The sequence below is a fragment of the Vidua macroura genome, chromosome 14 (assembly GCF_024509145.1).
Source record: "Vidua macroura isolate BioBank_ID:100142 chromosome 14, ASM2450914v1, whole genome shotgun sequence".
NCBI classification, from domain to species: domain Eukaryota; kingdom Metazoa; phylum Chordata; class Aves; order Passeriformes; family Viduidae; genus Vidua; species Vidua macroura.
The window spans coordinates 2,947,951-3,019,067 of record NC_071584.1 but is presented as its reverse complement, the minus strand read 5'-3'; the positions used below and the strand labels follow the sequence as shown (position 1 = coordinate 3,019,067).

The following is a 71,117-nucleotide window of genomic DNA, read 5'->3' as shown; positions in this document are numbered from 1 at the left end:
ACACTAAAGCACTGAGAACAAAGCTGATGCCCCTGGTGCCTCTGTCGATGGTTTTTGACAGTGCTCCTGTTTGCCTGCTTAGATGGAAGGCCAGATCCAGGTTGTGAAGGTGCAGGAAAACATTCTTGGCAATCCTCCTGATTGAATTCTGAGCTACTTTCCCAAATACTGCATTTCTCGCTTCATTAAATAACGCTGCCCCAGCTCTTGAGATACCATCTAAAAAGGGATGAAAAAGTTTACAAAATGAAAATAATTATATTTTCAACTTCCCTTCATGCATGAAATTACACTAGACTCATTCTTTATATATTTTCAACAATTTTAGTTCAAATGTAATTTATACTTAATTGGCCCAAGCTTTATGCAATTTTTCATTTATAAACCATTGTGCACACATTTAAATCAGTTTCTTTTTATAGCTGGTTATAAGAAAGGGCAGGATTTATAATCAAGAATAATTTCTATAAGCATTATTTCATTTTTTAATTGGAATACCAGAAGCAATGTCAGAGAATATTGGGAACAGACATCAACACAAAATAACTATAAAATTGTTACTACACTCTGAGGGCTGAAGTCCCTCTGCTCTGGGGGCTCTGGCAGAGCTGAGAACGTTCACCTGGAGAAGAGAAGGCTCCAGGGAGAACCCAGAGCCCCTTTCAGGGCCTAAAGGGGCTCCAGGAGAGCTGGAGAGGGACTGGGGACAAGGCATGGAGGGACAGGACACAGGGAATGGCTCCCACTGCCAGAGGGCAGGGATGGATGGGATATTGGGAATTAGAAATTATTCCCTGTGAGGGTGGTGAGGCCGTGGCACAGGGTGCCCAGAGCAGCTGTGGCTGCCCCTGGATCCCTGGCAGTGCCCAAGGCCAGGCTGGACAGGCTTGGAACACCCTGGGGTAGTGGGAAATGTCCCTGCCCACAGATGACCTTTAAGGTCCCTTCCAGCCCAAACCACCCCGTGATTCTGTGATTCACAAGCAGCTGTGATGCTCAGCAGTGCAATGGGCAGGAGCTCTGCTGAGCCCCTCCCTCCCCCCCTGGAGACCCTTAGCTCCCATCCACAAGCTGGGAATGCACTCACAGCCCACGAGGACAGCAGTTGCCAGGGTGGCCACAGTGCTTGGGGCATCGCCGAGGTTGAGCACGTTCCCAGACACCTGGTTGAGGCTGTCCACTGCATATTTGAACATGAAGGGAACCAATATATTCATGGCCTGAAAGCAGGAGCACAACAATTAGACCATTTGCATTAAAATATGTATGGATCATGACTATTTTTTTCTGAAATTGCTCTACTGTTATATTTAGTCCCTAAGCACTTGGTGCAGGTGAGTTGGCTCTTTATTTCAAGCACAATGTTAAATCCTTGCTGCTGGGACTGCAGGGTTACTTTGTCTCTCTCACTGTTTCCTTTTAAATATGGATTTCTATCCTCAACAAACTACACTGCAAAGGCCCTTGAAGTGAGGCTGAGCTCTCAGGACAGCATGGCAAGCCCAGGAAATGAATCAAGCAGCAGCCACTGCGTGGCACACACAGTGCTACGAAACTGTGTCATCATTTGGAGCTGTTTGCTCTTTGTGCTGCTGACAGTACTCAGTGTGAAGAAGCTCTGTTCCACAGGAAACTGCTCACCTGCACTTTGCTAACACTGGGTCACTGAGATGGATTAAACCAAAGCTCCAAGGAAGTCAAATAAAATAAACCAACCCCTCCTTTGTCTCTGGTAATACTCCCCTAAATTTTAAATAATGCTTCCCATTTATGGAAGCCAACATGGCTCCAAATATTAATTTGTTGTCAGCATAAACCCTGGGTTTTGGCACAGCAGCACAAAAGATTTTCTGTACAGTCTTTAAGACACTACAAATTACTGTACAAATATTAGTTTTCAAACAAAAAAGTCACATCCACCACATAGCACTCAGTGTGTCAACAGTGGTGGCCCCCTTAGATGTGAAACCCCAAACAAATGGATATGTAAACATACCAACTTCAGCAGTTTTTTTATTTGCACAACTGTAGCACAAGAAAATATGGAAAATCTCACAGAAAACATAAAATTCCTTCTTAATGCACCTTTGTTACATTGCTCACTTATACCAACAAGAAAGGCAATTCACAGACAAACTTCATAAAATTAATAGAATTTCTTAATTCAAATTGCTCCTAACTATTGAGAATTGAAAATAAGGATATAACTTTTTTAGCAGTTGAACAAGTATGTTATGACCGACAGTCTTACAATCACAGCAGATGTTAAAATACTTTACAGCAAACTGACTTTGCTTAAGGTTGGGCATTTTTTTTTTAGTATTTGGAAAAAAAACTTGTGAGTAGATGACAAATTATTTTACATGAGAAGAAACAAAAAACAGAAACCAGATTGATACAGATATTTCAGCTCTCTCCACCAAATGTTTTGGATACCCACTTAGATCTCAATTGTATTTAGGGACATCTGTCAGAGCTGAAAGCCCAGGGGAAAAACTGTTGATTAACTGGATAAAACTAGATTTTGAGAGAAAAGAGTGATAAAGTCATTCTTAAGTTCAGTCCAAATTCAAGGGGGAAGACAGACTTCCAGAAGCTCTAATGACTGTCCCAGGATCCAATATTCCCAGTTTTACCAGTTATGGCAAATAGTGGAAGGTACAAACTTCATCAAGCAGAGTAATTGGGTTTTGAAAATACTTTTGTAAACTACAGATTTAAAGAAAAAAATGTAAATTAATTTTTTTGAATCTGTGCTGCTTTTTAGACAGTGTTTTAGGCTAAAGATTTAAATGTAAATGAGGAAGGAATTAACTTCCTCCTCTTCCCCAGTGTATTCCCTAAGAAATACATTATAAAAAACACGTCAAAATTCTCAACACAGCATAATTTAGATAATTCCTGAGAGGAGACATATGAGATATGAGGGCACCTGGATGAGGTTAGTGCTGGTTTGTAAGTGACTGAAAAGAGAAACCAGCTGAAAGACCAGGTCCTACTTCCAACATTCCTCTGGAACTTGTCCAGTGCAGCCTGAGAGTCCTTCAGCCACAGCTCCCCTTCTAAGAGATGGGAATTGTGGAAATCTCAAATCCCTCTCCCTTCCCCAGTATAACCAAACAACTCCACTTTGCCTTCAGAGATACTGAAACTCGATTTTGGGATGGCATTTTGTTCTTGATAAAGATGAATCCACAGCCATGTGTGTTCCAGTGACAACCAACATGACAAAGTGCAGTTTTTCCTAGGAGAGACCTCTCAGGAGAAAATAAGAATATTGTAATGCAGATGGTCTTCATTTGCTGCAGATTCTCACTAATCTCTCTGCAGGGATTTTATTCCTCACTAGACTGTGCTACACTACAGGTAGTTTTGAAATAGAACTACAGATATATGTAAAGTCCATTTAAAGAAAAGAGATGTATTCTTTAAACTGCTCTTCTCCATTCACAATTAATTTAACTGGTAACAGACTACAATTTTGCAGAAATGTCTTCTTTTACGTCAATATAATTCTTCTCAATAGAGTTTTAAATGAAATTTAAAGTCTGGTCTCAGGTTATAGTTGTTCTGACTCCTGGAGGGTAAAGCTTGAATAAGAACAAGGCAGCACAGTATTGCATTTCATTAGCAATCAAGACAGTCTGCTTTCCAGTAATTTAAAAAGAAAAAAGTTAATCTTACAAAGTTTATAGCAAGAGATGAGAGGCCATTATTAGAAACAGGCCTTTCCTACTCAATTTGTTAAGTCAATGAGATCACGTTCATAGTAATGGAAACAAAATTTCATCCTTCTGCATAAATTCACAGTTCTCTCTTTGTGTTTGCTGGCACAGAACAAAAAGCTTTAAGCACACCTTGGTAGACCATGAAAATCTACCATGAAAAACAATTGTCTTACACAATATATCTGTACAGGCTTCCCTCCTCTGCCTAATGCCTGAAAGCTTGATAACAATTCCCATTAAAAAGACTCTTTCAATATGAATTTGTACATTTTCTATTTCTGGGTTTGAATTAATAGCTTATCCTTGCTTGAATTTATTGGAAAGCAAATACAGCATCCCATGAAATCATCCCAACTCAATTGCCCACATTTAACAGCAGGTTGCCCTAGAATGAATCATGAGTAAATGAGTTTAGATATTTTTTTAATGACTGCACTGTTTTAAGCTGACAGTGCAGTATCATCTTTATTCCCCCATGGGACTACACTACTTTTAAGGCAAACAGCCTTATCTTTCATTTTGCTCTTCCCAGCATTTTTTGTTTAATAAAGATGATGAATTAATGACAGCCTGAGCCCCAACAAGATAAAACTGGTCCTGGTAGAAAACTGGTTCACTGATAGAACAGTGAACTAACTGTTCTTTGCCAATAATTCAGTGAGAAATGCTGGCATGAAGATGACTGAATTTATCTCTGGACCAATATAAACATACACATCCAACAGCCCCATTTGTGGAGATACACACAGAAATCGACATCCCTTGTAGAGGCAAGACTGCTGAAGAAGCTCCAAAATGTGCTCCAGATGAGGGAAGAAGCACCTGGCTTCATGGCTTCTTCAAATTTAATGATGACCTGAACTACACTTTTTCCAGTAGGGAAAAAAACCCAAACCAATTTTAAATACTTTTCACCTGAAACTCCTCAAAAAGCTAACAATTTCTAAAGGTTTATTGCAATTATCTAACTCCATCTGAGCCCTTAGAAAGAGCTCAAACACCAAGATCATAGGAACATGCTTCACTGATCAGCTGGATATCGTTATCTTTGCGTGCAGGCAGAATTTGCAATTCAACCCTTGTGTCCTGCCTCCTTAGCCAACCATTCCTGTTCTGAAACTGATGGAATTAGCAGTCAGTAGAAAAGCAGAGAGTCTGAAAGAATTCTTTGGCTCATGAATAACACATGCCTGGTCTGTGACCAGGAGGCCAAAACCCATTGCAGGCTGACAGAGGTGACAAGTGATTTTGTCATATTCATGTGTTTAATCCAGCTCCTCAGAAGCCTCAGCACTTTTCTCCTTGTGCCACAGAAGAAAAAAGGAAAAACCAGAAAAGTAAGGAAGCATTTTGCTATACAATCACCAGTAGAGAAGCCAAAAAAAGGGGGGAGAACATGGAAAAAGAAAATCCAGATATGCAGAAGCTGAGCAGGCTGAACTATGTGACTGAAAACACAGATAATGCCCTGTGTACTCCTCTCACCTGCCTTCCTCTTGCATCCTTCAGATCATGTGCGCACATCTAGATAGGCTATAAATATTTAAGGTAAAAATTTAAAGTTTGTCATAATAATACAACAAATCTTGCAAGGAAGAAAGACCTCACTAGCCCTGGAGCAGACTCCATCCTGTCATAAAAAGCCATACTAACAGCTCACTTTGAAGGCTCACAATACCACTGGCAGTTATGTGGAGACAAAAAGGAACCAAAAATCACAATAATTTGTTCAATGACAGGCAACTGGGCCCCACAAAAGGAGTCAAGACAGATTGTAACTGCAGGCTCTTCAGTAGCTGCACACAAACTGACTTTTGTTTTGAAAGTGTATTTTACTGAACTGGAAGATTTAAAGAGACAAATTATTTCTCAAGCAGCAGCACAAGGAGAAATGAACTCCAGCTGTTTTGTGGGTAAGTAACCAAATTAAACTGGGGGTATATTCCTTACATTTTCCCCCCATAGCTGAGAATTTCATAACCTACCTGTCCTCCGTGATTCCTTGGAGTTTTCACAGAATAAAACTGAAGCCACCTTACAGCTGCTGTATTTTAACTGGAAACCTAATGCTGTAAATTCAGAGGTATAAAACCTGAAAATCTTTTCTCAAATTCAGAAGGAGTTGGCCACAAGGTTTACAGAAGTGTTTCTTTTGGGGGAAGGTGACTTGCAGCAGCCATCATGACCATACAGCTCTCTATGCAAACGCCCTCAGAATGAGGGCCCTTTAGACAGAATCCACAGTAAGGATGTAAATCCTTCAGACAGAGAATTCACTTTGTTCCATAGTGAACAAAGAAATCAGGCCAGGACTGCAGTGAGGAGAAAAACATGCTGGTGTTCCTGTGCTGACACAATTATATAGCAGAAAAACTTTAACAAACAGCTTGTGTGGTCTGTGGAGTGCATTGTAATTAACCTCACAAGCAACCAGAACAAAGGGCTCCCAAATGGGATAATGAGGAAACCACACACAATTACACATGGTCCAGGAAAGATACAGGTAAACTACTTTGTACTGCATTTTCTCCAGGACAAAGTGACCTTTTGTGTGCTCTGGAAGGGCAGCAGATGTTCAGGGCTCAAAGACTCACTGCAGCTCTGGAATAAACTATTGCACATCGCTTGTGTCACACTGACACACACAGTATGTGTAAAGTATGAAGCAACTCAAGAAAAGTTCTTCCCACAAAGGAAGAGTGAGCACAGCTCTAAGATGAGGGGTAACTCCTTAATTTGCAGTTATCCAACACAGCTTTGTAATGACAGAACAAAACAAAGAACAGTAGCAAAGGACAGCTAGAAAATGTCCATAAATTTTTTCACCCCTGCCAGGTATGATATTCATTTTCCATAGAGAGCTTGCTGTGTGTTTTCCTAATGAAATCCTTGTTTGCCCAAACAAACATTCTCACAAAACCCTTCTGCTTTAACAAGCATCTCCTAAAACCTGGGAAAAGCTCAACAGGTTTTCTGATTTTCTTCTGAGAGTCTGCTCTGGACATCAGGGCTTCTGGGCTGCCTTGTACAAATATAAAGTGGGAAGCTTAAGAGAACACTTAAGAGGTCCAAACACCCAGTTATTTCCCTAAAGAGCAGTTCAATGATTTTCAGATGGGGGAAACATCTCTCTCTGCCAGTAGAAATATAATAGCTCTTTTTTACACCAAATACTATTTGCTAGAGTCAAGGCATCCTGGTCATCAATTTTGTTTTTTTAACACCCCAAAAAGCTGCTCGAAACATTAACAGGACTTCTTAAAGGCAAGGTACAGTGCTGCCACATGCAGGATTAGAGGCTGGATTTACATTCTCCATCATATCCATATAACACTACAAATTAGGGAATAGGGAAGTGGGGAGAAGAAAAGAAAAAAATACTTCAAACATTTAAGAATTACCTTCAGTTTATTATAAACATTACTAATAAGAGTCTTGAAAAAGGAAGTGAGTTAGACTAATTTTCATATCCACCTGGTAGATCCACATCACAAAACCTCAAGGCATCTGCATTTTGAGCAGAGTTTCCCCCAGAGTTTTAAAATGCAGTGGAAAGCATTGCTGTGTGTTTTGTCCAGGCACACAAAAAGGAGGAAGTTCACTTGCACAGTCCAGCCATATTCTGCATGTCATCACCTGCATTATCAGCAACATCCTGAACTGCAGCACAACCCAAGTATCTGCTGGAGACAGTACCCACGAGTACCTGAGAGATAAAAACCTCTTGAGAAAGCACTGTAGACCAGCAATTCCTCCCAAGCACTCCTCTTTTAACACCTAAAGAGATGAAATTTGTCTCTTCTCTCTTTTCATAACAAGGCAATGGTGCTGAGTGCTAATATTAGCTTTATGTTTGGTTAAAATTGCTGTGCTTATAAGCAACCCAGCTGAGCTGTATGTCTCAATGGAATTCACAAAACTTCCTCCCAGTATTTTGTAATCAAATATTTTTTTTTTTTTTATTTAAAGCAAAAGGAAGCTAACATTTGCTCTTAGGAACTATTTCTACAAGGTTTGCACAGAATTTGAATTATATCCCCTTTTAATCTGCAGAACACTTTTGCATGCCAAATTCTTTGAAAGAACAAATAAACACTAATGCTGTTGCAGGTAAGAATATAGAAGATCCTTTCACATAATGAAGTGAAAGTAAGAAAAATCTTCCATTTCATAATCAAAGACTACATGAAAAATCATTTGAATGAAAGCAGGGTTGCTAAATACAAAAGGTTATACAGCTTCTCTCATATTAGGACACCAGAGGAGTCCCCAAAACAATTAATTCCTCTGTTATCTCACAGAGGAATATCAGACTGGAGCTCAAATCCCCTTTCCACAGCACAGCAAGACCTGTGAATAGGCATCACCACATTGATCAAGTTCAGGGTTGAGAATGGGCAGAGAGCCTTGAAGAAATCCTGTCTGACAGCACCACACAAGCAGAGAAGAACAGCCTTTAACACCCTTTTTCTGTAATTTCTGAGGTAAATAATTAACCAGCAATGGAAAATCCTGGGCTAAACTAATGAGATCAAGGGAAACAAAAATTCTAGTTGTCATCATCACCTCCCTAAACATTACCTGCAGATACATCCTGCTCCAAAATCCAAGCTATCATTTCTCATATACGCTCCTGTGAAAAACCCAGACATCTTAAGAGTGTAAAAGCCCATCAGTACTAGAAAAGAAAACGATTCCTTGTACAGATGAACAGCAACTGTGAGAGTACAACAAGTATCTGTTCTTACCTTGGCACTTGCCAGAAAGCCCAGGGAAATGGCGACCCTGGCCCGCAGGTCAGGCCTGTCTTTGGGCCACACGTAGGACAGCATTGCCCGGATGATCTTCTTGGCATCAATCTCCTTCAGCTGTGGGAAAGGACAAACAAAGGCACTGCCTTACAAAGAGACTTGGGAAGTATAATAACTATAAATAAGAATGAATTTTATACAATTGGATCACTTCTGTATTTTATTTGATAGGAAACAGACACTTGACAATGTCTGAGACTAAGACTGCCTATGAATGTTTCAAGGTGGAAGTTTTTAGGTTTATATCCATGACATGCTATTAAAATGTTCCATGTTCTCCAGACTGCAAGTCTGGCTGGCTACAACTGGAACACAGAGAAAGCCACAACTCCCCACCTTGAAATACTTCACAGAACAAACAAACTGACCCTTCTTTTTTATCTCCTCAAGATTGCTGTACAAAATTCAAGGGCTTGCTACTTCTTTTTTGGAAGATATTTAAAATAGTAGGAGAGAAATGCAAAAAAATTAACACATTAACAAAATAACTAAGGCAAGAAGGAAGCCTGAAAAGTCCACAACAAACATAAATAGTTTGGAGAACATTCCCTGACACTGGATCATCAGGCTTCACAAGGCAGAAGATGTACATGGCCACGTCCTGGCTTAACAATTTTAACTGAATTCTTTAAATAGGCTCTCCTCCAAATCTCAAATTCTGCTCTAAGTAAGAGCACAATCCATTTAATAAGATAGCTTGAAAAACATTATTTTTCCTGTTTGGGTTTATTTTAAGTTTTGCTTTGGGATTATTTTTCTGTTGTTGGGTTTGGTTGCTGTATTTTTTCACAGCAAGGTAGGTTATTTTCCAGATGGACAGATGGTTATCACTGACACTTCTGATAATCCCACTGAACTCCCAAGCTAAATTAACTGCAGCCTAAACCACGTTTCCTAATTGAGGACAAGAGGATGTGCAGCAACACTGCACAAGTATCAACAAGTCATTTTTCTGTGTTGGCTACACTGGGGTTAACTTGAGAGACATGAGGGTTATCTGAGACGGAAAGGAGGGCAGCAAGGGCAGCTAATCTCCCCATTTCAGGCAATATTTTGTAGTGGGGAGGAGGGAGGGAAACAAAAAGTGCACACTTTTCAAAGATGAGTCTTGTGACAAAAGTCAGTAGGAAGGGGGAGAATTATAATAAATCTTACTGTTTGAGGACAAACCAAATTAGAAAAGAAATTCTCTGTTAAGGTCTGGGGTGAATAAGCAAGAAAGGAGAGGTGTGTTAAAAGGTAAAATTGCTGAGGCAACCAGGGAAGCCAATCCTATAAAGGTAAGCTTTTAAAAGCACCAGGAAGTTCATCTCATTTTTTCTAGTCACAGCTTCAAGCAAAACCAAGGCATTTTGTCACCAAATGTCACTGCAAATGTATCGGAACATTACGCAAGATAAGCACATTTCAAACTACTTTTAAAAAATGGGTATATTGAGATTTGTCATTGGAGAGAGGATGCAAAAGTGCCTCTGTTGTGTCTTACCCACTTAAAAGATGGAGATACCTGCTGCAGCATATACATGAATCTTTCCATTTGAGCCAAGGATATGCATAAAAAGCAGTTCAAACACGTGGAAAATATCTTTGATCACCATTTACAGGTTAAAAGGAAGTTAAAAAAAATGGTACCACATTAACACCGAAGATACAAAAGTGCAATCAGAGCAGTTCTAATTATATGTTGCTATTGGCTAGGCAGACTTAGCACAGAAAACCTATTAAAAGGAACAAAATATATTGGCTGCAAACGAGGAATCTATTTCCTTTTTTCATGGCTCTGAACAGTGACAGAAGTAAATCCATTTAGAAAAAAGTCAGGAGGCAGCAACTCACTTGCCAAAGGCCTTGCAAAGGAACAAGAAGGAATATCAAAGGATGCAAAATGCACACATATTACATCAAAGTTTACCATGAAATAAATGTTACTGTTGTACAGAAACATGAGTTTAAATTTTGTTTAAATATGCAAGTGGCAACATTAAGAATTAAAATGAGCAATCTGTTCAATGGACTCAGGCCCTTTTTTGATTCTCTGAGGTACATAAAAAGGTTAAGAGATGAATTTGTTTTACCTCTTTTTAAAAGGTAGTAATGTTTTACATTTTCTTTACAGGTCTATTTCTACAGAAATGCAAGGAATGGAAGGAAAAATATTATAAATCTAATACAACAGGGAGCAAAGAAGGAAAACCTTTTCCTCTTTTTGAATGCAGCATGGTTTTAAAACACTCTATGTAATACTGAAGATTACTTGCAAAAGAAAGACCATTGACCAAATTCCTTTCCCTTCTACCCATCCCATCCAGGTTCTGGGACCTTTTAAAATACCTAAAGAGGGGGGGGAAAAAGAAAGCTATAATTCCTCTTCACCATCTCCATGGTTATTGAGCACTGCAAGGCATTCACTGGGCTGACCCTGTCACTTGGTGGATAAAGCCTGGGCCAGGATGATGAGCTGTCAGAAATGGGATACAAGAAAGTGGTAATTTGACATGAATTTAAGCTGTCACTGCTGATGAAGAGAGAAGGACACAATTCTGGCTCCCTGTGTGCTCCCTCGAGGAGCTCTATCATCCCTTTTATTGTACCAGCAGAAGTTTCTCCCCCTGCACGAAGTTATTCTCCCAACCAGCACCAAAAAAATCCCCCAAAGCTGGTAAAGATCAGTTCTGATCTCAGTACTCAGCACAGCAGCCTCTGCTGTAAGTAAAATGTTATTTTGGAATTTAAAAAAGTGTAAGTTTCTTTAGTAGTTATATGTGAGATGAAGGAAATGTGCCCTTCACTCTGTGCTCACCCTTAGGGTTCAGTTCTGTACCTGCAGAAGCTGCTGTAAAAGGGGCAATTTAAAATGTCACTCCCAAAGTCAGAATAAACAGCCTGGTTTGTCAGAAAAGATATGGAATAGGGAAAGGTGTAATAGAGCTGACAGGTATCTCACCTGCAGTTCTCCTAGAAGTATAATCCTAGCGGGAAAAATGTCGTAAATGGGGTGCCAGTATTTTTACACACTGAATACAAGTGCCTGTATACATGAGATACAGGAACTGCACTTGGAGCAGCAAAGTATTTCCTTCCCTTCAGTTTTGCTGAGAAATTCACGGCAAACCCAACCTTACCCTGTTTTTTTCCACTCTCCACACATTTCAGCTCTTCCACAGCTGGTTCTTGCTGCTTTCTCCTGGACAGCTGGTGTTTGTTTAGTTAGACAACAGCCTTAACTGACCATGTCCTGTATTAACCACATTTCAGCTGCATTTATTAGAATAAAGAAGTTAAGGGATTGATTGATACAGGAATAGCTGCAAGTAGTGGCTGAAGGGAGAATGTCAATGGAATTTTACACTGACAGTAAATTTAAAAAATATCATCTGGCATCAAAATTTTTGGATAATAGATTGCTAGTGAGTTTTAGTGTTAAAGAACATCCAACATCCCTTAAGGTTACTTGTGCTGTGGTAAACAGAACCTTTCATTTCCTTTCTGACCAAAGAAAACCCTGAAATTTAAATATGTGAAACAGAGAAGGAAGGTTTGAAGTCTGTTTTGCCCAGGAAATCTCTGAAAAGAGCTTACATGTGTTGCAAGGAGGGTCTTAAAATGAGTTTGAAGTTAATGTTACATGCAGAGCCATTGGTACCACTGACTGGAGATGGCCAATTATTTTGTTTCCCCCTGTGCCTCATGCAGAAAAGATCACAGGTGTTTACTGAAACAAGCTGGCTACACCTCAGTTATGAAATTCATCTTACTATAAAACATACACTTCTTCTGACTTCTGCCTGTAGCACAAACAGGTTTGGATTCACTGAAGGGACAACTCTACTCCCAAATGAAAACTTGAAAGAAAATCCTAAATTGAACTCTTCAATTTCTTTGCAACTGAGGCTGTAGGAGAGACATCCTCAGAACAGTTAAACCAGCAAAGCAGCCCTGAAAGACCTGGATTCTGAAACTGCAAATTGTTTGTCATCAATGTGGTCTTCATTAATTTTAGGGAAGATTCCACCCAAGTTTGAACAAGTTATAACCATTCACACAGAATGATTCTGCAAATACACAAAGCATCAGAAATAAGTGTGCCCAGGAAATGAGAAGATGGAAGTTCTGTACACTCAAGAGCTTTGATTTGGCAATTTTAATCACACAGTTGATACTGTCCTGTTTTAACCAAAAGTTTGCCTCATTTTCTGATTGTAATCATTTGGTCTAATAAAAGATCCTGCTTCTCCTCATAGACCATCATCATTACATTAATGTGCTTCCTGAATAGAAATACAGTCAAAATATACCAGATGTATTACCATTAATTCCAAGTAAAAATACACACAGTTTAATTGCTTCTCTCCCCTCCCATTTCAAGGGTGATTTTACCAACTGATGCAATAACCCACGAGCTGATTTCTACTATCCTGTCTGCCAAGTCACAGGGAAATATCAGTCACAAACAAGATCAACAGACTAGTGCATGACAAGAAAACGTGTTTTCCATCAAAAGAATCTAATCCAGGGCAATTTCAAGGGAGTGTATAACAGTAAAATGGTATTTTTAATAAAACAAAAAAAAGCCCTTCAACACCTTTATCACAAATATTTGGTGATTTAAGAGCTAGCAAGTCTACATCAACAATTTAACAGTATCTACTACAACATTTATATATCTACCAAGAGAATTTTGGACAAATTGTTGCTTTTAGGTTTAGGGTTTTTTTGGGGAAGCTGATAACATTTTTTATTTAAAAAGCAATAATAATTGAGCAAGTTTTACCCCTTCTTTTGGATCTGTGTGAAGCCCTCCACCAGCATGGCCATGCCAACACATCCTCTTCTCCATCAGTTGCCACCTGGGCAGGATCTGTGTGAAAATGAAAAGTCAATTTGCAAGAACCTCAGGAAACAGGCACATAAAAACCAGCAGAAAGAAAAACTACTGGTTTGTTTTACCTCCCTCATCATCAAACAGTTTAAACTTGTTTTAATAAAAGATCTCACCTCCCTCTAAAAACCTTGCCCTGCTTAAGAAAACAATAACAAAAAGGGATATAACAATCCTAGCAGCAAAGACCATGTTCCAAGCAGCCAGGAGGGAAAGATAACAGATCCTTAAATACTGAAAATGAGCCGAAGAACACAGAAAAACCTTGAGGTTTTGGAGGATAACCATACTCAGGCACATTAATATGTAAAGTGGAACACATTTAAGCAATAATACTCTCTCCATGTGTGTAAGAGTAACTTTACTTGAGGGCAAAAAAAAAACCAGATAAATCTGCTTCACACTTGTCTTTCCTACCAGCATGGGAATGGGCACATGTTATCCCATTCCAGAGGCCCTGCTGCAATCCATGTACAGGGGCAGATTGGAAAAGAACCTGCTTGTTAAAAACAAATGCTCACTTCTCTTAGCATGTAGCCAAGATTCCCTGGAGAAAGTTTCTGAATTTATTGATGCATGTAGATGTACTAAAAAATAACTCACTACCACCAGGCATTTTTCCAAGTTCAAAGTGCCTGCCACAAACAAAGGACCTGTTAAACCTTTTCAAAAAAGAATCTGCTTTTTGTTTAAAAGATTTGCTACATGTTGACAATTTCCAGGTTCAACTTATGTAAAAGCTCATTAGCAATCTTATTTTATGTATGTTGGTTGATAGCAGACTCCAGGGTTTCCCAAATCAAAATGTCACTTTTCACATTTTAAAGAAAAGCATCCAAAAAACACAATCTAAGTAAATTTCATGCTTTGAGGTCACAATGACCCTCACAAGATTTTAGCTACTTAAGTCAGTTATGAGTAGTTATTATTTTATAATTAATAACAAAAAAGAAAAGCAAGACAAACACATTTCTCAGCTTCTTTCAAACAAGTGTGTTACTCAGAAATATGTCAATTCTTCCACGAACAAGAAAAATTGCATCTTCCCTGTGTTTGCACTGGTTTTAAGGCAAGCAGACCTGATAGGAGTAAGAGCCTGACTTAGTTATGGCACTCAGTTATGAGAATATTCTCAATTTATTCAACACCTTAAGCAGAATTTTGAAGGAATAAAGCCCTACACAGTGAGGAAAACTCACAGTATTTAATAAATGAATCTAAATATCACCATGCAAAACTCACACTTTTAAGAACTCTTTTTTGAAGTTTGTGTGTTACCATTGGTTTGCAGGGATTCAAAAAGATTTCTAGGGGCAGAAACATAAGTTGCTATTTAACTTCAGAACTGTAAATAGTGAAATTTAAAAAAATAAAAGTAACAGCAGTCTAAACTGAAAGATGCTCCAAAGGCTTAAGTTTCTCATGACCTGCAAGTTGAAAGAACAATTTATACCCACCTCTGAATGCTCCAATAATGGTCTTGAATAACTCCCTCTCAGACTGTGCCATGATCCTTGCCTGCAGATTGGTGGAATCTACAGAATAAAACAGGAGGAAAAAAGAAAAAAAAAAAGAGAAATGAAAACAGAGTCATGCAGAACATGCACTTCACATTCAGAGAATATTCATCTAGTTTATGTAAACAAGCATAACATGAAAAGAAGGCAGATGGCTTTGTTTTTTAACAACTGACCAAAGAAAAAGAAAATTGGTGGGGAGCAGCTGTAAAATAAATTACATCCACACATCAGAAATGCTCAGTGACAATGAACTGAATTTCTCTTCCCTGAATCCCCACTCTCATCAGACTTTGTTTCTTCTGTACAACAAAAGCCCAGTTTTCCCTTTCCTCTCATTTTAGTTTTCTCCCAGGTTGTCTTCTGAATTCTTTCAAATAGTCTTTTGTCCTGTTTTTTCATTAAGAAATGTTATTTTTATGCTTATGGGCTCTGCCATTCCCAATTCCTCTTAGCTCAGCTCCTGCCTTGCTTGCTTCCAGAAGGCAAATCCAAGCTACAGCTTTTGCCTGGGAAGCACTGGGACTATGAGCAGGGCTGGCAACAAGTTCTAGGTTATCAGGACACAATTTATGCAATATTCACAGATCCTTCAATGCACCTTAACCTGTAATACACAGCTGCCACCAACTGTACCACGCTCTACATGTTACCTTGTAAAGCAATCCATGCTTTTATGTTTTAAAGGGCCAAAATAGTTTAAAAGGACCGTTTGTTTTCCTCAGAGGGACTGGCTGGCACTGCTTCCCCATGGCAAAACACAGGGACCTCTCCTGGTCAGCACTGATGGTGCCACATCAGCTCTGACACTCAGTATTCCATCTTTCACTGCTCTGTGACAGAATTAACCATACCCCTGACCCCATATAACAATCACACCAAGAGCAAAAGAGCCAAAGAGCTGCTCACCAGCCCAGGGCAAAGGACAAACAGCAAAAGAAGGAAAAAAAAAGGAACTTGATCATAAAAAAGGGTAATTTTAACCTTGCCAAACAGCAGCACCAGCATATATTTTATACCTTGCTTAAACATCCTTTTCTTCCTAAGACACTTAAGTAATAATTTCATGAGTCATTTCAAAGAAAATTAAAAGTATTTCTCCACAAGTCATCACATGGATCTGCTATTCCAAACATTTCTATTATATGACATTATATACAGAGGAAGGGTGAACATCCTAATTATACATTTTGCATTTAGCAGAGCTAACTGGCCTGGGTGAACCATTCTGATACTTCCAAGACCTGGGTTAAACAAAGCAGTTGCATTTCTAAAGCACTTCCTTGTAGATGCACTCCTAACTCAACAGCTTTGTGTCAGCACCAAGAATTCCATCTAAAGCAAGACATTTTCCACAGGAATGATGACAGTGTCATAAACAGAAAATACAATGGAAAAATTATGATGCTTCAGCAGTATTGGAAAGTAGCTAATTACTGTTTTCTGGAGTGTATACACAGGACATCATAAAAATGTTTTACTAAAAATCCGTCTCTTTTGACCTCAAAGTTCTCAGAGTTCACTTCTGACTGAAATATGAAGCAAACAACATCACAGAAAAAAAACTTCTACTGAAATACCAGCAGATTTGGTCTCAATTACTGCATTAGATAAATAGCCTAGTTTCTTGACTGAAGCTATGAACTGTCATGGGGTTAAGACAGCAAAAACACTAAAGGTTTTGCACAAGATACACAGAGAGACTTATTTTCAGTCGTGAGCCTCGAAGACTGGAGGTTTCAATCCTCTCTCAAGCTCCTGCTAAAAACAAATCTGAGCAAAGAAACAAAGAGTTAAAACAAGGTGAACAATTTCATCCACTGGTAATTCCTCTGACCATCACAGTACAGACAGCAAAACTGCCCAAATGAGAGAGGCTGCAGCTTTCCTTGCCACTCTCCACACATCCTGCAGGAAGACTTAGGACTCCACTTTCCCTCACCAGGGCTCCCAGGAGCTTTAAGACTACAAAGAAAAGCCATACTTTAATCTAATCACAACACATAAAAGAAACAGGTTATTGCTTTAAAGAACCAGGAGCAAGTCCTGCTTATTTCAGAATTAAAGAAATAATGCAGGGAACTTGAATTCTGACATTTCCTGACTCCTGAATGCTTGACTCTGCACCATTATGTTCTTTTAAAGTATTTTTGGATATGATTCTACAAACTCTAAAGGAAGAAACAGATGTCTAGTACTGATTGAACATAAAAGTCATGTTGTTAAAGGGTCATGACTGTGGGTAGTAGTTTAAATACTACAAATGCAAACAAACAACAGGGATTAAACACATTTGTGCAAGGTCAAACCCACACTTAGATACTTCTCTCTGGAATATGATACGCTGTGTTCCAGACATGGTGCACTCATCTCATGGAGATTTTTTTTTTTTTTACACTAACTGTAACAGAAAAGATAACTGAAGGTGGGATTCAAGTTCTTCTGCAGCATTTAAGTCCCACAATTAATCCTGCTGAGTTTACAAGGCAAGAAAAGAAATAATGCATAGGAAAGAGTGGAGGAAAATAAGAGAAAAAGGTAGAAATATTCTGGTATAAAGATAGGCTAAACTGCCACCAGTATGAATAATATAAACTTAACTGGAGCTACATTTACCAGTGGCCAATGTGCAATTGCTCTGGACACTTGGATGGATGTGCACAGAGCAAAGGAAGGGACCTTAAAGCTCATCCAGTGTCACCCTCTGCCATGGGCAGGGACACCTTCCAAGACCAGGTGCTCCAAGCCCGTCCAACCTGGCCTTGAACATTTCCAGGGATGGAGCATCCTTCCTCACAGCAATTTTAGATGTCCATTTTTATAGGCAGACACATGGGATTGCTGCTCTGCAGCAACACCTCTCTAAAGAGATTGTAAAATTCAGGGCATTTCAAATAGCCCCATACAAAGCAGGTACTTAGCAGTGAGGATTGCTGACTGCCAGGGACTGTCCAACTGCACCTTCAGAGTCCAGAGAAGAGAATTTAGCAGTGCACACAAACACATGAAATATCTGGACAATAAACATCAGTACCATTTTACAGAATAGACCAAGCTTCAGGTGAAAATAAATAAATAAAAAAACAAGGTAAACTATAAATAAATGTAACAAAAATACCTGAAACTTCTCTTGCAACCCCTGCCAGTGCAAGGGATATTATTAAGTTATGCAGAAGAACAAGCTCTTTATCACTAGCAGCTGGAAGGGCAAGATAATGGAAGGGAAAAGCCTCTATTTTGTACTGTTACAGTTACAAACATTTACACAGCTCTGTTTTCTACAACTGCCAAAGTTCTCCCCAAAAAAACTTCTCAATGTATTTCTTTGCTTAGAAAGTTTCCTAGAAAAATAATTATCCTTAGTTGAGGGTTGGTCAACCCTTCCAGTCAAAACCTATTTTTTTCCCAATTAGCTAATTTAACTAATTTTTAGATTAATTTAATTTCCATATTAACACTGAACAGAATTTGCCATTGCTTTTATTTTGAATATAAGCAAACTTCTACAAAACAAAAACCCAAAAAAAAAACAAAAAAAAGGGAAAAAACCAAAACAAAACAAAACAACAAAAAACCACCAAAAAAAACCACACCACCAAAAAAAAAAAAAAAAAAAACCCACAAGTTTCCTAGGAAAAAACCCAACAGCAATTGTTCAGTTACTCGTGAAAGTTTATCAAGCCAGCATGCCAGCTCTCTACTCAGAAGATCCTAAATTCCAAACACAAGTTTGGACATGATGAACCCCTGCCTGCTCCAACCAGGGGAGGGTGAACTGAAGGAACTGTGGTTATGGAAATACAAGCTGATCTCAATATCAAAGAAATGAGGCCTGATCCCAGTTCCTGAAACCTGGTTTTCCCCTCCATAAATTTAGCTTTTTTCCTCTGCAGGACACAAATGTTACATGCCTTACTATTCAGAAAAGCAAGACTCTAATCAAAACTACTGAAAAATATAAATGTGAGGGGAAAAAAAGATTTGAATCTGTAAAGCAACAGCACCCAAACAACTCTACTGTATTTGACTCTCATGGTACTCAGTATCATAGAAAACACATATATTGTATTGTAATACAATTAGGCTTACAATTAACTGTAAGCTTAAAAAAAACCTACAATAGACATGAAACTATGAAGTCAGGGGACCACATACCACATGAATGCAAAGCAGAGTAGAAGGATGAGAGCCAAGTCTTTGAAATTAACTTTTTCAAAAAGAATGGGTACACCTTTGCTCTTACAGTCATTTTACCAAACGTTCTTCATTCCTTTAATCCCATTTTTCCTCAGGAGTTAAGCTATGGCTGTACTATTCACCAGCTTGAGCTGTAACAGGCACAACTCTTGACTGACCCAGTTCTGGTGCCACAAACTTCTGCTATTTGTGTAATTACATCAATTAAAGCAGAGCTGTGGCTGTGGAGTTCATGGGTTTTACCCCAGCAGTGAGGAGCTCTGGTGTAACTGTGCCACACCAGGAAAAGTCCTTACTGTCAGGAAAACACATCTTCCTCTGTCAGCAAATTTATCTAAATGCTTGAAAAAACATGTCCCAAAATTTTGAAGGGCATTATAACCAAGAAGTCCAGAGCAGTTAAGTTTGAGCCTCCTGTTAAGAGTTTTTGTTTAATAAAACAAATGCTCATGCATTTCATGAAATCTAATTTTCAGCCAAATAGAGCTTGATGCAAAAGTGAAAATTCATTACCAGGCCATTAAAAAATGCATTCATTGACCACTTTCTAATGCAAAAAAGCCAAAGATATGAACACACATATATATATCCCACAGATGCAGTATTAGCTTTCTAGTTCAGCAAATCTAGTGCAAATCCACATTTAGTGACACATAGCAATTAAAACTGATCAGCAGGGACTGGCATTTCTCACATGAAAATAAAGTCATTCAAAAGGAAAGCAGGAATATAATTAATACTTCTATTCATCACCACGATAACATTGCTGTTTGTTCCCTAACAGCTGAAATATGTCTCCAGGAACACCAGACAATACTGAGTATTCAGGTGTATTTTAATGTATGCAAATACATGAGTAAAATATTTGATCTGCATCGACTTTAGCTCTCAGCCTCCTGCACAAGTTTAAAAATTAAAACCTCCAAAATTTACCCTTTCAGTCCTGCTCATCTCATCTAGTAACATGAAGTTGACTGTAGTGTCTGACAGAATTCTGCCTGTCAGGAAAAACTAATCAAGGTGGGTGACAAAGAGAAGTTACTCATAAACAGCAGCAATCTGAGAGGATAAAAAAGTTTATTATCAAACAGAATTACAAGGTGAGAGTTTATGAAAGTTCATTCCCTAAGTCTTTGGGATACGCTTCCTTAAGCCACTTTGAAAAATGCACGTGAATTGCTGAAAGCTGGACTTAGTTTGAGATAAAGTACTCAGTACTTTACTTGCAATAAAAAACAATTCACTAGGACATATAACAGCTTTCCCTAGCTGACAGACAGCATTCCAACTCCAACTGCCTTTCCGCACACAGCGGCACAATTAGCTGCCAGCACAAGTTCCTCACTACACACACATCCAAAGCGTTCGCTTCAAGGACACGGAGGCTTTCAATGCTTGTCCCCAAGGAGACCCCACGACACCCCGGCCCCTCCGGGTGTCCCCGCGGGTCGCGGCCGCCGAGAGCCCCGGGCCGCCCCGCGCGGCGGGCACCGATACCGGGGCGGCGGGCACCGATACCGGCAAGACAAGGACGAACCGGGCGGTGCCCGCAGAGCCGGCGGAACAGCGCTGCGGGCACCAGCGCCCTCCCAGCCCCTCACCGCCCGTCCGCCCGCCTCGGCGCCCCTACACACCTGTGAGCCCACCGAGGCGGCTTGGACGCCTCGCCGTCCGCTCCCTATCGTCCCCACGGAGAAGCAAGCGACGGCGGCGGCGGGTGGCGGGCGCAGCAGGGCCAGGGCGAGCAGCAGCCGCCGCTTGCGGGAGGCTGCGGCCGCCAGGCCCCGCGGTGCCCCCAGCACCGCCATCTTGCGAGGGCCGGGGCGCAGGGGATTGTGGGACGGCGGCGGACCCGCGGGCGGGGCGGGGCGGGTCTGGCCGGGTCTGGCCGCCCTGAGGGGAAGCTGGACCGTGGTGCCGTGGCGGCAGCCGCGTTCGGCTGTCCTGAGAGCCACCCTGGCGGGACCGCGAGAAGGGCTCCCTCAGACCCATCGCGGCGGACAGAGACGGGCTGCCCTGGGCCTCTGTCTGGCATTCTGTGTGAGGGGCTGCCCTATGGTGGCCCAAGATGGGCAGCTTTGAGCACCCCCATAGCACTCTGACAGGGCCTGCCCTCAGATCCGCCATGGCACCCTGAGAAGGGCAGCCTTCAGCCCTACCATGGCACCCTGAGAGAAGCTGCCCTCATTCCCCATGGTGCCACGAAAGGAGGTGTCCTGAACCATGGTGCCCTGAGAGGACAGCCCAGAGTACCACCATAGCACCCAGAGAGGTGCAGCCCTCAGTCCCACCATGGCACCCAGAGAGGTGCAGCCCTCAGCCCCACCTTGGAACCCAGCGAGGGGCAGCCCTCAGCCCCACCATGCGACTCAGAGAGGAGCAGCCCTGAGTCCTGCCATTGCACCCTCAGAGGGGCTGCCCTCTGCCCTGTCATGGAGCCCGGAGATGAGCAGCCCTCGGCCCCGCTATGGTGTCTCAAGTGTCCTGAGTGCCACCATGGCAACTTCCAGAGGAGCAGCCCACAGCCCTACCAAAGCCCGCAGTGACAGAGGCTGCCCTCAGTCCCACAAGAGCATCCAGAAAGGGGCTGCTCTCAGTCTTGCAATGGTGCCCTGAGGGGGACCCTGCTGAGCTGGGAATTAACCAGGCCCTTCTAAACTGAAATGAACCAGGCCCTTCTGAGCCATGCCCCTCTCAGAGAAGCCTTTCTGTTCTGACTGTACAGATAAAAGCCTTCTCTTTGAGGCACTGCACTGTTGGAATATGGGTGTCCTCAGGACAAACCACACAGCTGCAGGCATCACTCATGTTGGTCAGCAGCTCTGTCAGTACTTCATGCAGGGTGCTCCTAAGCTGCTGGTAGCACTCCCATGCTTTGTCCTGGTGCAGTTGGACACTGATATTGCTGCAGACAGAAAGAGGTGCTCGAGTGGCACACAGTCTCTCTGGATTTTGGGTCCCCCACAGAGCAGCTGCCCAGGCAGTCTCCTTGCCTGGGGCACAGAAAAGCCCTGGCCCGCAGCACCATGAGGAAGCACAGACTGGAGGGGAAGCACAGACTGTGGATGGCATGTGGGATGATATATCTCCATACAGACCTAATCCTGTATTCCACACCCTTCCCAGGGTTAAGTTCTGAGCTACCTCAGAGGCCTCCTCCAGCCCACACAGCTCAGCCGTAGTTCCTTTGAGCCAGAATAATGCAGCAATAGTACAGTTCCTAATTAAACACCCACTTAGGAAGATAGAGCTATGCCATGGATTACATTTCCAATGGCCTATATACTCCCATGTGATCGGCATGTGGAGCTGTCAGAAGGCTGTAACTCTGTGTGGCATTTCTAATCACACAAAGATTTCTTCAAAGCTACCAGAGCTTGACTGCTGATGCTCTTGCCTTGGGGGAGAGTCATAAGCTCATTTGCAGGGGAGAAAGACAGACAGACAGACAGAAAGGAAGAGGACAGTTGGCTTAAAGTCGATTTTTAATGAGGCAGGATTTCTCTAGTCTGTACTTTGATACACAACTTTGCTCCTGACCAGGATCCACTTCAAACGACAGAGGCGACATTTCTCTGGCACTAATCTAATTCTTCATCATAATTGCATTTGGCAGAGCTGGGTCTGAACAGTGCCGCCCTGTGGCATCGTTCAGAGGGATAAACAGGAATTCTGGGCTTCTGGCTTCTGCACATCTGCTTCCTTCCCTATGCTCTGCTCTACATAGAAGTTTGACCAGGCAAAATGGGATAATCACAGCTCTGTCTGGGATAGCCTGGACAGACAGGCCGGCCAACATTGCAGCATCTTTTGAGTTGATTTCAAACGTTTCTGCAATTTTCCCACATGCACTGCTGCAGTGGTTTCATGCACAGTGTTTTTGTGCACATGTGCTTTATGGGCAATCCAACATGCAGCACAGGGCTCTCAGCCCTGTGAAATGTGTCCAGTGTTCTGACCATGTCAAGCTCTTTGGACATGTGCTGCATGGAACATCCTGCACAGGGATAACAGCACCCTGCGCTGTGCTGTCACAGGATCTCACAGCTCCAATGCCTCTCACGGAGACTTACAAATCCCTCAGCAAAGGGATTTTATTGTCAAACCATACAACCCCTGCATCATCTCAGCCTTGTCATTGTTATATAATGTACCATTTTATTTTTTCCACCTGTAATATATTTGACATGAGTATTCTCCCTGTAAATTTTACTTTAGCTGCTCTTCCTTCTTTAATAACTCTCCCACGCTACTGGCTTTATTTCCTCCTGCTAATATTTCAGTCTTGTTTCCAGTTCTGATCTTCTCTTTCTCCTTCTGATACCACTTTATTTATGTGATCTCAGATTACTGATACCTGCACAAGGCACTGCTCAAACCCTGAGAGACACCCAGGGTGAAAAGAGTTGACATTGCTGTAGTAGTTACAACCTCTATCCCAGAGTGAACCAGGAGAACAGAGCTCATGATACAGACACAGAAAGCCAACAGAGGAGTTTTATGAACTTACACTGTTTAAAGTAGCTCACCACAAAATAAATATCTATTTCTCTGAAGATTTAGCTGTGGAAGCAGAGGATCTCCTTGGAGACAGACAAATCAATGCCTGCTCCAGAGCTGGCATTCTAGAAAGATAGAAGCTCCAGTAATGGAAATAACTTACCACAAAGGAGATTTGTGAATAGAATCCTAAAAGATATCTAATTTGGCCTTTTTCCAGGAGCTGTGTAAACAACAAACCAGGATTGAGAACAAGGTCAGTGTACTAAATGAGAACATGTTTGTTTTTTGGCTGGAAAAGTTTACAGAAGCAGCTCAGCAGCACAAATACAACACCCATCTTGTGAAGGTGAAATAACATTTTATTTAGAGTTTCTTGAAATTCTTAGCTTTTTTCTCATTAAAGGTGCTTAATATGATTCGAGCACCGTAATAAATTTCACTTCTAGCAATAAGTACTTATATCTTCTAGAAGTAAGATTTATAATTAATAACGTTCCTATAAAACGGAAAGAATCAACACTGAATTCCAGATAATCAATATGCCAAAGGGAGACTGAAACCCCTGCTCTGTAGGATAACATTGACAGTTCCAGCTGTGGCAGGCATCAGCCTAAAACAAAGTCCCCCGGGGCTGTGGGAATCCAAATCAATTCAGGAGTCAGGCTAGAGGAAAAAGAAAAGTGTCAATATTCAAACATCACTTACAGTCAGTGGTATTGGAAGGGTACGAACACAAGGAGGGGAATGTTTCAGGGAAGTATATGAAGCAAGAGGGAAAATTAATGAGAACAAAGTAAGGCAAAGAAAATAAAAATAGAGAAACAGGACAAGATTGGGGGCAGAATGAAGCCCTTTTTCAGAGATGCAAAATAATTTTGGCAAGTAGAATGCATGCTGAAAGGCACAGTGTTCTTTTGGAGATAGCAACTGTTGCATATATTTCTAGAAAAATATGAACTATTAATCCTTAGACCCTGCATTTAAGAACTGAGCAGCTGCACACACTTTGGAAATGCAGTCTGAATTATATCTCACAGCCAATTAAATAAGTAGCATAAAAGAGCTGTGTTTTAAAATGTGTTTGATTATGTTACAAAAAGTGGTATGTCCAGTTGTTTTCATTGAAAATGTGGTGAGGCATTGGAAGGGATCTCCCAGGACAGCGGTGGAGTAACCATTCCTTGAAGTGCTCCAGAAACAACTGAATGTGGCACATCAGCCCAGCACAAAGCAGAAGCATCCAGCCTTGCCCAGGTCATGGATTTACTGCCTGTGAGAAGATCAAACCTGCAGTGAATCCACAGCACTTTGTGACTCTGTGATGTCCTGATCCCTTTGCCTTCTCCAGGTTTTGTTCCAACCTGTGCTCTGCTCACTGCAAATACACCAGGCCACACTTGAGGCTTTTTGGCTGTTACTGGTTGCTTTTCTTCTTCCCTTTTTTTCCTTCCCTTTCTCTGCTAATCCAGTCACCTCCCCTGAAGTGGCCGAGGTTGTTATTCCTGCCAAGGGAATGAGGGCACACAGAGCCTTCTGTCCACAGAGCGCTCGCCTTGGCCCAGGCACAAACGGGAGCTTTCCTTTCCTCCTGTTCAGAAGGCACCACTAAGGAGGTGTTTGGCCATGGAAACCGGTAAGAGAAATGCACAATTTAAAGGAAGATTTACAATGTCAAGTTGAAATGGCGGGAGGAAGGTGGGAGAAAGGAAGGAATAGACAGGGACAGATTTGGGGGGCTCAGAGCCCGTTAGCAGCACAGTTTAATGGGGCCAGGGGAGCCTCAGAGGCCGTGACCCTGCTGGAACTGCCTGACTTGAATAAGGAGGTTTTTAGCCTTGCGAGGCAGGGTTGGGTGTCTTTGGAGCCTGTCAAGGAATGGAGAATCCTGGAAACTCCTCTGGGACCCTCTTCACCTTCAGTCCTTCTGCAGCTCTGTCGGGCACGTTGGAAATTTGTCTTTCCCGCAAGGTCAGCGATGGCCTTGAGCATCTATGGGGTATGTCTGGAACACGGGGGCAAAGAGACGGCGGGGACTGAACATCAGCTCTGCTCCTGCAGCTGCTCTGAGACAGCGCTCAGGGGGATGCAAACAGCCAGGAATGCAGGGGGAGTCTGTCTGCAGCCGGGGGCTCAGCCTGCACTGCTGGTTTGGGTGGGTTGGGATGGTTTTCTGCCAAAGCTGTAAGGCTTGACAGGTGTGCCAGAGAGGAAAGGAGAAATTCGGTGAGGGCAGTCCATTATTCCAGCTTTCTTCTTCAGGAATGGCTTCAGACTCAGTAAGAAGGATCACTGTTTGCAGGCTCAGTGTTATTTCCCACAGCACACTGCTGCTTTTAAATCACACACCAAGACCTGGGAAGGAAAGAGGAGGAGAGAGGGTGAGTCCCTGTCTTTCTTTTCTCATTCAGTTTCTCTTTTTCAAAGGCACTTTTCGGAAAAGAAAGACTTTTTAATATATATTACGGCTACACATCTATATGCCTCTATCATTTTAGATTTTAGATAGTCTGTGCAGAAAGCTGCATGGAATAATTGAGCTTAACACCTTTCAGAATTGATGCCACTACATTTCTTAAATTCCTCCTTTTTTTTTAAAGAAAAAAAAAAAAGGAAGATTTAAGAATTCAGAAACAACACAAACATTTCTCTACCTGAACCTTCCTGGTGATCAAAACTGTAGAGGATTTTCCAAGCCTGAGTTCTGACATAAACACCCACTAGGGTTTTTTGTACATCCCCGTGTTCCTTTCTAGAGTTGTCCTGTGCAGGGAGAATTCTCACCAAGTGTGGGGTTAATTGGGCTGTATGTGAACAAACAGGCAGGGGTGAGGTGGCTCCTGAGGTTTGCAAAGGAATAAAGTAGCACAGAACTCCCAGCTCTGATTTCCTTGGCAGACAAGACGCAGAGAGGAGGAACGAGCTGCTGCCGCCTCTGTGACCCATTTACCTGTGGTCCCAGCCTTAAAACAATTCCAAAAATCGGATCTGTGCTTCTCCTGGGCCCACAGGAAGGGTTGGAGTGAAAAGCAGAGCCATCAGTTCTGTTCCCTTTCGGCCACTAAGGGGAGCTGCTCATTGGCAAATTCGGCTGTGTGATCCAGGGCTTCCAAACCCCCCAAAACTGCTCGTGCTCTTTGTGTTACAACCACTGTGTGCTGCACCAATCCTGATTTCAACTTTGCTTTTGTCCTCCAGGGTGAATAACTGCATTGGATTTTCTAACTACAAATTCTTTCTACTGTTCTTAGCCTATTCTTTGTTGTATTGCTTGTATATTGCTGCAACAGTCTTCAAGTATTTCACTAAGTATTGGACAGTAAGTCATGAAATCCGGTTACTTTTTCATCTCCTCTCAATCTCGTGGGCTTTAGTGACTCTCGGTGCTTTGTTGCTCTCAGGCAGTGGAGGGGCTGCATTTTCCTGGGAGGCGTTTCCTGGGCCCTTTGGGAGTCCACCTCCTGTTAGATGTCTAAAATGCACAGAGCAAGTAGCCTTCAGGAATTTCAGACTGTAGATTATTTTCTGGCAGAGAGGTTCTATCCCTTCCCTGTCCTTGTGTTTGAGTGGGTGTCCCTTGGAAAGTTTGGCATTGATGTGTAAGATCCTGGCAATGATTTGTACATATTTACTGAATAGAAAAAATGGGTCAAAACCCTTTGTTCATTTTCTAACCCCCATAGGCCTCCTTTCTCAATTTAAAAACAGTGACCCAAAGGAGGTTTTTATGCAGTTTCTGGGGGCTGTCCCGGAGCACGCAGGGCCGGGGCAGGGCCGGGGCAGGGCCGGGGCAGGGCCGGGGCAGGGCCGGGGCAGGACGTGCCCGCCCCGGGCCGGTCCCGCCCCCGCGCTGCGCTCCCGCCGCGGGCCTGAGCGGCGGCGCCGGCCGCCAATGGAGCGCGGGCGGCGGGCGCGCTTCCCCCGCCCCGGCGGCGCGCACGGGGGCGCGGCCCCGGCGCATGGAGGCGATGCCCTGCCAGAACCAGCGCCTCGGCCCGCGGCCGCAGGATGAGCCGCCGGCGGCCGCCACGGCCACGGCGAGCGGCGGCACCCGGCTGATCCGCTTCGCCGAGCCCAGCGAGGACAGCGGCTGCCCCAGCCCGGACAGCAGCAGCAGCAGCAGCAACGGGGTGGTGGCGGCGGCGCCGATCCCCGCGGGGGAGGGCGGCGCGCCGGCCATCGGGCCGCAGCTGAAGCTGCTGCCCATGAACGACCAGCTGCGGGAGCTGCAGACCATCATCAGGGACAAGTGAGCGCGCCGGGCCGGGTCGGCTGGGCTGGGGAGGAGCCGCGGCGGGCCGGGGACACGGAGCGGGATCGTCGCTTGTCGCTCGCTCCATCCCCCTCTCCCTCCCTCCATCCCCCCCTCCCTCCCCCTTCAGGGAGCCGCAGCCCCGCCGAGCCGCTCTCAGCCGGCCCCTGGTGCCGGCTCGGCGCTGCCGCCGGAGGGCCGCGTGGCGGGCGCTGCCTGCGGGGTCCCGGTGCGGCCGGGCTGTTCCCGCCGGGCCCGTGGGCCGAGCCCAAGGCCGGCGGGACGCGCTGCCGTGCCGCGTGTGCCGGGTCGAACGCCTGGGCCGGCGGCGCGGCCATGTCTGGTGACGCGGGCCCGAGGGCAGGGCAGGGCAGCGCCCGCCCCGCGCCCAGGGCGGGCAGCGCTCCCGGGGGCTCCCTGCGCACCCCCGCCGCGGGGCTGCCGGGGACTGAGCGGCTCGGCGGCTCTTTAAACCCCTCACACACTTGCACGGTACCTGATGGCGGTTTTGCGGGCGCTCCTGCGGGCGGCTTGGAGCTTGCGTGCCACATCATCAGCACAAGGAGCGTGCAGTACAATAGTGTGTAAGGCCCTTGAGAAAGGAGGCTGTACTTTAGGGTCCCGCGGGCGGGCCCGGCAGCAGCTGGGGCTCATTACAGCTCTCTGGAGATCGCATCCTGCAGGCAGGATAGGGCGGGGAGCCGTTCCCAGGCTCTAACTGGAGACACCTGTGAGCACCATGTTCCATAACGCAGCTCAGGTGTTGAACACGTCCCTCCCACGGATAACGTTTGTAGCTGTGCTTGTTCAGCACTGGTAAGAGGTGATAGTGGAAGGTACTAAATATAGCATACCACATAAGACAAACTTCAGTAGCACCCATCTATTTATTAAAAACTACTGGTTTGCAAGAACCACCAGCAAAGAGGTGTGAAATCAAGCCTATTAATTGAGTGATCAGTTCTGAATATAAAACCTCTCTTCCTGTGACACAGTGGCTTTCTGACATCTGCAGTAAGTCATTGCAGAGACACTGTTCCTTGCTGTGTTTCACATCTGTCCATCTGCATAGTCCATGTTTTGCTATTTTCTGGCTCATGAGGCTTAACTTTGTAGCTAACAGTTATTAATGTTTTTAATGCAAAACTGATCACCCTTTCTCAAAGACAATACTTCCATTAATTTTATTAACTTAGCTGAGCCTCTATACCTTAAACTAATTTGTGGAGGATTTTCCTTAATTTTCAAAGCATTGTGGAAAAAACAAAACCTGGCAGCAGGAGCACCGGAGGCAGTGCAGTCTTGATGTAAGGAGGGCACTTGTGGCAAGACCACACAGATGATCTCTTCAGGTGAGCACACCCACCTGGCAGCTTCTCTGTGGAGCAGAAAAGGAAGCTGGGAGTGGGCTAAGCAGGGAGGGAATCCAAACTAGGCTTGGTGATGGCCTGTGAAAGGTTTTGAGGTTAGGAAAAACCATATAGTTTTGATGTCTAGACAAATACTAGCAATGTAATTACTTTACTCAGTGGTTTTATTATTATTTTGTTTTACACAAGTTTTGACCTGTTTTAAATACATTTAAGAGGTTTCTTGTTACAGTGAGCTTATCCAGAAAGCAGCAGCTGTGATTTTAACTTGAAGGACATTTTTTAGAGTTACATCTGCTTTATTGCAGAAGACTTTGGTAAGAGGAAGTCTAGAATAGGACTTGTAAACAGTGAATTACCAGAGCAGCTGCAGCAATTGCAGGCTGTACTTTATTCTCAGTGTGATGTTGCCCTAGAAATGGGGATGGAACTGTCACTTCCAAGCTCCCTTCCCAACCAGTGAGGAAAATCGGGTAGCAGCCTGCTCAGAAAGGTTGGGTTTGTAGGTAAGGACAGTAGGGAAATATTATTTTTGTGTTCTGTCCCAGGAATTCAGCTGCATCTCATTAAGAGACCTCAGACTGGCCTGTTTTCATACCTGTCATTCAGAAAGATGCTGAAGGGAGAAGAGGATTTTTTAGACACTGTTCATTAACCTTGCCCTGGGCAGCTGCAATCTGCCCTAAGACAACTCGGTAGCTATTGTAGCATTCAAACCAGGTGCTAAAAGAAACTCCTCCTCCTCAGAACTGTGTTTGATGAACTGGCAGCAATGTGGCTCAGAGCAGCTACTGATCAAAAAATCCAATTTGAGCTGATAGAGAGATATGTTGACATATAGTGCTTGGGAAGAGGGAGAAGCTGTCATCTACAGGCCATTAGAGCCCTGTCACTTAGACTTTCTGGATTAAAAAGAACAGGTAACACCTTAACTCAAGGAGAATATTTAGATTCCTTAACGCTGCAGAAGATGGATGTTCCAAATACAGCAATACCTGAGAATGGCAGACATTAAAAGGCAAGCTTCTGGGGAGTGAGAAATGGAACAAAAGTAGGGAAAAAAATCAGTCAATTTGGGACTATTACTGTAAGTGAGGAAGGGGTAAATACTCAGATAATCCCAGTGAGCTGGGATGGAACTAAGGTCTGGTCAGGCCAGATGCAGAAGACTTTGAGGACTCTATTTTGTCCATAGCATGAGCTGCTCAGAGAAGTGGAAAGCTCTTTCCTTGTTCCTGAGAGGATTTAGAGAAAGAAATCATGGCCTTTTCAATTGGTATTACTGTAAAGAAAAAGCCACCTTTGTGTGGCTGGTCATGGTGTCCCATGGGATTCAGGGGTGGCTGGCTGGGTCAGGGATGCCTCCTGAAATGGCACTTTTGCTTCCTTAAAATTAAGAAGAACTTGGTCTGTGTGCCAGAGTCGGGGAGATTGATAGATCACTTCACCGTGCCTGGGATTCCTCATTTTCCCTCAGGCTTGTCACTTTTCTGCTCAGCAAATGCTTAATGGAGGCAGGTGCCTTTTATACTGAGTGGGATATGAACATCAAGTGCTCTAATGGGATGTGAGCTGATGCACTGAAGTACTGAACATTCTAGAACAGTTACAGTCTCTTTACAAGGAGGGAATGATCTCAAGGTAATTTCTAGCCTCAGATGTGAACCAGGGATCTGGAAGCTGAAATGAATAGTGCAGTGATGTGTTTATATAGAAGAAAATTCATTAGCTCAGGTTGGCAGTGTCATTTTAACTCATGATTTAACAGAAGATACAATTTAAATCCAGGTACTTTAAGGTTCTTGTGTCTGTTGGTTGAGATCATTCTGTGGTATTCTGCTAAAGCTTCTTATTCCCTAAGGAACAGTCATAACATAGAAATGCAGATGGCAGAGTGGTTGGATGTGCTCTGGCTGCTGCACAGAGCACGGGGATTCAGGAGTGTGTAACTCACCTGTGCTGGGTAAGGACAACTGCTGCAAGCAGGGAGGGTGGGATCCCTCTGCATCCCAGCGCCAGCGTTGAAAAGATTAAGGACTGCAGTCCATTAAGTACTCAAGTGCTGCAGGTGGAACATGGACCTGTTCCCAGCTACATCATCTCCCTGAGTGCCAACAGCTCATCCGGTGCCTTCAGTTTTCATAAAAACCTTTTACAAATCCTCTGTAGGGAAGTGGCTTTTTTCCAGCCTGGCCTTCACCCTGAGTGTCTCTCAACGAGATCTGTGAGGTAATGAGAGATACAGGAATTACTGAAGCTCCAATACCTGCAGACATGACAAGTACCAAGTGCTAAAGCAGGAAGAAACCCTGCAGCTACTTTGTTTTACAATTCAGTCCCAAAAAAAACATTTCTTCTCACCTCCCAAGACAGACACTGTAACATCAGCCACACTCCCCTGCCTTCAGAAACAAAGTGAAACTCATTTATATTGTGTAACACAATGTTCCTGCTACAAGTTAGGTTTTAATGCCTCATATTTTTAGATGTTGTCTTGTTACTTGATGGAGCAGCTGAAACAGTTTCTAGTCTGACATGAGTTGTTGCTTTATGTATTTCTATCTGGTATTTAGGAAGAACAGTTACAGTGTTTTCACATAAGCCCCTTTTTTTTTTCTGCCCCCTGGCAGTTCTGACAGGATGTAGGATTTGAGATGTGGTCTCAGCTTTCCAGCTGCCCCTGTACATGAGGTCTGACATTTTCTGTATTGCTGTTATTTGTACGCATTGTCATGCAATACAAATTGTCATTTTCTGTCTCCCACCCCTTCTCAAAAACCAGGTATGACCAATGAAAGGTGCTCAGTGAAGTGTGCAGAGGAACATCTATGTCTCTGCAAGGACAGAGGAGTTGGTTCAAAGCCTCATAATCTGCATTAATAACTCAGAGTATTCACTTGGAACACGCTATCACTTTGCAGTCAAAACTGTGGTCTGGACATTGTTGGGTCGGTCTTACACCTATTTGTGAAATTCGGCTTAATTTTCTGAAATGCCAGTCCAGAAGAACCTAGATATGCCACTTAGCTACTTCCGTCTTTTAAAAATACTTCTCTACACCACAGATAGAAGTATGAAACTTTCCCAAAACCTTAATAAAATCAGGTCATATAATTGTACAGATTTGGGGTTGGGTTGTTTTGGTTTTGTTTTGTTTTTTTTTTTTTTTAAGTTTTAGGGTCTTTTTGAGCATTGCCTGTCTAGTTAATATCAAAATAGCAGAAAGTTAGGAATATCCTGTCAGTACCAGAAAGAAAAAAAAAAAAAAAAAAAAAAAAGGTTAAGTTAATGCTCTTTTAAAACCTCTTTTTTAAAGTGGGGAATAAATGACTGGTTTCTAGGCAATGAGCAGGCAAACCTTTTGACTTTCATTCATGTAAGCATGAGGTGTCTTGGAATCTTGGGGATTAAATACAAAATGGTATTTAAGGATACATGCAGAGTATTAGGGTTTGAAAACATGAGAGGGATTAATAGCAAATTTCATTTAAAAGTACCTCTTACCATGTTGGTGCTGTGTCTGATGGTTTTCAGAGCTACTGTCCTGTGAGTGTTGGCTCTTTGATCAGAAATGTGTCCTATTCTGGTGTAGTGAGAGTTGCTCTTGGCATGGGAAGCAAGGAGTTAATGCTGCTTTTAAAATGCAGGCTTTTAACCTTTCATTTTGCCTTCTGAAGGGGCCAAAAGCCACAGAGCAAAAGGTTGTACCCAAACTAATAAGAGGCAGAGAGGTGTTTTCATGGGAATGCTCATTAATCCCTGCTCAGTTTAACCTCACATTCACTGATCTAATCACACTCAGTGAGTTCCAGATAAGATATGATGTATCTCCTGCTTATCAGCTGTGTTGTCAGCCCTGGGTTAAGGATCTCTGTGATCATTGTCCCACAGTTTCTGTCTGACTGGAGGACAGGCAAGCAAAGCTCACTTGCTCAGAGCTGCAGGGAGTGCAGGAATATCTGAGCTCAGGGGGTGTTTTGGAACTGAGCTGGAGCAGCAGTACCATGGGAAACCTACAGGACATCATCCTCTTGTGTTTAATTGCTACAGGTACAGAGCAGCACTGCCAGCAGCAAGAGCCAAACCCCAGTGCTGGGTCACTGCATCTCTGCCACCAACCAGGAAACCCATGATGCAGAACCCCTGGGATAAATGTAGTATATGATAGGAGACTTTCTCTGAACTGCCTTGGAATATAGTATTTAATATAGTATTTAAGCAATGTTCTTACAGTTATTCCCCAACTTAAAATGTAACTTATTACCTTTTTCAGGAAATCCAGTAGAGGAGACTTCGTATTTTCTGCTGATCGTCTGGTAGGTGAAGAATTTCTTCTTCTTGATATTGTACTTTGCAACTCCTTCATAAAATGGGTCTTTCAGAACAGAAGAATGGTAGTGTGACAGCAACTTTTCTACCCAAAAGAAATTTCTGTGTGACTGCAACTTTCTGTATAGAGACTTCTGTTCAGTGTTTCATCTCAACAGGTTCCAGAAACCATGGTGTTACCAGACACAGCTACTTGAAGACAGAGACCTGTAGTAATAAGAGAATTCTGTTCAAAAACAGATGCACAGAGGTTGCAGATAATTGAGTTTTACTTTGAAGCAGTACTTTTGATCTTGTGAACAAAGCAGTACAATTTCTTACAGCCTAGATGTTACCAGTTGCTTGCATGCAGAAGTGCCTCCTGGCTTGCTGTGTATTAGATTGTTAGCTCTGGGTGCATCCACGTGAAGAATTTGTCTTTGGCCATATGGTGGTTACTGGCAGGGACAAAGCAGTTTGAAGTTTTCACATGTTAGTAAGTCAGAACAAAGACTGCTGTGAGTGTAGCATTTAAATTACAAACTTAAAGAAAACCCCAGCACTTGCTAATACACACACACTTGCTTTTGTCCACAAGGGTGTTTGCTCTTTGCAAATCCACTCTCATTAACAGAGGGAAGTGTTCTTCCCCTTCCAGCATAGTCCAGAGACCATTCACAGTTAGAGCCACAGCAGGCAGCTTTCCTGTGATGAGCCCAGTCTTAATCCAGGCTTGCTCAGGCTTAGCTATGACCACAACCTAAGATTGTGACTGCAGTGCTGTTTATCTTCATGGCTTTCCACTTTCCCCTTCTTGAGGATGTTTCCTGCATTCCAGTACCTTACTGTCAGTAATCAGTGTGAAGGACCTTTTCCATGTACCTTCTCACCTTTCTTGTGTGTCCTGCCCTGTTCTGAGGAAAACACTGATTTTTCCCCCCCCCCCTCTCATTGCTGGAAACTGCAGATCCAGGCAGTGAGTTCAGGTCCTTGCACCAGTGTCCTCTATGGGCTGGCCAGCACAGCCAGAGAGCCCCTGTGTGCTGGTCCTGCAGCTCTTTGCCACAGAGCCTGCTCTGTTTTCCATCTTGTGGGAGGAATTTTGCACAAAAGAATATGTAGGACTCTCATTTTCTGAATATTTTTCCTAGGTGTGACAAAGAACAGTTATAATTTCATGTGGGATTTGGTCTCTACTAAACTTGGCAAGGTGCAAAAAGTTATGACTTGCCATGTTTTCCCAGAGAGCAAACAGAGTTTAATGGCAAGAGGCAATGCATGAAGAAAACTATGGGATTATAGGGGAAGAAAATACACCTTGTTGCAGTGAGGAAATGAGAATGAAGTTAAACTTGCTCCTACCTTGGCAGCTGTTGGGGGCAATGTCTCCTGAGGTCACCAGAGGGAGAGCTCTTAAGGAGGGATTCTAAAGGTGATGGATTTCTGGTGGTGCAGTTTTTTCTTCTGGCAGTTTGTTTCACACATAAGGGGATGACACAAAGGAAATGTTTGAAGATACTTGTGAGAAAAAGGAGTTAATGGGCGGTGGAGGTTGGCAGGGAGTGTCTGAAAGCCATTGCCAGGGCTGTGATCCTGAAACTGAAAGAAGTCAGGTTAAAGTCATGAGAAGGAAGGACCAAGACAAGCCTGTGTGGTGTTTGTGAAGGAGGAGAAGCAGCCCCTGGCATGGGAGACAATCAGTCCTTGTGCTGGTGGTGGAACTGGGGACAGCTGGAACTCAGGGCAGCTGGTGGGAAGGGCACAGAGCTCCTCTTGGGGCAGGAGGCTCCCTCTGATCCCAGCACCCACACACTGGAGGCACTGAACTGGTGTCACAGCTGCTGGTGCTTTGCAGCAGAAAGCACATTTTTGGAGGGTGACTGGAGGCCTGAGGTGGAGCCATGAATTCATTTCTCAGCCCTACCAGCAGCTCCCTGTGTAACACTGACCAGGTCTCTTCACCTTTCTGCCCTCCTGCCTCTTTCAGGGGGTGAGCTTTCAAAATGGTTTGAAATGCTGAGCTGCAAAGAGCTGTACAGATGCAGAGGATGTTCTGCCTCCTCTTGAGCTTCCAAGAGAAGCCACACATAATGGGTTAGAGGATTTTCTGGTCAGACTCTTCTACCTTGGGACCAAAGCTTTACTTCCTGTTTCATGTGGGGCTGTAATAACACCGGGTTTATCTTCTAAGCAATGGCAGCCACCTCTCTGGGAGAGGAGCAGCTGGTTCCTGGGGCATGAGAGAAAAGAGGAGGGAATGAATCCCTGAGTGTGGGGGTGGCAGGAAGCACAGTGCAAAAAAAAATGTTTTATCAACACTGACAAGTTTACAAAGAATCCTTCCAGCCTCTGTGTAAAACACTGATAAATGTAGGGAGATCACAGAGATTATTTGACCATAAGACCATTACTGGATTACTCTAAACTTTTGGCAGATTATATGGAGCAATGTCAGCACTACAGCAAGATTAAAAAGGCTTTTCTTCCAAACCTGGCAAATAGGTTGGTTTTTTTTTTTTTTTTTTTGTTTTGTTTTTTTTTTTTTTTTTTGGTGAATTAAGTTCAAAAACATAAAATAAAATTGGGTACAAATGTCCCAGAAACTGACCACAACCTCTGAGTATGGCTGCCACAAACACAGCTCTAGGGAAAAAAAGTTGTATTAAAATAACTAAAAATACCTTGAAAGAGAGATTATAAATATAAGAGACCATTTCTAGCAGAGGCTGCTTGTGTGCCAGGAAGTGGGGCAGAATAGAAGGGACAGGAAAACCTTCCAGGCTGCCCTCTGGAATAAGAACTGCCTGAGGTGAGCAGTATACCTGCTCCATCCCAGGAGCATTGCCTCACTCTCCATCCCACAGTGAATTTTGAGTAATCAGTGATTTTTTTAGTTAAAGCTCTTGCTTGGCAGTAAGCTTTCCTTGAGCAGTTCTGGGCTGTGAATCTCTGGCTCACGAACAGAGAGAATTCTCACATCTTTAATACCCAGAGCATCTTTCAGGACAGGCATTCTGGCTGCAGGTGGATGTGTTTGGTACTCTGCAGGGCAGCACCAGGGGAGGCCTTGGGGGCTCACGAGCTGCCCCTCCACCTGGACCATCCAGAAGTGCAGGGATTGGCAGAGCACCACGTGGAAAGCAGAGCTGGCAGGAGCTGGGAGATGAAGGTGATAAAGAGATTCCTAGACCTGCTGACCTGTCTTTGGGCACTTGTGTGTGTGCATTGCTGCAGCTTCTGGGGCTGTTCTGGCAGCCCAGCTGCAGTTTAGTCCTGAAACAGGGAGGTGAAAATAGAGCCTGGCTGAAGGGGAACTTCACCTTTCCCTCACCAGGATTTCCTGTAAGCAAATGGAGTTACATTGGTGCCTTACTCATCTGTTGAGAATAATTTGTCTGTGAAGCCTCTGCCTACCAGATGTAAATAAAGTCAGTTTTATGATTGCTTATGAACCCCCTCTTTTCTCCCCATTTTGTTCTGCAATGCCTTTGTTTGATTTGTGGCCAAAACAAAGGCCTCACCCCCAAAAGGTCTCAAAATTCAGTCCTTAATTGCTGTTAAAGAGACCCTTTTAGACCCTTGGGGCTCACCCAGTCCTTGTAACTACTACTGCCACGTAGTGCCTTATCTCCAGAGATAACAATCCCTTTAAGCTGAACCATCTCTTTGGTTCCACAGATCAGACTCGTGGTTGAAGAGGGACTGAATCAACTGCCCTACACAGAATGTACTGTTACCACTCCAACAGGTATGTGTGAAATCACCCCTGGCCTGGGTAGGACTGGAAGTGGAACTGATATCAAAATACATAGAATTATTACAATTATTAGTAGAGTTACAGAATATTCTGAGCTGGAAGGGACTCAGAGGATCATTGAATCCAGTTCCCTGCTCCTCAGAGAACTGCCTAAACCTGAACCCTACAGCATCCAGATGGTCTTTGAACTCTGACAGATTTGGTGCCACGAGCACTTCCCTGGGGAACTCTGAGCAGGGCAGAGTGTCTGTCCCTGTTTAAAAAGCTACGAGGTACATAACATCACAACTGAGCAAAGCAGTCAACACTGTCATTTCACTAAGGATTACAGTGATCTTGCAAAACCACGATGAAAATGTACCTGTGAATGTGCAATATCAGTTCACCTGACCACACCACAGCCTTGGACTAAATTTCACATGCCCATTAAGGAAAAAGTACTTGGCACAAGCAGCTTTGCCTTGCCAGCCTAAATCTGGCCCTGCAACTGGGGCCAGCTGGGAGTGAGGATGAGCTATGTTGGCACTAGAGAAAACCATTGCAGGAGTTGTGGTTCCTCCTGTCAGCTGTAAAGATCTCTAAGGTTACAGGTACTCAGGTGTGCAGTACTCAGAGGCAGCTGCTGAGTTCATCAGCAGGTTGGGGGAACTGCTCAGCTCCATGGTGTGACCCAGAGCACACCTGTGAGACGTGCTCCAGCTGAGTCCTGTTCCCCCTTAGAACTCCACTTGCATTCCTGCAGGGTCAATCTCCCACTCTGCAGTAAAACATTGGTGTGGCTTTACTTACACTTAGAGAAATGATGAACTGCAAAACCTCAACTGTGGAACCAGACAGAGTTCAGGCACCTACCCAGGAGGCACCATCCCTTACCTGTGCTCCTTTTTATGTCAAACAGCCGCTTCACCTCTTGAGCATTGGTGTCACATCTGTTCCCCTCAGTCAGTGACAGATCCAGGACCAGCTCCTCTCTGTTCAGAGAGGGCAGAAGGGAGCAGACACTGCCACTGAGCTCTGGTTTCTTTCCTCACAGGACACAAGTATGAAGGAGTCCGATTCGAAAAGGGAAACTGCGGGGTCAGCATCATGAGAAGTGGTAGGTGCTGCTGGCTGCTGAAGGACACACATTAAATGCTTTGGAAACCTGGAAGCAACTTCCTTGCAAAGATGTGCAACAACAGGTTTACCCAAATTCTTTCTTAGGTATCCTTGATAACAGACTATCCAGGAATACCTCCCATTAACCTTTAAGGAGACAAATGGCTGGAACAGATCTCCTGTGGCCCCTTCCCTGGCAGCTGTTCCCTGTGAGGGGCCAAGTGTCCTGCCCTGTTTCCCACTTGTGCCCAGAGCCAGGGCCCCACCCCAGCCACGCTCCGCGGGGGCAGAGTCCCTGTCAGTGCCCAGTGCTGGGCAAACCTTTGGATCTGTGCTGGCAAACCCAGCAGCCCCACACTCTGCCCCACCCTCTGTCACCGGGATGTCCCCAAACCCCACCCACCCCTTCTGACCTTTCCAGCTCTGTCCTGTGAGAGCTCAGCACAGCTGGGAGCACCAAACCCAGGGCTCGCCAACACCGAGGAGACTCGGTTTGCTGTAAACAGAGGAAAAAGGGGAAGAGCCTCAGGTGTTTTAATGCTTAGAACCGTCCACAAGGACAGGGGTGTGGCTGTCCATTTGGGACTGTTTAGGGGGACATGAGATTCCCATTTGGGAATCTCCATATGGGACTGTTCCTTTGGGACTGTCCATCAAGGACGGTTCGTTTGGGACTGTCCCTTTGGGGGCTGTTTGGGACTGTTCCTTTGGGACTGTGTCTTTGGGGGCTGTCCATTTGGGACTGTCCCTTTGGACTGTCTCTTTGGGGACTGTCCTTTTGGGAATGTCTCTTTGGGGATTGTCCATTTGGGGGGACATGAGATTCCCATTTGGGAATCTCTATCTGGGGACTGTCCCTTTGGGGGCTCTTTGGGACTGTTCCTTTGGGACTGTCCCTTCGGGGGCTCTTTGGGACTGTCCCTGTCCCTGCAGCCCCTTGCCCCGAGCCCTTTCCCAGTGTCACATCTGCTGCTGTGTCTGTGCTGTCCCGTGCAGGGGAGGCGATGGAGCAGGGCCTGCGGGACTGCTGCCGATCCATCCGCATCGGGAAAATCCTGATCCAGAGCGACGAGGAGACGCAGCGAGCCAAGGTGTACTACGCCAAGTTCCCCCCAGACATCTACAGGAGGAAAGTGCTGCTCATGTACCCGATCCTGAGTGAGTGTCTGCCGCCAGCACGGCCAGGCGGGCTCCTCTGGGCGCTGAGCGCCGGCACAGACTGAAAATAGCCACCTGCTGGGGCTCTGCTGGGTTTAGGGGACAGGAGGGAATTGATCAGGCTGTGCCAGGACACAGGTGACAGAGGAGGGAATTGATCAGGCTGTGCCAGGACACAGGTGACAGAGGAGGGAATTGATCAGGCTGTGCCAGGACACAGGTGACAGAGGAGGGAATTGATCAGGCTGTGCCAGGATACACATTACTCAGCTGCACCAGTATGAATGCAGAGCAAATCGTTTGGGCATGGCTGCTTTTGGGAGAAAGGCTGAGATTAAGACTGGATATAAATTTAATTAAATGAATTTTGCCATGGAAAAAAACTCAAACAGTATTTTTCTTATTCTGAGACATTTCTAGATTAATATTATAAGGAGTTTGTTGGGATGATATTACTTGTCCTGCCATTAGGAGAACAAGGAGTACATGCAGAGGTGATGCCTTTCCAGTGGGAAAGGACAGAGTCGCCATTCAGTCACACCAACTACCACAGGTATTCTCAGAGAGCTTAGGACAAGTTCATCAACCAGGGCAAAACCCCTAAACCCTCTACCCCTCTTTGCCCTCTCAGGTACTGGGAACACGGTCATCGAGGCTGTCAAAGTGCTCGTGGAGCACGGGGTCCAGCCCAGCGTCATCATCCTGCTCAGCCTCTTCTCCACACCTCACGGTGAGTGGGGGGGCAGAGGAGTGAGCACAGCTGTGTCTGCTGGGGACAGTGACATCAGTTACACAGGGGACAGGCAGGGCAGAGCTGTGCCTTTGCCATGGCAGCATCGCTTTGTCAGAGCAGGTTTGGGGTTTTTTTTGGCTGAATTGTAACACTGAGCAAACAGTTTGGTGTGGGCAGTGAGGAGGGGACTGAATGGCAGAACTGCAAATGGGAGAGTGTTCCTAAAAGCAAGAGTTTGCAGCACTGCCAGGTCCATGGCTCACAGAGCAGTGCCAGGCCAGCTGCTGTTCTGGACCATGGAATGTGTGGGTTGGTCCAGCACCAGAATAACACCAGGAGGGGGAGCTGAATGGAGCTACAGAACTGGCCTGGCTGTAGGTTAAAGGTAAAAGGGGATCTAAATGAGGAACATTTGCTTCCCTGGGAGGATCTTGTGTGTTGTATTAGAAATTGGCTGTGGCAGAAAACTCAGCTGAACTGCAGAGCAACCTGCAACCACTTTAATTGGGAGTATGGGTGTATGGGAAAGGCAATTCCAAAGAAGAAACCCCAAAAAAGCAAACCCCTGAAGTCAGGCAGCTTTCCTCATAGATGGTTAGCTAAGGCAGGGACAGGAAGAGGAGACAAGCACAGAGCCTGACTTACTTTTGGAATGCTGCTGATCACAGTTTGACGTGGGCTGAAGCACTGGAGTCATTATTGCCTTTGCTGTCTCTTCCAAGGTGCCAAATCCATCATCCAGGAATTCCCAGAAATCACCATTTTAACTACAGAAGTGCATCCTGTTGCACCAACGCACTTTGGACAGAAGTATTTTGGGACAGACTGACAGTCTTGGAACAACTGGATATGACTCTATGGCATTACAAGAGGTTTTTTTTACATTTTATTACTATTGAGCTGGTCGAGGGCACGTTTAAAAACCTTTTTGGCCAACTAACTTAGGTTAGTGCTGGCCTGAACAGGGATCAGGTACAGTGACAAAGCACTCTGGTTACACGGTCAAGCATCTCCATGTTGGGGTTCTATAATTGCCACACTCTGCTTTTTAACCTATTTATTCTTCTCCAGCCTGTCTGTGGCCGCCTGCAAGAGCGAAATAAATGCAACTAAACCCCAAGAGAGTGTCCTTCATTTCTAGGGTCACTTGGCATCACTCCAGCCACAGCCACTCCCAGTGCTTCTACATCTCAGGGTGCACTTGGATCTCAAGGCCTTCCTGAGCAGCCACATGGATTTTTGGTCTTTGGCTGGTGGCCAAGAACCAAAAGTACAACTCTTGGGATTTTGCTCTGCAAACATTATTCTCAAATAGTGAAACACCCCTGGTTGTCTTGCTCAAGGGTCCTGAATCAAGAAGATTCCTGTTGCAGCACATGTACAAACTGGGTGGGAACTGGGGGTGCCAGCAGTGCCTGTGGAAATTCTACACATACAGAACTTGGGAGTTCTACGAGACAAAACTTGTGCCTGGATCAGTCTCACCAACCCTTTAAATGACAGAAACACAGCAGCCAAAAGCTGGAACTTGATTGCAAGTCCTGTTCACAGAGCACCAGAGCCAGAAGATAAACCTGGCACTCAGAGCTCAGCAGCCTTTTCAAAGCCTCAGGGCACTCATTGTTTGGGTCACGTTAAACATCAATCTGCAGCCAAATCCCTTATTTCTTTAAATCCCCTGGCATCAAGTACACCATACCCAGCTGGCCAGTACCTCCCCTTACTGCAACTTTGGAGAGATCCATAAATACAATAGAAACCATTATTATTTTAAAATATATCCATATTCTACAATAGCAGGATTAGGGAATGTTGTCTCAAGTAGAGTTCTTACCTCTCACCAGGTGAGTAGAGTGCTGAGGTGTGGGCTGCCTGCACCAGTGAATCTTTCTGTCATAGATTAAGAACCTTCCCTGTTCCAAGCAGTAATTCCAGTTAATTAAAGTTGTGTAACATTTCCAGAGAGGGAATGTTTAGCCTGAGCATAGGAAATAACCATTCACAAGTCTAATGAATTAGCCAAAAATGGTTTTAATGCAGTCCTTGCCTGCAGTGCAGTATAAACCATAATAAAAAAACAACAAAGCAGAACATACAGGATATTCAGCTGTAGAAACTGTACAAACACTTGGAAAATGCCAGTGAAACTCCACAGAGCATCAGCATAGTCAGAGCATTGGTTCGACAGTAAAAACGAGTATCCAAGGCTTTTGTAAAAACCCATTTGATATCAAAAGTCTCAATGCCAGCAGCAGCAGCATAAAACTCCTGAATACAACACCCCAAAGGTGGGCATCAATCCGGTGTGACATTCCTTGCAAAATAATTACTTCCCATTGAATTAGGGGGGAGGGATGTATATTAAGCCACCCGTTCTGACTGGAACAACTGCCAGCCCCAGGCCATGCTGGGTTCCTAAAAAGCAGCTGGATGCAGTTGCAAACCACTCCAGGGGAGTGCTGCTGTGTCCCAATTCTGTCAGCTCCACTGGGAATGGCAGTGCTGATCCCACCCCAGAGGGAGCTCCCAAAGGGAGCTGACCCCTGACCCACAGCAGCCCCTGCAGTGGGGGTTCTGCTCCAGCCCCCTATGCCAGTGTGTGGAACCCCCTGGCTTTTCTGGGAGGGAGTTAAACCCTCCTGATACACTGACAACAGCACAGCTCTGCCATTCTCTGACCCTGAGATTTAGCTCAGTTCTATCTTTGAGGGACCCATTTGCACCACACAACAGCATTTGCAGATGAGGAGCAGCCATCTGAGCAGGCAGATTATAAATTTATAAAATAACAAGACCTTTCCTAATTCCTGTGTTCCTAACCCAAAGTTTCCTGCTCCAGCAATCGATTTGGAATCACTCTGGAGTAGCTCTGTGAGTACAGCAGGAAGCCATTCCATACTATAGTTAATTTCAAAGAAGAATGGAGCTACATCAGAACAGAGGAACCACAGTTCCACCTCCTCACCCCAGCTGTCAGTCACAGCCTTGTCCCTCCCAGGGAAGGTCACCTGCACCAGCCCAGCAGTTCACGACATCAGCAGCATTCCAGGTGCTGAGGGAGTTCTGGGACACGTCCTGGAGGCTCCTGGATCCTCCAGAGAAAGGTGTGGGGGAAATAATACACCAACGCTTTCACTTTGGGTTTCTGTATCTCTTACAGAGGGAAGTGCTGGGAAGGGGGTGCACACAGCTTCCCCAGGTGAGAAAGGAGAGGGGGAGGCCCATTTTGTTTGGTTCCAGGCTTCCCGTGGGATTTAGTCCAAGGTTTAACTCAAGAAGTGCTTCAGGAATTACTGAAAGTGTAGGGAAGCCGTCAGGTGAGGTACCTGCGTGTTCCCAGGGCTGTCTGACACCAGCACTGGATGCAAGCAGGCATTTCTTTTCAAGCACAGCTGGAATAAGAAGCAGAGATGATCTCTTTGTCCTTTTCATTGGAATTTTTGGGGTTGTGGTTTTTCCCCCCCTCCTTAATATAATTTCTTTTTTTAAAATAATGGCTGTTACCCACTTAAGTTTTGCAAATGCTGCTGTAAATCTTAAAACCTCATACAGAAAAAAATAGTATTTTAAGGAGCATGCAGGCATGAGCAACTTACAGGCTTGTATTTGAAATGTAAACTTACATTTTATTTCACAAGGTTTACATCCCAAACGGAAGCTGGAGAATGAAGAAATGAGGCTTTTAGGAAAGAGAAAATGCAGGAAGTGGGATCCTGCTCTAAGCAAAGCCAGCTGGGCCTGATGATGTGAACCACAAACCAATACCTGACAAACAGAGAGATTAATTACAAATAAAATACGTGGCACAACTGCATAAAATGACACCTACTCACCTTCACAGTATCCAAAAAACCAGCACAAGCAGCTCAAAGCTGAAAATATTTAACTGTATGTTCAGGAAGAAGAGGGAAGACTCAAAGTGGGATGGGAAAAGGACAAGAGACTAAAACCCTGCAGCAGTGGGTGTGAGCTCAGTGTTTGTGACCAGGGCAGGAATGCAGCACTGTGGCAGAGCCAGTGCAGGGCCTGCCAGACCAGAGCCCCTCTGCCATGCAAACACCTTCAGTGATCTGAATGATCTGATCAGTTCAGAATGAGTTCAGGTTTGCAAGTGTTCTGTAATAAAACAGAAGCTTGTTAGAATTGGAAAAATATCAATAAAATTGAGGTATTTTCAAGTACTATGGATCCATTTCAGAAATCTGTACCACAGGAGTCACTGAAATGAAAATGTGACCCTTTGAGTTAATTAGTTCTGGCTTAATAAACAAGGTCAGCAGTGGCTCCTTCCCCTGCTAATTAAACCCTTCCATGAGTGCAACAGCTCTGCACAGAGTAACTGCTCAGCAGAGTAACTCTGCAAAGAGTAACTGCTCAGTACATCATTCTTCATAGCTAAATTCAGGGAAAAAATAGTAATTTTTTTCCCCCTTGACATTTTACATTCATATCACATGACAGACTTTATGCATCAAGTTGTGCTTTCAGTCCAGACCAGCATCTAGAACTACAGAGCTGCAGCTGGTGTGGATTTTGCTGAATCCATTCCTGTTTCTCCCAGGAAGCAAACATTCATTGCATAGTGTGATTTGGAAGCTTCCTGATTCTCACCAGTGACTGCACCCCACACTCACTGGGTACAGCCTCCTCAAACATACAGAAGTGCTCTCTGCTTGAAGGAAAACAAGATTATCCTACTCCTAAAACTTCCAACTCAGCAAGAGAAACCTGGCAGTGCAGTGAGGGCTGCATAAGTCCTGGTTCCTTGGGCTCGCTGGCCCAGGACTGGACTTAGGACAGTTGCACACAGAGAAACATCAATATGATGCTCTGTCTGGGTTTTTGTACCTGAATGTAAATGGGAGAGAAGGGGAAGAGGTGAGGAGGTGGCTGTTAGTGGTCATTTATTTTAGAGGATGAATCCAGGAGTAGAGGGATAACAATGGAGACATCACAGTAAAGTCCAGCAAAGAGTTCCCTCCTTTCCCATGGTTCATCACTTGGAAAAGTTGCTCATAGCTGAGAAAGCTGTAGTGTAGATCCAGTGCTAAGCAGAGAAAACAGCCCCTGGAGGGCGTTGAGACAGTTGCCTTGCTGCCTCCACACAGCTCCAGGCTGGAGTGGAGCACCTGCAGCAATCCCTACAGCCACACAACTGACACCAGCACTGAGACTCAAACCTTAACAATCCTCCAGGTTCTCTGAATGGAACTGCATGTGCAGCACACACCCAGAGAGTGACAGTGAACACTGGTGGCAATCCCAGTGGGGACACTCCATGTGCTCTGGCACATGGAGGGCTCAGGGCGTACCTGGAATGCTGGGCCACCAGCACAGGCAGTGTGAGATACACACAGGATGAGCTGGCATCACTGGCCAGCTCCCAGAGCTGCAGTATCTTGGTGTTGATGGGACTTGGGGGGATGAATCCCACTCCTGGACTGCCAGGATGGAGGGTGCAGGCAGGGCAGAGGTTTGATGATACAGCCCTTACAGACAGTGATGATGGTGGAGAGACTCTGGATGAGGATCAGGGCATGGAAAACCCCTGAAGAGCCATTTAAAAAAAGAGCAGGTTAAAAAAAAAACTATCACACACTGGGCTGAATATTCTCTCTTTTGTCACCTGCAGAGTGACCAGAGCAGCCTGAGGAACTTCTGTTTTCCAGTGCATTTAGTCAGCATAAAAAGGACAAAGGCCAGGGGTAAAATAAGGATATCACCTTAAGTGAGCAGAAGGGAACAAAATGGAGCTGCTCACTCAGACATGTGGGTTTTCCCCATTTTGTTCTGCCTCATTTTACACAACTTTTGCATTTCTTTCACATTTCATGGAGCTTTCCAGCATCTAATGTGTGGATATTGGGAAGTGGCTCTGAAGCGATAAACTTTGTATTGTTTCTACCTGGACAAGAATTTGTTACAACTATGGGAGGCTGAGCTGCTTTGAGGGAAGGGGAAGAGATGACCATAATTAATTACAGGAAAAGTGACTGAATAAAAGTTACTTGGAAACATTTAAAACCCTTTCTCAATCTGAGCTTGGTACCTGTGCCATCATAAAGATATCTGCCTTAGCATTAGAAGACAAAACCTGATTTTTTGTACTCCCCAATGAGCAGTGCAGCAGCAGGAGCAGGCAGGGGAGCTCCTGCACAGCTCTGCTGCTGCTGCTCTGGCAAAGAAACAACTCAAATAATGGCAGGGCTGTAACCAGAACCAAACCCAGGAAGGGCACAAGAACCTGCTCAGAAAACTCCTGTAAATCCACACAAGCTCTGGAAAAATACACTTCAGCTGGCAGGATGAAACAGAGTCACCAAATCACCTTCCTGGTTTTATATACAAGGAATTTAAAGTTTTTAAAGGCACAAATAGCACCTCTGTGGGTGCTAAATTCTGGCTGTGTTTAGGTGCCATCATCCTCTCAAGCTCCCCCTCCAGAGCACATTTTGCCAGGAATGAGGGGATTAATTCAGCTGCCACCTTGCATCACACACAGCACAAGGTCCAACACCAGATTTACATTAGAAATGCAGCTTTAGATTGACAGGAAAAACCCTTCCAGCACTCAGCAGCCATTTGGTGACAGAGCCACTCAACAGATGGGGCTCAGGTGGCTGAAGCAGGAACATTTTCAGTGTTCAGGGCCACCCTGAGGAGAGACACAAACCCACACGAGCCTGGGCCAGCCCACCTTGGCCCTTCACAACCAAATTCAGCAGTGAGACATCGCAGGGAGGTCAGCACTGCCTGCTCCACACAAACTGCACAGGCTGAGGGACAAAATCCTGCCCACAGGGCACGGATCAGCCAGGAGTGAAACACCTTCTCTTAGGTTAGGAACCTCTGCAAAGCTCTCCAGGCTCACAGACACATTCCCTGTGGCAGCAGCAGCAGAGGAACAGAGGAAAAAGGGGTTTAAGCTGTAGGCAAAGCCTCCATCACCAAACTCACTCATCAGCTCCTTTCTCCTGACATGCACAGCTGCTCCTGTAGTCACTGCCAACACCAGTGGGCTGATAAACAAACACAAAAATGGGATAGAAAATGGTACTAAATTATCTTGGAGGCACTACACCAATACTTTTAGCATGCACCTAATTCAAACAAGAATGATGGACTGGGCTGAATCATGCAGATTTAAAAAAAAAGGTCTCAGGTCTAGAAGAATATCCATAATCCTGCCAGCCAAGTCTCAGTTCCATTCCCCAGAACAAAACAGGGATACACCTCTTTGACTGTAAATGCAGCAAAATGCAGAAACAAATCAGATCACCTCTTAGTGCAGAAACCCCCGAAGCCAGTCAGTGCACTGAGCTGGGAAGAAGTCTGAAAAAATTCAATGTATAAATTGTGTCTTCAGTATTTTGGGGTTCAAGCCACCCCTGTGGAGTGTAAACTCCAAACATGACTCTTGGAGCCAAACTTTCAGTGCACGTTTCAAATTCACATCTTCCTTTCTGACTCCATGAACACACAAATCTCCATCAAACACTGATCCAGGAATGAGATGATACTTTAGCCCTAGGAATTAATGCAAACTGGACTGTCTGAAGTTCCCTTTTGCATTTTAGGAGCCTGCAAGTAGGATGCAAGAGCACTATAACCCAAACGCAAAGAAAATAACACCCCCCTAAAAGTGTTTTAAAAATCTATGGCCACAATATTCTTGAATCTTGATACTGGCAACATGAATAGTTTATTTTCATTCACAGCTGCACATGTACATGTGCATGTTCAGCACTTTTGCTTTCAACACTCTTATATTCAGCTACCAATTTAGTGCCAGATTTAACTGGGTCTCTCTTGCATTAAGCTGAACTGACTCAGAATTTAAATACATTAGAAAATGCCACTTGTCAGAGAAGGTTGGAGAATCAGCCTCAAAATAAATAACCATCCCCAAGAATATTATGGCTTGGAAGAATTTCAAGAGCTCGAGCCCCTGATGTTTGCAAAATGAAAAGGCCTTTGGAAATGCACTTGCATCAACATTTTAACCTATTTTGAATAAAAAATATATAGTATTTATAAAATAAAGAGAGCAGGCCAAAGAAGATTGGCCAGAATCACTCTGTAAAATTGTTCTGTTAACTCTGTAACTTAAATTTATAAAGCCTCGGGACATCTGGACAGCAGGATTCCTGGAGAAGCACTCTGGAATGCAGATTCCCATCAGACAATACTTCAGGATGTTTTCTTATCTTGAAGATCCGCCTGTTTTCTGCCCCTCAAAACTGAAGTCCTTGCCAAGAGAAGGGATGTTGGCTCCTGAGAGGGAAGCTGAAATTTAAAGAAATACAAATGTGCAACCATAGCACTGCTGTTATGAGGGATTGAGGGCTGATCTGGGCTTTGGGAGTCATTTTAAAGCCATGAAGAACAACAGGAAAATGCTGATTTTGCCTGCCCCGGTGGGATGGCAGGATGCAGCCCTCACTGTTGACAGAAAAACACTCTGGGGTTTTACTTAGTGGAACAAGGTCGACTCCTACACCGTGGTAGAAGCCCTGCTAGCAGTGTGGAGGGGCCTTGTCTGCCAGGGGAGCCAGGCAGGGATTGCAGTGCTCTGCCACACCACAGTTATTGACTGCCTGGAGCTGAGAGGGGCAAACTTCACCTGGCAATGCCACCTCCTGCCAGTGGGACAGCAGAGGATGCTGCTGGAATCTCGGTCAGTTCCATTCCCCTGAGACAACAGGACACTGTGCCCTCCTCACTGCCTGCAGCTCCTGGGCAGGCTGTGTATGGGGCCAACACTGTTCCTTTTCTCCAAGTCAGAGCAGGAGGCAGAGCAGGGAATGTTCTGGAAGCAGCACCTGCCCCAGCTGGTGTCAGCTGTTGTGGGACCCACCTTTCCCAGGGGGAGAAAAAGCCTGGAGAAGAGTGACAGCTAATGTGACATTACAAGGCACTTCCTTGTATCCCCAGCTGCGACTTGGCTGCGCTCAGCTTCAGTTTAACACCTCACCTGCACCTTCCCACACCTCCCACAGATCCCAGAACTTCCACCTTGCCACTGTCCAAGTCATGTTTTCCAGAGGAACTGCAGGGTTGCTGTCCTCCCTCCACAGAGTGCTGGTGGCTCTGCTGTCACCTGTGCCACACCCAGCCCAGAGAGCCTCTGCTTCCTTTCAGGGCCCCTTGAACAAGGGATTTCTGGGCAAGCTGGAGAAATATTTTTCTGCTAAAGCCCAAACCTGTTCAACATCACCTTCCCACTCCTTACAGAGCAATGGTTTTGAAGGAATTAAAGAAAGAAACACTGACCTTTCTGATCCAGCTTTACACCACTGTGTTTTCACACTGCTATGTCTCCCTTTCTATGGCAAGGGATGAGGCTTCACCAGAACCTGTGAAAGCCAAAGCAGTTAGAGGCAAATAAATCTGGTTTTCCCACTGAGAATACACTTTTCACTAAGCATGGGATTGTGTTTTTAAAGATAATTACAAAAAAAATAGACAACCACTTGTCAGAGAGAAGTGAACAGCTGTTTTTAACTGAGACTACACTATTATTGGCTTTATTTATTTCATAACCAAGTCACAAGCTTTAAAGCCACAAAGACAAATAAAGGTTGTGCAGTTTTAATGGAACATTTCAGGTCTTTCTAGTTAGACATTTTTACTGGTTTACCTCTGTTGTGTAAGAGAGAATCTGAATATTTCAGTTGAAAGGACCCACAGTGATCATCCAGTTCAACTGCCTGGAAATGTCAGTTATTTTACAAGCACTATAAATTGGGAGACTTCATATATGCTCCAGACCATAATGTGGGGGCTGATATAGCCAAAAATCACCTCACTGCCACCGTTTTCATATGGAAGAATTAATTGTTTATTCAGAGAATTTAAAGTTTGTAAAAATTGGAAGAAGCTCTGACTCATTCCTAAAGGAATTATTTTAAGCATCATTAAAAATTTGCAGAAATGCCATAGTTTGCTATTTTAAAGCCAATTTTGTTGGTTTTAAAACTCATTTGTGTTACCTCGTGTAAGTACCAAAATGTATAGAACCAACCAGGGAGAGCAGGTAAATTTACTCTGGAAATAAAGCTGAACAAAGTATAAAGCAGCTTCCTAGATGTATCCCTGCACTCAGGTGTTTGCATGCCTGATTTCATACACTCTCAGAGGATATATACACTTTTAAAAATCTAAGTATTCTCCTTCTTGCAGGCACCACTTTACATCCCAAATAACCGGGCTGCATGCAGCAACATTTACATGTAAATACTCTCAGTTTGTGGCAACTTCAGTTTCTCTAACCCTTGAAACATCTTTTAAGTTCATTCACCTGAAAGTAAAAAGTTGCTAAAAAAAAGAAAGAATTGTTTCCAAAGCAGAGCTTAGTTTTAGTCTGTGCTCATTAATCAAGTCTGAGCTGCCCAGCGACTTAACCAAGAGAGTTTTTTTATTTGATTAGCTCTTATAGTTCATTTATTGGCCACTGTAGGTCAGGACAACTAATTTCACTAATTCCTTACCCTGAGGCTCTTCGTCTATTCCGTCCTCTTCCCACTGCTCCTCATTTGTCAGGAGAGGGTTCCGAGCTTCACTCAAGGCTCTCATTGGGAAAAAATGTCCATCCCCCTGGCTGCATGGAAAAAGGCAGAAAGGGACACTGCAAAAGCAGCAAGTGACTCTAAAAAGATGATAATTTCTCTACATTTTTTTCTGCAAAGTTTTATGTTGCCAGTATTTCCCATGTTTACTTAAAATCATCTTTAAGCTTGAAAAGTACCAGGTTTATCTTTCATTTTGGTTCTCAATTTTTTCAAGATCTCTGGAGTATAAAAGTTGAAACTTGTGGCCTGGAATCAAGTAATTTTTAGCAGAAGGTAAATGTGCTAATTTTATCAAGTAATTTGAATACAGAAAAAAAAGCCCTGGAAAAACTAACTTGTGGGCAGTTAGAAGTGACAGGGGAACTAAGGAAAACATTTATGAAAACGAAGCAATTTATAGGTATAAATTTTATCAATTTATCCCACAGATTCTTCAGGGCAGAAATCTCACTTGTGTTTGACTGACACTCAATAGAAAATGGCCCCACTCTTACTGAAAGACACATAAAACCCCCACTTTCCTGTGACCTAAATCTGGACACAAAACATGAAAAACTGTAATTCCATCAGCTTTCAGCACTTTAGCTTTTAGTGGGTTACTTACCTAGAGGCAATAGGCAACAACCAGAGCTTTTTTTCTTCCCCGAACACTTGCTGGAGATTCTTCACAAAGCCAAGATTGAATCCATTTTTATCTGGGCCATTTTGAAACACTGGAGCCGAGAAAGCCTCTGCAAACAGAGGCAATTTCAGTGGAAAAAAATAAAAATAAATGGCAAACACTGTGAAAAAGGGTTATGCATCTTGTAACCATCTAAAGACAATGTAATTTAACAGATTATAGAGATCTAGCACTACAAAGTTTCAAAATAATGGTTTTCCCCATTTTGCAAAGCCTGTAAAGACTTTCCAACTGAAGGCAGGAATTTGGTTGTGCAACTGAACCTAGAGAACAGTCACACCAACCCACAATGGGTTGCTTCATCCAGAGAATGGAGTTAAAAGATATTCCTGTGGGACTTGATGAAATTCAGAGGGGAACAGTTTCTAGGTAAAAAGCTCTGCAGAATGAAGTAGGTTGGTGTTCAGTGCACATTCTAGAAGTGGCACTGCAGATTTAAATCACCTCATTTGTTAATGTTATAATGAACATTATAACATTATAGGGACAAACAAATGCAAATAAACTCTGGGTTCTGGTGGGGCATAAAATTAAGAAAAGAAAGGAGAGGAGAGTGCCTTAGGAACAGTTTGATCTCCCTTCTCAGCTGCTGCACAGGTCTGATGTTTTGGGATAGATGAGCTTCAGTGCCCAATGAAATGACTTTTGAAGTAAATAACTTGATAAAATCAGAATATTTGATCATTCTTGATAGTGTCTGTTTTGTTACAAAACTTTATCCCAAAAGCTTTGAAAGTCAAACATTTATCTGAGGAAAGGCAAAGAAATTTTGGCAAAACTATACTATTTTAGATGATAATTTCTTTGATTTTACAGTCACAACTTCTTTGCCTTTATCAGTAAAGCTGGACACTGTGTTTCCCAAGCTCACCAAGCTGCTTGGGATGTACCCCAGCACAGGAGCATAACAAACCATTATTCCTCAAAAGCTGTACTCATTTCACAGCAAATGTCTTTTTACATATGCATAACACTTTTATAATTGGGCTTCTACACTTTAAGGCTTTGGTTTCCCTAACAAAGCTTTCGTCACACCAGCTAATAAATGCAGCTCATTTGCAGTGACAAATTTCTGCAGCTTGTACCAACATCTTAAATCTTCCTCCCCTCATAAACCAGCAGGAATGTACAGAAATAGAATAAATGCCTTTTCTCTTTTCTTTTTTGTTCTTACTGCACCCTTGGTGTGTCTTACTAGAAGGAACAGACAGAAGAGCCTTACCTAGAGTGGATCTGTTCCTGCTGACGAGCCAGCAGTGGTAGCCAAACAGAAACATGAGGCTTACAAAGAACATGATCGCCACAAAGAGAAGGAAAAGGATGTGAAATTTGGAACGTGCATTGGTCAGCTCACCCTGGAAAGGAAAGCAACACAGAACAAGTAACAAGAACAAATTAAAGATGGAAATTATTTGTACTTAGAAATATAATTCTAAAACTCCTATTGGGAGTTCTCAAACTTTTACAGACCAAAGTGAACATTACTATATAAAGGAAAAAGAGACAAAGAAATGAATGTGGTTCATTTCCCCTCCTGTACCAAAGCACAAAGAGTGGGGGGGGTGTTATTAACCCTTGGTATGGCTCTGAGCTAGCCCACCACAGGTGGGCATGAGGAGCATCCTGGGCCCATGGGAAATGAACAGGCAAGAGCTCTTGAAGCCCTGTTTTAAGTTCTGCTGAGTTTCCTGTGCATACATTAAAATTCTGTACCTTGCTTAAGGTAAGCTCAGAGAAATCTGCCCTGCACATCTGCAGCTATTGGGGAGTGTTAGAACTGAGCACAGATGGATGGGGAAAGTTTAAAAGCAAAGTGGGATGTTCCAAGCAGAAAAAAGGCTCCTTTCCCTCTACAGCAGAAGAGCCAGGTGCCAGGGGTGCCCAGCAGTGACACAAGCAGGCTCTGGGGACCTCCCGGGCACAGGGCTGTGCCTTGCTGAGTGTGGGGAACAATTAGTGCACAGCAAAGGTACTTAAACACAAACATACAGAGTTATGGAGCAGAGGGGACAGAAATAGACACCAAGGGCCACTGTTTTACTGGAGCTGTCAGCTGGCCTTGCTTGCATAGAAACAATCAGCAGTATGTGCATAAAAGCCTCCTTTGGGTCACTGTTTTTAAATTGAGAAAGGAGGCCTATGGGGGTTAGAAAATGAACAAAGGGTTTTGACCCATTTTTTCTATTCAGTAAATATGTACAAATCATTACCAGGATCTTACACATCAATGCCAAACTTTCCAAGGGACACCCACTCAAACACAAGGACAGGGAAGGGATAGAACCTCTCTGCCAGAAAATAATCTACAGTCTGAAATTCCTGAAGGCTACTTGCTCTGTGCATTTTAGACATCTAACAGGAGGTGGACTCCCAAAGGGCCCAGGAAACGCCTCCCAGGAAAATGCAGCCCCTCCACTGCCTGAGAGCAACAAAGCACCGAGAGTCACTAAAGCCCACGAGACTGAGAGGAGATGAAAAAGTAACCGGATTTCATGACTTACTGTCCAATACTTAATGAAATACTTGAAGACTGTTGCAGCAATATACAAGCAATACAACAAAGAATAGGCTAAGAACAGTAGAAAGAATTTGTAGTTAGAAAATCCAATGCAGTTATTCACCCTGGAGGACAAAAGCAAAGTTGAAATCAGGATTGGTGCAGCACACAGTGGTTGTAACACAAAGAGCACGAGCAGTTTTGGGGGGTTTAGAAGCCCTGGATCACACAGCCGAATTTGCCAATGAGCAGCTCCCCTTAGTGGCCGAAAGGGAACAGAACTGATGGCTCTGCTTTTCACTCCAACCCTTCCTGTGGGCCCAGGAGAAGCACAGATCCGATTTTTTGAATTGTTTTAAGGCTGGGACCACAGGTAAATGGGTCACAGAGGCGGCAGCAGCTCGTTCCTCCTCTCTGCGTCTTGTCTGCCAAGGAAATCAGAGCTGGGAGTTCTGTGCTACTTTATTCCTTTGCAAACCTCAGGAGCCACCTCACCCCTGCCTGTTTGTTCACATACAGCCCAATTAACCCCACACTTGGTGAGAATTCTCCCTGCACAGGACAACTCTAGAAAGGAACATGGGGATGTACAAAAAACCCTAGTGGGTGTTTGTGTCAGAACTCAGGCTTGGAAAATCCTCTACAGTTTTGATCACCAGGAAGGTTCAGGTAGGGAAATGTTTGGTGTAGTTTCTGAATTCTTAAATCTTCCTTTTTTTTTTTTTTTTTTTTTAAAAAAAAAAAAAAAAGGAGGAATTTAAGAAATGTAGTGGCATCAATTCTGAAAGGTGTAAAGCTCAATTATTCCATGCAGCTTTCTGCACAGACTGTCTCTGACCAGCATCAGTCCAGAAACAATCCATGTGCAAATGTTACTGGAAGCACCCCAAGTGCAGCTGAAACACTGAGAGAGCCCAAAGGAAAGGCTAAGCTAGAGTTCCTTTCAAATTTGAATAGTAGTTAATGAGTGAATTAGCAGTTGGGGTTTACATTTTATCAATATAATAGCATTTTTACACATGGGTTATGGAGCAAACATGAATGATTTGTTAAAATTTAATTTCAGGCAATTTTAAAGTGCAATTATTTTATAAGTTTCCCAAACTAAAGAGATGGATGGCCTAAAATGTGAGAGTCATACAGACATGAGAGGCATACAGAAATATATCTAAGTAGCCTTTCCTTTCAGAAAACCACAAACCATTATCTAGGACATACCACGGACAGTGATGATCCATTTTTAGCACACACCTGCAAAAGGACAAAAAAGAAAAACGGAAGATTTTTAATTGGTACTTCATTACCAACTGCAGATCAACAGCAAAACTTTGATTTTTGTAAGGTTTCTACATAATAGATACTCAAAATTACGCTTTCTCTTAAGTTTTTTAAGGTAGATATAATTTTAAGGTGGAACATTTCTTAGTGTTTGAAGACCAACTAATGTCCTTGGTCCTTGTGTAGATAGAGAGATACGAGAATGATTTCTGCCCTAGAGCACTGCTGGCTGCAGCTGAACAGACCCTGGGGAACTTTTTTGTGTAAAAAGACACATGAAGGAGCAGCCCACTCCCAAAACCTTGTGGTGACTGCACTTGGGTGAAGGACAACCCATGACTTACATGGCACAAACAGAGCAATGGTGACAACGATCAGGTTTGATCAGCTGGCATCTGTCACAGAACCGAATCCCTGGAATCAGAGACAAATTAACACGAAACAATGGAAAAGTGCTCTTTTTTTCATGTGTTAGTTGAGACTGTGCTCATTTCCTAACTATTCTTTTTCTTTCCTCTCTCCCTTCAGCATGTGACCTGGTGTTTGCTGCAGGTCACAATCAGGTAAGCAACACTCATAGTTCTGATAGAGGCTTGCAGATGGGGCAACAATCAGTGAAAGCATAAAATCATAGAACCATGGAATGCTTTGGGTTGGCAGGGACTCCAAAATTCATCTCGTTCCACCCCCTGCCATGGGCAAGGACACCTCCCACCATCCCAGGGTGTTCCAAGCCCTGTCCAACCTGGCCTTGGACACTTCCAGGGATCCAGGGGCAGCCACAGCTGCTCTGTGAACCTGTGCCCAGGCCTCACTACTCTTACAGGAAGGAATTCCTTCACAACATCTATCCCAAACCTACTCTAACCCACAGAGCCAGCTCAAAAGTGACAAACCAAAGCTGTATACCTGCATCCACATTTACTCAGACTACCTACACTTCATTTTGATAATTCCCTATTTATTCCAGTTCTCTGCTTCAAAATTCTTTGGCTTGCCTGACAGAAATGAGCAGGTCAGAGCCTCCAATATGAACACAGATTTCTTTAAGCTGTGAAGGGAGTGCAGCAGGCATTTAATCACTGAACAGTCCAGGAAACTGGTCACAGAAGTATGTCCTGCATCTCTCAGGCAGACTCCATTTTAAGTAAAAATTATGACAGATTTGACTATTCTATTGCTATTTCTAAATACAGACAGCACACGTGGGCTTTCAGACTGTAAATCCAAAGGGTAACATCTTGCTTCTCAAAGGCAGCACCTGGAACCGCACTGAATTAGAGAGTTCGAGGCTGTTTTTGTTTTCCCTGCAACCAAGGGAGAGCAGGAGTCAGCGGGTGCCTGGGAATGCTGTTGGTCAGCAGGATCCCCTGGGTGCCAGCCTGTGCTGCTGGGGGGTGTGTGGGTGGATCTGGGCTCCGTGCTGAGCTGACCTCCATTCCCTGTCCTCGTGTACACCGGCAGCTTCCTGGCGATCTCGGCGAGGATCTGCCGCTGCACCTCGGGCCGCTCCTCGTTCTCGTAGCGCTCCTGGTCAGCGTAGGACATGTGGAACTGCAAGCAGAAGGCACCAGAGGAGCAGTCAGCACGGGCAGCAGAGAGCATTTCAAACACAGGTGAGCTTGGGAACATTTCTACCTCCCGCTGCTGCGGTTAATGCAGTGGGAAAATGTGGTTGTTAGAAGACAAAGGGAAGCAGTGAGCGCTGGAGAGCCAAAATACTGAGAGACACAGCAATAAGAAATGCAAAAGTGAAATTAAGGCTCATAAAACAACTCACTAGAATTGCTCCTATTGCTGCCCTCGATGAATTACTCTCCTTTATAACACATTCAGCACCTCTCTAGCGAGCAAGAACCTTTATATTTTTAAATTTTTAAAACTGGGATTAGCTGTTATTTATAAATTTACATTCTTGTAATCAGGATCAGAGCAAGCCTGAGTATATTTGGAGAGCCACACAAATACCTCATTTTGTTGGCTCAATCTGAGTGTTTTATTAGTATTTCATAGAGAGGTAAAACAAAATATGAAAAAAAATGTAAATGTAGTAATCCAAGCAACATGACAAAGTAAATATTTGGTTGAAAAGAATTAAGACACATTTGCCTCTGACTCTCCTCTGCAGATCAACTAGACTGAAGGATTTTTGAGTTCTCTTTAACATCTGTGCATTTGTTTAGCAAGGAATGAAAGGTGTTGGCTCTCTTACCTTTTTGCCTGGTTGTATTGGGAGAGTGAAAACAGACTTCCAATATGTCCACACAAAGAGCACAAAGAGAATATGGAATACTACAAGATAGGCCACTAAAAACAAAACAAGAAAAGAAAAAAACAGAAACAGAGTAATGACTTCTTAAGGAAAAGGTTTCATCCACGATGGGCATAATTAAAATTTTTCACAATGTCAAAAAAAAAAAAGAAGAAAGGAAAAGACAGATGTTCATCCAGTGCCACCCATTACTGCAGTCCAGCTAAACCTTATGGCTGAGGGTCAGCAGCATCCAGAGCTCAGGAGTGACCAATCTCAGAGCCTCCCCTGCTCCACCTGATCTCATTCTGTGGGTGAGGAAGATGCAGCTGTCAGAGCATTGTCCCACAGGGCAGGTGACAGCCCTGTATCCCTGGGAATGACAGGATTCCTGTCTCTTCCCCACATCCCAGGCACAAGCCCAGCAGAACTGGCTGGTGCTGAGCAGTGTAAAGGTGAATTTTGCACCTCCCAGTATTGGGGTTCAGTTCTTACTAAAAGCAGTGGGAAGCAGAGTGTCCAGTGCCCACTCCTGCACCACATCCTTCTTGTAAGAGCAGAGGGAAATAATATGACCTTTACATCACCAGAAAACGCCAAATTTCTTATTAAACATCTTTTAGATTTGCCACAGTTGATACAATAAATCAGGAAAATTTCCCTCTAATTGAGCAAAATAGTGATTACTGAGGAAGAATTGCAAACCAGCCCGTGTCAGAACAGTCTTAGTTCAACGTGCAAACCTGATTCCAGAGCCTTTGGCATTAGCAGGCATTCCATGGACAGGGAGCCAAAGGAGCTGTCCTTCAGCTGCACAGACCATTTGCCATTTCTTTAACACTCAACTCATTAAGGCATTATCAAAGTTACAAGTCAGTTTTTGTAATGAAATGATGTTTAAATAAAACTATCTCATTCCCCCCATTTCACTTAAGCTTCAAATTCTAGAAAATAAGATTAAAATAACTAGTCGGAAAGAGAAATCTAAAATTCAAACACTTCTTAACTATGTCAAAACACTTCTTTTCCTGTGTGAAAATTGGTAAGAAAGGTCAAATGCATTAGTGAGACTTTCTAATGAGATTGCAAATGATGGGACATATCTCAGAAGGATGTGATGGACTGTGGGAAGGAGCTGTGAATCACAGCTAAGTCATTCTTATGCTCCAAGCTGGTTTGAGATGTTATCCTCACACTACAGGTGGAGTTGAGCCATTTTTAATTAATATAGAAGGAGATAAATCTTGCAACAGGTTTAATTTTGTTGATCAGCCTATCAGCAGATTAGAGGAAGCTGACCTGGAGATGCACTAAGAGATTAGGCAACAATTAACTTTCTTCTGCTGTGTAGTCATTAGCATCCTACTAGCAATTTCAAACATTAGAACTGCTCTGTAGGGGAAAGAGAATTTATTGGATGCAGCAATCTGGAGAATCTTTAAATGTCAGCTGGCATTGCTCTTCATGGAACAGCTTACACTACACCTACTTCTAGGGGTCCTTCATAACCCCTAAAGAAGAAAGTCACCAAGAGAACACCTGGATTAGCCAAAAGCATTCAAAGCACCTCCAGGAAAGAAGGAGAAAAATGTTAAAACAGCCACTGACTCCTTATTCTTAGCACATGGCCATTACCTCCACCAACACACCGGTCTGAAGAGTGTCATTGAGCAATCCTACTGTGCTGTGACTCAGGATCTGTTAGTGGGCACCAGAGCTGAGAGAGAAAGCTTATCAAAAATAGCTTTCACTGAAAGATCAAATGGAACATCGAAAAGAGCCAGGTGGGCTGCAGATGGGAACTAGTATTTTCTGTTTGGCTTGTAAAATCAACTCTGGAAATGTGAAAGGGAAAGGGAGAAGAGGGGTGTGGGTGTGCTCAGACACACACAGCTTTTCCTGCAAGAGTCACAGGGATCAGAGACTTTCCATGTTCTGCCCAGACTGTGACTAAACAGAGCATTTCCCAGTGCACCCAGGAGGTGCAGCATGCTGAGTACCTCAGGAGGGTGCAGTCACAGGAAGGAAACACTGAAAGAGGATGTATCTTTAAAAAAATGACAGCAAATATTTCTGATATCTCAGCCAGAACATTTGTGAGTCCTTTTACACGAGGGTTGAAAGGCAAATAATAAATTATCACACATACCTTTCTCCACAGGGTTGCTCACAGTCACTGGAAAAGAAAAAAAAAAAAAAAAAAAAAGTGTCCACAGAGGAAATATGAATCCCAGAGAAGTTTGTGAGAATTAACATTTCTGTGTGAAATACAGCCATTTTAGGAAAAATGTTCAAATTCAAGAGGCAAAGAGAGAGCCCACAGTTCAGCATCAAACCAAAAGCATCCGTAATAACTCTTCTTCACTCACGCACACACCCACAGCAAGATGTTCAGTCACTCTTACTTGTGCTGTGTTTTCCCTACTTATAAAATATATTCTGTATATTTTGCATTAGAAATATGATAAAAGCAATCCTCTGGTGACAGTGAGAAGATCACCAAGGCTTCTCCAGCACCTGTCCAAGCTGCATCTCTCTGCATTTACCACATACTTGCAGCTGCTTTCTGCTGGTCCCCAGGTGGTCTTGACCCTCCACTGTAAGCACTGTCCCAAAGCATTTCTGCATCAGCAGGATTAAAAAGTTATAAATTTTTCAGCTTTGACCAAGTCAGCAATTGCAATGACTTCATTGTTTTTGCACTACCTACCAGCAGAAATTTACAACCCCTTCTTACTTCACCATCATGAGAGAAAAGCCCCCACTAACAGAAGCCCTCTGAGCAACGAGCAAAAGGCGCATGGTTCAATGCCTTCTTGTAGTGACTATTTGAAAATCCATCCATTGTTTTAAAAGCCAGCATCCAAGTTTAACAGAAGAGACAAGGACCACTTTCTTGAACTGAACACAGGGAGTTCTGTGATAATTTGATAGAGCACTGCTTGGAAAACAAAGCTCTGTGACACACAGCAATGTAGATGTAAAAAGAAACTCAATCTGTGTCTCTGCCCACTCAATTTCAGGTAAACAAGACTGTTAGGAAAACTTGAATTTTTCCTTTTTCTTTGCTGCCAATCAAGCTATGATGAGCTTTGCACAAGCACTGCCTGGCTCCCTCCTGACCACACCTGCAGCAGGGCCTGGCTAAGGATTTACCTGAGACAAGAGCACAATCACAATGATATAAAAGGTGCTGTGGCAGGATCATTGTTGTCACCGTGGCAGCAACCACCAGCCAAACAAGAACTGAGGCCTCCTCCTGTGACTCACTGGCCACCCCAGCACTGAGAGCTCAAACCCAGCATCAGGAGATGCCTCCCAGACATCACCCCCACAGCACTTCCAGTGCTCGGCACAGCTGAAAATGCAAACCAAGATTCCAGACAAAGCACTCACTATTTACAGGCTCCCAGCAGCTGAGAAGAGGCAGCCAGCTCAGCAAGCCTTGCTGTGTTAGAAATGTGGAGAGAGACAACATCCTGCTTGGCAAGTAACAGCACAGGCCAACAGTTCATGCTCAAATCCTGAAATCAGTCATTTCAACTTCTGCATAGATAAACTCCTCCACAGGCAAATAAAAGAAATGAGAGAGAAACGGGGAAAAAAAAAAAAACAGGTGGGTGTGGGCAAATGAATGAATTTAAGCTGCGATTCCACACAGCAAGCTGAGCTCCTGCCAGCTGAACCAGCACTTGCAGAGCAGCACAGCCCCAATCCAAACCTCACTCAAATCACCTGAGCCTCGTCCAGCAGCTGCACTGGGACCTGGCATCAGCCCGTGTTCAGTATGACTGAATTTGCACAGCACATTTCAAAAGACTGACAGTGTTTCAGGAAAACGCTCCACGTTTTTTGTCACATGTTCTAACGACAGTTACATGCACCTCAGAGATACCATCCTATGTGAATTCTTGAAAGAAACAGCCCACAGAATCAGAGATGGGATAAACGTGATGAAGTGTTTGGGGGCTTTGCCAAGCTGCTGATTAAAACAGACCAAATAAGCTGCATTTCATTCTAGCTCCTGTTGAGAAAAAACCAGCAGGTCTCACTGCACTGCCAACCCTAACAAACACCTGATTTACGTTTGCTGTGCAGCACCAGAAGGCAGCTCCTGCCCCAGGACCATCTCAGACTATCCTTTCTGGGACCTCTGGTTTTGTTTATCTGCCTCACTCTGTCCTGAGGAGCCACATTCTCACAATTTCACAAATCCAAGCTTCCAGCTCTTCTCTGCACCAGAACTGGCAACTCTTTTTTTCTAGTAGCACACTAAACCAGAAATAACAAACATAAGAAAGTTTGCAACTTACTATACAGTTGAATTGCTACGTTAAATATACAATTACTAGCCAGCATAAAACTTCCTCTTCTAAAATGCAGCGTTCCGTGCTACTGTACCAACTCCACGCCTGAGCGTGATCCCATGTAACCTATTTCTTTCCTTTTCAGAATATAAACATAAAACCATTGTAAGGCAGGGCACAGACTGATGTTTGTTACTGTTCAGCTCATAAATCGCATCTGGACGTTATCAAATCACAACAACGCTGGCTTTCACTGTGGGATCGCTCTCCCAGCCCTCTCAAAGGCCACCTCCCCGCTGCCAGGGACGCAGAGAACAAGGGCTCATGACTAACAAACAGCACCCACAGCCCGCACCCAGCCCGGCCGGGCACAAACCCTGCGGAAAACAGGGCAGCACGCCCCGAACCTCCCCTTAATCCCCAACAGGACTCGACTCGTACTGAAGTGTTTGTCTGCGCACGGGTCACTGCCGGGCTCGGAGCCTCGGGACACCGGGGCGGGCGCGGGGCCCCGCTCACACCGCGGAGACGGGAGGAGGAGAACGAAGAGAGGATGAGGAGAACAAGGAGGAAGGGGAAAAGGCGAGGAAGAGGAGGAGGAGGGAAAGAAGAAGAGGAGAAGGACGAGGAAGAGAAGAAGGAGAAGGGCAATGACCGAAGCCCCCGGCCCGCCGCGCCCCCCGCCCGCAGCTCCGCGGGGGCCCCGGCGGCGCCGAGGCGCGGCCCGGCGCGGGCGGGCCCCGCGGGGCGCGGGCGGGCGCTCACCGAGGCAGAGCTCGCAGACGTATCCGTAGTAGGACCAGAGCAGGAGCAGCGCGATGAGCAGCACGGGCAGCCAGGCGAAGGCGCGGCGGCAGCAGCGCAGCCCCCGCCACAGCGCCATCCCGCCGCCCTCAGCGCCGCGCATCGGCGCGCGGCTGCGCGGGCTGGCCGGGGGCCGGCGCGCTCGGTGCTCGGCTGAGCGGCCTGCGCGCAGCGGCGCCCCCTGGCGGGGCGGGCGGGCAGTGGCGCTCGGGCGGGCGCGGCTGAGGGAGCGCCTTCCCCTCACGGCCCGCCCGTCCTGCGAGCTGCTGGGGACGGCGGGGACGTGCTGCTGCCCCTCTGCTCAGCCCTGTGGGACACACCTGGGGCGCCGTGTGCCGCTCCGGGCTCCGCAGCGCAGCGCACCCGGGGCTGCCCAGGTGATGGCGGGGCTGGAGCCTCTCTGAGGGGAAGGCTGAGGGAGCTGGGGCTCAGCAGCCTCGGGAGGAGACGGCTCATCCATAAATATGTAAAAGGAGGTGTCAGAGCATGCAGCAGGCTCTGCTCCGGGGGCCCAGAGGAACTGATGCTCAGGAAGTTTCAGCTGGACGTGAGGAAGAACTTCCCTGGGCAGCGGCCAGCCCTGGGCAGAGAGGCTGTGGAGTCTCCTCCCTGGGGATACTCCGGAGCTGTCCGGACACAATCCTGTGCCCTGTGCTCTGGGGTGGCTCTGCTGGGGCACGGAGGTGGCACCAGATGTGCCGCGGTGCCTCCCATCCTGACCCATCCTGGGATCTTGTAGCACCGTCCTGTCCTCTGCACAGACAAGAGCTTCAATTCCCTCAGCACACACCTAGGAGCATGGAAATAAACAAACAAATACGTACACACAAACCTACAAGTGAATATATATGTAATATTCCCTTATTACTATGGAATATCCATGGGAAGATCAGACTCCAGACAACTCGTGGAACAAAAGGAGGAGCGCCCTCTCCAACGTGGCATTTAATGTACAAAAAAGAAAACAAAAAGAACCCCCCTGCCCCAGACTGCTCCACAACCCCCTCTGAATTCCGGTAGGAATCTCCTCATTCCCACTCTCAGTGATTTGAGTTGCAGCTCCAGATAATTAACTCCACTCTATCACATCTGCTAAGGAAATTAGTTTTCTCATCAGGAGAATGATTTATCTGACAGAATGTTCTTCTGACAAACCCCTGGTGTAATTTGTGACATTTTCTGGTCACCTCTTTGTTCAGCAAGGTTTCTTTCCTCTCAGAATTTGTTCTAAAACTTCCCTTAATGGGATCACACTCAGAGCTGTGCTGCCTCTACCAACCCTTTCCTCTTTTTGGGTACAGGCACCACATTTGCCATTCTCCTGCCCAGATCAAGGAATTAAGACATCACCCACAAATCCTCAGACCACACCTGTAATTCCATATTTAGCTCTCTCAATATTTTAAGATGGATATGATCTACAACTTCTGTTTTTTTCAAAAAATCTGTTCACTACTGAGGTGACAGCTGTCTTAACTTCTCTACCCTGCTCAGGCTTTACAATCAGTATTATCCTCTTCTCCAGGCTACAGAATTCTTCCTTTAATATAAAACCTGAACTTTTTGGCACTTGTTTTAATTTTCTGTGGATGGTTGAACTTAACCAAGATTTTGGGTAGCCCCTGCTGTAGCAAAAGTGCCTTGCAGATAGGATGACGTAGGTTGGCCTGAGCTGCATGTAACCCTAAACTAGAAATTTATATTTATTTATATATATATATATACACACACATATGAAAAACCTCCTCCCAGGAGATTCAGGAAGGGGATTTAGAACACATACACTCCAGGTTTTGAGGATTTAGGAGAAGAAGATGTGAGTGCCGCCTTGCTTTCTCTCCTTCCCCCCCTGCATAAGTGCTGAGGAGGAATGTTCTTGCAAGCAATACATTTTATAATCAGTAAGATTTAAAAGTCACTCTCGTGAGTTAGATCACTCCCTGAAGCAACTCACAGAATGTCCTCTCCTGAGACAGATGGGATGAACAGCACATCCATGGGATGTTTTTCCTGCATGTTCCTGTGAAGCAGGAAGGCACCTTCCCAACAGACAGCAAAGGAACAGGCAAAAGTGAGCAGACTGTGTCAGATAAAGCCTCTGCAAATAAAGTTAAGACTTTTCCTTTTGTTCAACAGCCAGTTTTTCTAGGTGCTCTAAGGTCCACATAGATCATCCTCAAAATTCTTGTTTCCTGGGCTTCCAGGGGACACTTAGCTATATAAACATGATCTCATCTGAGGTAAGATTCCCAAATACAGCTCTTTGAAACAAAACAATCAGGTGACCTTAAATCTTGTGCCTCTTAGGATGTGTTGCTGGTAGCTCCCCATTTGGAAAAGCTAGAGTGAGGTAGAAGTGGGATAAGGCACCTTGTGCCCTTTCCAGAAATCAGCACTGCACGTGTTATCCAAAGTAAATATTAAATCTAAATTGACCTTCAGCCAATTATAAAAGTAGAGAGAAACCTCTCTGGGTGTGCAGCCTGATTGGGCTCCACAGGAACTACAACAGTGGGATTATCCTATGTAACATCCCTATCTTTAAATTTAACCCTGACCATGAGCAGTTTTCCTGCTAAGACACATTTCCCACAACTTTCAACAGGGACACTTCTGCAGAGTTCAGCAAGCTGTGATTGCAGCCATGGTGTAACTACACTGTTCAAAACTACTGCCACAGACTGCAGAGAAAACCCCAAATCCCAGCAGCTTTAGGGTAATTTAAATAAGGCTCATCACCATTGGGCCTTATCGTTGGGTGCTTAAAGAAAGGAAGATGGTGGTGACTCCCCAGTGGCACTCTGGGCACCAGGGAACACTTCATCCCCAAGAGCTGAAGACCAAGGCTGACAGCAGCTAAGATGGCTCTGGCACTGGTCCAAAACCAGCTAAAATAATTCAGGAAACAGTACAAATCAGGAAAGAAATGCCAGTTTTTACAACAATTGCATAAAACCCCACATGTACCAATTTCAATTAGATGCTCTTTCCTGTGAGAGAATGCTTTAAAAAAATCACTTGTGGTAGAAAATGCTCAATTGTCTTGTCCTGTAAAAAAACCACAACTGGAAAATGCAGTTTGTCTTTGCAGTGCTGAATGTGAAACTGTGCCTGGGTTACTGTGTGAATTTCAAAATTATATTCTGATTCAAAAACCAAAGTTGCATAAGTTACTTCCCCACTGTTCATTTCCAAATCTTGCTTGAGCTGGTAACATGTGAGCCTCAGAGCTGTGGGGAAAGTCAGCTACAACCCCTGCAAACTGCAGGGAGCCAAACCTTGGCCACAGCCAACTTTTCAAACTACTCTGAAGCCAGGGCATGTAAAATGAAGGTGTGACCCAATTGTCAGACAAATTTATATCTGGGTAGGTTACACGTGGATTTGCTTATCAGTGACAGAGATCCAAGAAGATTTGATAATCCATGAGCTAAAATGGGAACTAAACCCAACCTTGGCTGGCTCCTGAGCTCCTGCTGAGCTGAAAAAACTTGTGAGCACCAAGGCTGGCCCGTTTTTGTCCTTTATTGTAGGAAAACACAGCAACCCTCCCTATCTCAATCCCATCTTGGCCTTTCACACACTGTACTTGTAGGTAAGGAGATAAATCTAATCTAAAATGCTCAATGTTATCATATCAGATTTGGGCTTTCTATCAGAATTGCTGCACCCCAGCTCGTGCAGAGGAGCTAGGCAAAGCTTTCCTAGAGCATGCACTGAGGATTGGCACTGACCTACGAGCAAGTTGTATTTTTGTTAGAAGCATTAAGAACTCTCCACTGTGTGGGATAAGCCGCCACATTTACACATTAACACCTTCCCAGAAACCCCAGGAAAAGCTCGTTTTTGTTATTTCAGCAGGATTTTGCAGCTCTGTACTGGGACTCCTGCATTTCACAGGAGTTTGTGCATGCACACAATGATCCTGCCTTTCCTTTATCCACATAACCCATGGATGCTGCCTTGCAGTGGAGAAAGTAAATTAGAAACTGCTAGAACATACTCATGTAAATCAGCAGAGCTCTAATGAAGCAGGTGGAGCTTTGTTTGAACATTCAGTTTTAAGATTTCTCTTCAGCTTTCAGACAAAAGTTAGATTTAGAAAATTATCCTCCCATTAATATTAAAACAAAGTGGATTGACTTTTCCCCTTCAGGTTTCTCAGCTTTTTTTTTTGTCTTACCCAGCAGTACCAGCCCTGCTAAGCTGCACACGGGGTGTTGTTTGCTCTTAGTCATCACCTGCATCTGCTCACTCCAATTTCTCATTTGTCCCATCCCCCACTGGAACATTTTATCCTAATTTAACGTGGAAATACAGGCAGGATATATGGAGTGTGCAACAGGGTCTGACAGCACAGATTGCAATTAAAGCTGTTTAAAATAGCACAAAACTGTTAATTGCCACCGAGTGAAAAATTGGCCATTTGCAGCAGAATTGTTCTCATTATTACACAGTTTGTAAGGATTTGTAAGGATTTAGGGACGCACAGGGAGCGAGTGCTGGCACCATTAGAGGGTGCTGGAGTCCACACAATTCCAATCCACATCCGGCTCCATCCAGCTCCAGAGCTGCTCGCTCTCCTCAGGGACAGCAGAGTCTCAGAAAGACAAATCTGGGGATGAAAAAACATAATCTTGTTTTGTCACATGCATAAGCCTTGCCCAAATATCGACTGAAACATTTCCCCACAGCTATTGTCTTCACAGACTCCACAAAGATCAAAGGTCTGATCAAATGCACTTATAGAGTAGATTTAGGTAAAAAGTGCAATGAAATACCATAAACCTGACATTTCCTATTTTCTAAATTCTTCATTTTGCACCCTACATAGCATCCTTTAATAAGACAGCAGATATATATCTTTTCATGCCTTTTAAAGGCAAAACATTAACACAAATATCATTCTACAGACCTACAACCAGCCTATCTTACTCATCCCTCCTCTTCTCCTGGGATGACCAAGTGAATCCTGAATTTTTCTCACAGACATTTGCTATTTGACATTGGATTAACCACAGTAGTTGGCACTGACTGACTCTACTGACCTGATAGAGAGGTCTTTTTCCTTTGACTCTGTGAAGAAAAAAGGCCTTCCTCACACAGTGCCCTTAGAGAAGGAGAGATATGGAGAGAAACTGTATCCAGGGATGTTGCCCTGTGATGCCCTAAATCTCTGGCTTTTCAGCCAAAGGTGTCCTTGTCCCACTTGACTCTCTCAAGGGAAGGGATGGGATGAATGCTGGGACAAACCCTGAGTTGCTACAGTGGTTAAAACAGTCTTGAAACCACAGATGTTAGGTTGGAAAAGACCTTTAAGGTTGTTGAGACCCACCAATCCCAGGTGAGTGTGTGCTGCTACTCCTCTGGGGCGACACCACCCTCTGTCCCTGAAATGTTTGTGCACAGAAAACCCCAGGAGGGGAACACAAACAAGAGAAAATGCTGCTTTACAGCGGTTTCAATCAGTGCAGCTCCCTATAAAAAGCAGGAGCATTTCCAAAATCCCAGGGCTCCACCAGCCCAGAGCCCTGCAAAACCTGCAGGGCTGCAAAAAACTTGCAGGGCTGCAAAAAACCTGCAGGGCTGCAAACCCTGACTTTGGTCCCACAGAAGTGGGAGCAGTGTCTGGTGGAATAAATATGACAGAAATCTGGACTTTTTGACTCAGTTCTTCCATGGATCCCATCCTTCCACGTCTGTGAGCACTACAGCAGGATACCCAGTGTCTGGTTTCTGAAATAGCTGCCTTCTGTAATTAGTTTTTTTAAATCTGTGTCTTTTTCAAACACTCTCTGATATCCTTTTTCCTCACATTAGACTTTTGAAAGCAGATAAACACACTCCCAGCCAATTTGTTATTTCCTTATCTTTTAAAATAACACACTGTGGAGTTTGTAGTCCTCTGAGTGTGGTGAAGATTCAGCAAAACCTTTTTTAATTTAAGTCCAGGCCATCTTTCAAGAATGAGATGTACACAGTAATGTGATTTCTTAGAGTTGTGTTTTAAGCTATAAAAATAAATATGCAGTCTCAGAGATGCAGAGAAGAAAACAACATTTTTGTAACCTCACCACGTTTTGTAAATTGGTATTTTCTTTGCAAATCTTGGTTTTCTTTGTACCTGGTGGCCACGATTTCGGAGTTGAACAGCAGTGCTGAGTGCAACCAGGCAGCATATGCCACGTGTAATTTTTTAATTTCCTGGTAGCAGCAATTCTTACAGGCACAATAGCAGGTTTGTTTATTTTTTGTTCTTCATCAACCCTTTTATTAACATTGTTAGATCTCCTGACTGCACCTGGCTGGGCAGTGACTGAGCATAATGGCATCTTTGCCCTGGGCTCTTGGAGACGCTGCATATGGATGGGGAAGGCAGCAGATAATATGGATGCAAATTTCAAATTACTGGTTTTATCCCCCAGGCACTGAAGGAGGAAAAATCTCAAGGAAATCGGGAGAACAATGTGGCTTTGAGTTTCTACTCAAGGTATAGACTTGAAAACACTGCTCGTGGTCCTTGCAGGACTGTCCTTTGCAAAATAATGAACCATAAATGTATTTCAGTGAGGAGAACCTGCACTCTGTGACTGAAAGCTCAGGCCCCAGGCAGAGCAGCACAGAACTGGGTTTACCAGGCAGAGCTGAGGAAGAGCCTGCACAGGATCAGGACACCAGAAATCCAACCCCATGCTCCTGCTGATGAGCCCCTGGCACAGAACTCCCTCCTTTGGACTAATCAGGGTGAGGAGGATCCGTCCTTAATGAACCAAGGGAGGCATTTTCAGCATTTGACTCAAGTTCTCTTTGCCTACAGAGCCACTCATATGGAAAAGGCAACTGTCTTTTTCTATTTATGTAATTTTGCCTTATCTTACTGGAGTTTTCTTTTTTTCTTTAAAGGGTTTCACACTGATAACACCCTCCATGCCCCATGGGACAGAGCTGGTGTGACTCCAGCAGTTCAGTGCTCTTCAGCCTCTGAAAGTAAAATACAAACTGAACCTTCTGAGCTGATTTCTCAGGTTTTTCACTTCCCAAGGCACAGTCTCCCCTGGAGCAGCAGTGTCCATTCCTTTAGTACACTGATAAGTGCTGCAGAAATCTCTCAAACATCCTGCTACTCCTCCATCAGCATGAAAGAGAAAAAAGCTTTGGCTTTAGGCAGCTTTTTAAAATCAGTGCCATCACTACTGGCAATGGATTTTCTTACTTCTTTTCTCACAGATCCATGCCCATCTCCTGGAGGATGCTCCACTCTCATTCACATCTGAGGTTTCTTCCAAGCTTTAGAAACTGTGTCAGTCTGGTGATCAGTTTGAAGAGAGAATTAACTAAATTGGATCGCTAGAATGAATTCCACAATACCCTGGGAAGTCTGATATTTGTAATCAACTATGGAACTGTTGCTAGGACACTGGAATTGTTGATTTTTTGGAAAAAAGATCTACTCAAATATTTGCCTGTCTAAAGCTATGAATCCAAGATATACAAAAGTTTAGCTGGTCCTGTGAACAATTTTTTAGCGCTTTCATTTATAATATATTAACTCCTGACCCAGAAAACATATGGAAAAGCCCACAAGAATCTACTACTACATGTGTGAGATATATCCTAAAGAGAAACAAATTATAGCTGATGAATTGTTAATTCCATGACCTTTTTCCTCTCTGCCCTATCCAAGCAGCAAGGACACACAAAAGACAATTAATATCTATTAACAATGTTAGATTTAGTTTGCACATCTGACAGTAACACATCATCCCCCACAGCATAAGATTTATAACATTGAAATATAAAGGACTTGGTGATGGAGCTTGTAGCACCTTAACCAGAACAACTGCACCAAAGTTCAGTGTTTTACTCTCAGTTTTACCAAGTTCCTTTTCTCAGTTTCCTACCTGCGGCCCCATGAAAAACCCTGAGCAGTTCTACTTGCTCTCCAGAGCTCAACTTCAATTACTTTCAGAAAGTTTTCTCATCCTTAATTGTCATTTATTGTTACTATTGTTTAATCCTTTAATCTCTTGTCAGTCATGATAATCTTCCCCTCTGTTTTTCTTTTCACGAAGTTCAACTGCCCAGCAGTGAGAGTCAGACCCCAGCATGATTGTGGTGCACACAGGGAAACATTTTCTAGTGGGAATCATCTCAGAATGTGTCTTCTCAACTGTACTTAGCAGACTCTGTGTTGTTCTGTCCATAGTATTCCAATGGTTCATTTCATAGTATTCCAATTGTTTGTTTTACTACATTTTAGAGATAACATCCATTTTCTTCATTATTATTTTGTCTTCAGTTCCAATACATTTCCTTTACTTTCATTGTCTGATAGAGACTTTGGTGTAGAGAAATCCACAACTGATGAGGTGCAACTAATGCAATCAGAAGAAAAGACCACGTTATCCACATGGCTTTA

The 71,117-nt window shown here is 44.1% G+C and overlaps 3 protein-coding genes across 3 annotated transcripts in view; 1 reads left to right on the top strand and 2 right to left on the bottom strand.

The window, feature by feature from the left end:
* ABCB7 (ATP binding cassette subfamily B member 7) overlaps positions 1–20,954 on the bottom strand; it is a 35,589-nt gene extending 14,635 nt beyond the window's left edge. Inside the window, exons 1-6 of the mRNA XM_053990230.1 lie at positions 20,767–20,954; positions 14,876–14,953; positions 13,311–13,397; positions 8,477–8,596; positions 1,088–1,220; positions 1–219 (exon numbers count right to left, since the gene is read on the bottom strand). The exon at positions 1–219 is cut by the window's left edge and continues 50 nt beyond it. Of these exons, the coding sequence (XP_053846205.1) occupies positions 1–219; positions 1,088–1,220; positions 8,477–8,596; positions 13,311–13,397; positions 14,876–14,953; positions 20,767–20,940 (811 nt within the window). The 5' untranslated portion in view covers positions 20,941–20,954. The remainder of the gene's footprint in view (positions 220–1,087; positions 1,221–8,476; positions 8,597–13,310; positions 13,398–14,875; positions 14,954–20,766) is intronic.
* Positions 20,955–27,552: 6,598 nt separating this feature from the next.
* On the top strand, positions 27,553–41,428 carry UPRT (uracil phosphoribosyltransferase homolog). The gene is made up of 7 exons (XM_053990378.1): positions 27,553–27,881; positions 33,528–33,570; positions 37,241–37,310; positions 38,353–38,415; positions 39,414–39,575; positions 40,207–40,305; positions 41,031–41,428. Exons 1-7 carry the CDS (start codon positions 27,592–27,594, stop codon positions 41,135–41,137), a joined length of 834 nt encoding a protein of 277 aa, XP_053846353.1. The 5' UTR covers positions 27,553–27,591; the 3' UTR covers positions 41,138–41,428.
* Positions 41,429–42,319: 891 nt separating this feature from the next.
* ZDHHC15 (zinc finger DHHC-type palmitoyltransferase 15) lies at positions 42,320–62,801 on the bottom strand. The gene is made up of 12 exons (XM_053990221.1): positions 62,660–62,801; positions 59,737–59,763; positions 57,549–57,643; positions 56,770–56,890; positions 55,681–55,750; positions 55,277–55,309; positions 54,063–54,183; positions 52,784–52,916; positions 51,484–51,610; positions 50,799–50,908; positions 49,582–49,664; positions 42,320–48,594 (listed from the first exon to the last, which is right to left on the bottom strand). The coding sequence occupies exons 1-11, from the start codon at positions 62,799–62,801 to the stop codon at positions 49,621–49,623; spliced, it is 1,023 nt and encodes a 340-aa protein (XP_053846196.1). The 3' UTR covers positions 42,320–48,594; positions 49,582–49,620.
* Between the last annotated feature and the right edge of the window lie 8,316 nt (positions 62,802–71,117).

Coding starts and splice junctions, on each gene's coding strand:
- UPRT (XM_053990378.1), top strand. CDS start 27,592: ATGGAGGCGATGCCCTGCCAGAACCAGCGCCTCGGCCCGCGGCCGCAG. Junction 33,571..37,240: donor TATTTTCTGCTGATCGTCTG/GTAGGTGAAGAA, acceptor TTGGTTCCACAG/ATCAGACTCGTGGTTGAAGA. Junction 40,306..41,030: donor CCTCTTCTCCACACCTCACG/GTGAGTGGGGGG, acceptor GTCTCTTCCAAG/GTGCCAAATCCATCATCCAG.
- ZDHHC15 (XM_053990221.1), bottom strand. CDS start 62,801: ATGCGCGGCGCTGAGGGCGGCGGGATGGCGCTGTGGCGGGGGCTGCGC. Junction 54,184..55,276: donor ATGGATCATCACTGTCCGTG/GTATGTCCTAGA, acceptor TTTGTCCTCCAG/GGTGAATAACTGCATTGGAT. Junction 49,665..50,798: donor AATAGACGAAGAGCCTCAGG/GTAAGGAATTAG, acceptor TGGCTTTCACAG/GTTCTGGTGAAGCCTCATCC.